Genomic DNA, 72,089 nt, shown 5'->3' with positions numbered 1-72,089 from the left:
TGTACATGGACAGACTTTTCCACCTATACTGTACATGGACAGACTTCTCCTCCTATACTGTACATGGACAGACTTCTCCCCTATACTGTACATGGACAGACTTCTCATCCTATACTGTACATGGACCAGACTTCTCCTCCTATACTGTACATGGACAGACTTCTCCTCCTATACTGTACATGGACAGACTTCTCCTATACTGTACATGGACAGACTTCTCCTCCTATACTGTACATGGACAGACTTCTCCCCCTATACTGTACATGGACAGACTTCTCATCCTATACTGTACATGGACAGACTTCTCCTCCTATACTGTACATGGACAGACTTCTCCTCCTATACTGTACATGGACAGACTTCTCCTATACTGTACATGGACAGACTTCTCATCCTATACTGTACATGGACAGACTTCTCCTCCTATACTGTACATGGACAGACTTCTCCTCCTATACTGTACATGGACAGACTTCTCCTCCTATACTGTACATGGACAGACTTTTCCCCCTATACTGTACATGGACAGACTTCTCCTCCTATACTGTACATGGACAGACTTCTCCTATACTGTACATGGACAGACTTCTCCTCCTATACTGTACATGGACAGACTTCTCCCCCTATACTGTACATGGACAGACTTCTCCTTCTATACTGTACATGGACAGACTTCTCCTCCTATACTGTACATGGAAAGACTTCTCCCCCTATACTGTACATGGACAGACTTCTCCCCCTATACTGTACATGGACAGACTTCTCCTATACTGTACATGGACAGACTTCTCCCCTATACTGTACATGGACAGACTTCTCCTCCTATACTGTACATGGACAGACTTCTCCTATACTGTACATGGACAGACTTCTCCTCCTATACTGTACATGGAAAGACTTCTCCCCTATACTGTACATGGACAGACTTCTCCCCCTATACTGTACATGGACAGACTTCTCCTATACTGTACATGGACAGACTTCTCCCCCTATACTGTACATGGACAGACTTCTCCTCCTATACTGTACATGGACAGACTTCTCCTATACTGTACATGGACAGACTTCTCCTCCTATACTGTACATGGACAGACTTCTTCTCCTATACTGTACATGGACAGACTTCTCCCCTATACTGTACATGGACAGACTTCTCCCCCTATACTCTACATGGACAGACTTCTCTATACTGTACATGGACAGACTTCTCCCCCTATACTGTACATGGACAGACTTCTCCTCCTATACTGTACATGGACAGACTTCTCCCCCTATACTGTACATGGACAGACTTCTCCTCCTATACTGTACATGGACAGACTTCTCCTCCCTATACTGTACATGGACAGACTTCTCCCCCTATACTGTACATGGACAGACTTCTCCTCCTATACTGTACATGGACAGACTTCTCCTATACTCTAACATGGACAGACTTCTCCCCTATACTGTACATGGACAGACTTCTCCTCCTATACTGTACATGGACAGACTTCTCCTATACTGTACATGGACAGACTTCTCCCCTATACTGTACATGGACAGACTTCTCCCCCTATACTGTACATGGACAGACTTCTCCTATACTGTACATGGACAGACTTCTCCTCCTATACTGTACATGGACAGACTTCTTCTCCTATACTGTACATGGACAGACTTCTCCTTCTATACTGTACATGGACAGACTTCTCCTCCTATACTGTACATGGAAAGACTTCTCCCCCTATACTGTACATGGACAGACTTCTCCCCCTATACTGTACATGGACAGACTTCTCATCCTATACTGTACATGGACAGACTTTTCCCCCTATACTGTACATGGACAGACTTCTCCTCCTATACTGTACATGGACAGACTTCTCCTATACTGTACATGGACAGACTTCTCCCCCTATACTGTACATGGACAGACTTCTCCTCCTATACTGTACATGTACAGACTTCTCCTCCTATACTGTACATGGACAGACTTCTCCCCCTATACTGTACATGGACAGACTTCTCCCCCTATACTGTACATGGACAGACTTCTCCCCCTATACTGTACATGGACAGACTTCTCCTATACTGTACATGGACAGACTTCTCCCCCTATACTGTACATGGACAGACTTCTCCTCCTATACTGTACATGGACAGACTTCTCCTCCTATACTGTACATGGACAGACTTCTCCTCCTATACTGTACATGGACAGACTTCTCCCCCTATACTGTACATGGACAGACTTCTCCTCCTATACTGTACATGGACAGACTTCTCCCCCTATACTGTACATGGACAGACTTTTCCCCCTATACTGTACATGGACAGACTTCTCCTCCTATACTGTACATGGACAGACTTTTCCCCCTATACTGTACATGGACAGACTTTTCCCCCTATACTGTACATGGACAGACTTCTCCTCCTATACTGTACATGGACAGACTTCTCCTCCTATACTGTACATGGACAGACTTCTCCTCCTATACTGTACATGGACAGACTTTTCCCCCTATACTGTACATGGACAGACTTCTCCTCCTATACTGTACATGGACAGACTTCTCCCCCTATACTGTACATGGACAGACTTCTCCCTCCTATACTGTACATGGACAGACTTCTCCCCTATACTGTACATGGACAGACTTCTCCCCCTATACTGTACATGGACAGACTTCTCCCCCTATACTGTACATGGACAGACTTCTCCTATACTGTACATGGACAGACTTCTCCCCCTATACTGTACATGGACAGACTTCTCCTCCTATACTGTACATGGACAGACTTCTCCTCCTATACTGTACATGGACAGACTTCTCCTCCTATACTGTACATGGACAGACTTCTCCTCCTATACTGTACATGGACAGACTTCTCCCCTATACTGTACATGGACAGACTTCTCCTCCTATACTGTACATGGACAGACTTCTCCTCCTATACTGTACATGGACAGACTTCTCCCCCTATACTGTACATGGACAGACTTCTCCTATACTGTACATGGACAGACTTCTCCTCCTATACTGTACATGGACAGACTTCTCCCCCTATACTGTACATGGACAGACTTCTCCCCCTATACTGTACATGGACAGACTTTTCCCCCTATACTGTACATGGACAGACTTCTCCTCCTATACTGTACATGGACAGACTTCTCCTATACTGTACATGGACAGACTTCTCCCTATACTGTACATGGAAAGACTTCTCCCCCTATACTGTACATGGACAGACTTCTCCCCCTATACTGTACATGGACAGACTTTTCCCCCTATACTGTACATGGACAGACTTCTCCTCCTATACTGTACATGGACAGACTTCTCCTATACTGTACATGGACAGACTTCTCCCCCTATACTGTACATGGACAGACTTCTCCCCCTATACTGTACATGGACAGACTTCTCCTATACTGTACATGGACAGACTTCTCCCCCTATACTGTACATGGACAGACTTCTCCCCCTATACTGTACATGGACAGACTTCTCCTATACTGTACATGGACAGACTTCTCCCCCTATACTGTACATGGACAGACTTCTCCCCCTATACTGTACATGGACAGACTTCTATACTGTACATGGACAGACTTCTCCTCCTATACTGTACATGGACAGACTTCTCCCTATACTGTACATGGACAGACTTCTCCCCCTATACTGTACATGGACAGACTTCTCCTCCTATACTGTACATGGACAGACTTCTCCCCCTATACTGTACATGGACAGACTTCTCCCCCTATACTGTACATGGACAGACTTCTCCTCCTATACTGTACATGGACAGACTTCTCCTCCTATACTGTACATGGACAGACTTCTCCCCCTATACTGTACATGGACAGACTTCTCCTCCTATACTGTACATGGACAGACTTCTCCTCCTATACTGTACATGGACAGACTTCTCCCCCTATACTGTACATGGACAGACTTCTCCTCCTATACTGTACATGGACAGACTTCTCCCCCTATACTGTACATGGACAGACTTTTCCCCCTATACTGTACATGGACAGACTTCTCCTCCTATACTGTACATGGACAGACTTCTCCCCCTATACTGTACATGGACAGACTTTTCCCCCTATACTGTACATGGACAGACTTCTCCTCCTATACTGTACATGGAAAGACTTCTCCCCCTATACTGTACATGGACAGACTTCTCCCCCTATACTGTACATGGACAGACTTTCCCCCCTATACTGTACATGGACAGACTTCTCCTCCTATACTGTACATGGACAGACTTCTCCTATACTGTACATGGACAGACTTCTTCTCCTATACTGTACATGGACAGACTTCTCCCCCTATACTGTACATGGACAGACTTCTCCCCCTATACTGTACATGGACAGACTTCTCCTCCTATACTGTACATGGACAGACTTCTCCTCCTATACTGTACATGGAAAGACTTCTCCCCCTATACTGTACATGGACAGACTTCTCCCCCTATACTGTACATGGACAGACTTCTCCTATACTGTACATGGACAGACTTTTCCCCCTATACTGTACATGGACAGACTTCTCATCCTATACTGTACATGGACAGACTTCTCCTATACTGTACATGGACAGACTTTTCCCCCTATACTGTACATGGACAGACTTCTCATCCTATACTGTACATGGACAGACTTCTCCTATACTGTACATGGACAGACTTCTCCTCCTATACTGTACATGGACAGACTTCTCCCCCTATACTGTACATGGACAGACTTTTCCCCCTATACTGTACATGGACAGACTTCTCATCCTATACTGTACATGGACAGACTTCTCCTATACTGTACATGGACAGACTTCTCCCCCTATACTGTACATGGACAGACTTTTCCCCCTATACTGTACATGGACAGACTTCTCATCCTATACTGTACATGGACAGACTTCTCCTATACTGTACATGGACAGACTTCTCCTCCTATACTGTACATGGACAGACTTCTCCCCCTATACTGTACATGGACAGACTTCTCCCCCTATACTGTACATGGACAGACTTCTCCCCCTATACTGTACATGGACAGACTTCTCATCCTATACTGTACATGGACAGACTTCTCCTATACTGTACATGGACAGACTTCTCCCCCTATACTGTACATGGACAGACTTCTCCCCCTATACTGTACATGGACAGACTTCTCCTATACTGTACATGGACAGACTTCTCCCCCTATACTGTACATGGACAGACTTCTCCCCCTATACTGTACATGGACAGACTTCTATACTGTACATGGACAGACTTCTCCTCCTATACTGTACATGGACAGACTTCTCCTCCTATACTGTACATGGACAGACTTCTCCTCCTATATTGTACATGGACAGACTTCTCCTCCTATACTGTACATGGACAGACTTCTCCTATACTGTACATGGACAGACTTCTCCTATACTGTACATGGACAGACTTCTCCCCCTATACTGTACATGGACAGACTTCTCCCCCTATACTGTACATGGACAGACTTCTCCCCCTATACTGTACATGGACAGACTTCTCCTATACTGTACATGGACAGACTTCTCCCCCTATACTGTACATGGACAGACTTCTATACTGTACATGGACAGACTTCTCCTCCTATACTGTACATGGACAGACTTCTCCCCCTATACTGTACATGGACAGACTTCTCCCCCTATACTGTACATGGACAGACTTCTCCTCCTATACTGTACATGGACAGACTTCTCCTCCTATACTGTACATGGACAGACTTCTCCTCCTATACTGTACATGGACAGACTTCTCCCCCTATACTGTACATGGACAGACTTCTCCTCCTATACTGTACATGGACAGACTTCTCCCCCTATACTGTACATGGACAGACTTCTCCCCCTATACTGTACATGGACAGACTTCTCCTCCTATACTGTACATGGACAGACTTCTCCTCCTATACTGTACATGGACAGACTTCTCCCCCTATACTGTACATGGACAGACTTCTCCTCCTATACTGTACATGGACAGACTTCTCCTCCTATACTGTACATGGACAGACTTCTCCCCCTATACTGTACATGGACAGACTTTTCCCCCTATACTGTACATGGACAGACTTCTCCTCCTATACTGTACATGGAAAGACTTCTCCCCCTATACTGTACATGGACAGACTTCTCCCCCTATACTGTACATGGACAGACTTTTCCCCCTATACTGTACATGGACAGACTTCTCCTCCTATACTGTACATGGACAGACTTCTCCTATACTGTACATGGACAGACTTCTTCTCCTATACTGTACATGGACAGACTTCTCCCCCTATACTGTACATGGACAGACTTCTCCTATACTGTACATGGACAGACTTCTCCTCCTATACTGTACATGGACAGACTTCTCCTATACTGTACATGGACAGACTTCTCCTCCTATACTGTACATGGACAGACTTCTCCTCCTATACTGTACATGGACAGACTTCTCCCCCTATACTGTACATGGACAGACTTTTCCCCCTATACTGTACATGGACAGACTTCTCATCCTATACTGTACATGGACAGACTTCTCCTATACTGTACATGGACAGACTTCTCCCCCTATACTGTACATGGACAGACTTTTCCCCCTATACTGTACATGGACAGACTTCTCATCCTATACTGTACATGGACAGACTTCTCCTATACTGTACATGGACAGACTTCTCCTCCTATACTGTACATGGACAGACTTCTCCCCCTATACTGTACATGGACAGACTTCTCCTATACTGTACATGGACAGACTTCTCCTCCTATACTGTACATGGACAGACTTCTCCTATACTGTACATGGACAGACTTCTCATCCTATACTGTACATGGACAGACTTCTCCTCCTATACTGTACATGGACAGACTTCTCCCCCTATACTGTACATGGACAGACTTCTCCTCCTATACTGTACATGGACAGACTTCTCCCCCTATACTGTACATGGACAGACTTCTCCCCCTATACTGTACATGGACAGACTTCTCCTCCTATACTGTACATGGACAGACTTCTCCCTCTATACTGTACATGGACAGACTTCTCCTATACTGTACATGGACAGACTTCTCCCCCTATACTGTACATGGACAGACTTCTCCCCCTATACTGTACATGGACAGACTTCTCCCCCTATACTGTACATGGACAGACTTCTCCCCCTATACTGTACATGGACAGACTTCTCCCCCTATACTGTACATGGACAGACTTCTCCTCCTATACTGTACATGGACAGACTTCTCCTCCTATACTGTACATGGACAGACTTCTCCCCCTATACTGTACATGGACAGACTTCTCCTCCTATACTGTACATGGACAGACTTCTCCCCCTATACTGTACATGGACAGACTTCTCCTATACTGTACATGGACAGACTTCTCCTCCTATACTGTACATGGACAGACTTCTCCTATACTGTACATGGACAGACTTCTCATCCTATACTGTACATGGACAGACTTCTCCTCCTATACTGTACATGGACAGACTTCTCCCCCTATACTGTACATGGACAGACTTCTCCTCCTATACTGTACATGGACAGACTTCTCCCCCTATACTGTACATGGACAGACTTCTCCCCCTATACTGTACATGGACAGACTTCTCCTCCTATACTGTACATGGACAGACTTCTCCCCCTATACTGTACATGGACAGACTTCTCCCCCTATACTGTACATGGACAGACTTCTCCCCCTATACTGTACATGGACAGACTTCTCCTATACTGTACATGGACAGACTTCTCCTCCTATACTGTACATGGACAGACTTCTCCCCCTATACTGTACATGGACAGACTTCTCCCCCTATACTGTACATGGACAGACTTCTTCTCCTATACTGTACATGGACAGACTTCTCCTCCTATACTGTACATGGACAGACTTCTTCTCCTATACTGTACATGGACAGACTTCTCCCCCTATACTGTACATGGACAGACTTCTCCTCCTATACTGTACATGGACAGACTTCTCCTCCTATACTGTACATGGACAGACTTCTCCTATACTGTACATGGACAGACTTCTCCTATACTGTACATGGACAGACTTCTCCCCCTATACTGTACATGGACAGACTTCTCATCCTATACTGTACATGGACAGACTTCTCCTCCTATACTGTACATGGACAGACTTCTCATCCTATACTGTACATGGACAGACTTCTCCTCCTATACTGTACATGGACAGACTTCTCACTAAGACAACATTTCTCTATTATAAATCCTTTTTTTTATTGGTTTTATGTAATATTCTAATTTTTTGAGATGGTAAATTTTGGGGTGTCACTCGCTGGAAGCCGTAATCATCAAATGTGTGAAATCTCTCACTCTGTGTGTAACATCTATAGAAAATATAGGAGGTTATCTTTCTGAACTGAATCTCTGAAATAAATGAACTTTTTGATGATATTCTAATTTTAGGAGATGCTCCTGTATACACCCCTCCCCCCTCCTCCTGTATATACCCCTCCCCCTCCTCCTGTATATACCCCTCCCCCCTCCTCCTGTATATACCCCCCCCCCCGTCCTCCTGTATACACCCCTCCCCCCTCCTCCTGTATATACCCCCCCCCCCCGTCCTCCTGTATACACCCCTCCCCCCCTCCTGTATACACCCCTCCTCCTGTATACCCCCCCTGTCCCCCCTCCTGTATACACACGGGGTTTTTGTCATCGAAGGTTGTGTAATTCCACCCCCGCCAGGCAGCCCAGGCCGGTCCTGAACCTTCATGGATTTATTACCTGTAAAGTGAAGAAAACCTTCAGGATGAAAACAAAATGTGGTCCCGAGGAGCGTTTTTGCCGTATTGTGTATACACCCCTCCCCCCCCTCCTGTATACACCCCTCCCCCCCCTCCTGTATACACCCCTCCCCCCCCTCCTGTATACACCCCTCCCCCCCCTCCTGTATACACCTCATGGTTCATCTCCCTGGCAAAGCTCCTTCCAGAGCTCCAATGTCTGAGCTGCCATCCATCATTTTCTCAGTTCGGAGCCTTGAGCCATCCTGATTGGCCGGAATGAACTGCCCGCACTTTTGCACCGGAGCCATTTTATCCCGGCATGGAACGGTGAGATTTGTGTTCCCATGGAGAGTTTAATCATTTGTAAATAGAAAACCTGGAATGTCATGTCTGCTCTGGTTGGATCTGGAAGGTAAAGGGGTTGGGCTTCAGGGAGGGGGTGGGAATCCTCCATTTAAAGTTGACTTTTCCCCCTTCAATAAAACTCACATCAGTGTGGAGCTCGGCTTGTTGTGAAATCATTCAACTTTATTGTAAAACCTTTTCTCACCATTTGTTTCCACTCCTTGGTTTCTCTGAAGGTAGCAGTGACCCCACCCACACAGGTGACCCCACCCACACAGGTGACCCCAACCACACAAGTGACCCCACCCATACAGGTGACCCCACCCACACAGGTGACCCAACCCACACAGGTGACCCCACCCACACAAGTGACCCCACCCACACAGGTGACCCCACCCATACAAGTGACCCCACCCACACAAGTGACCCCACCCACACAGGTGACCCAACCCACACAGGTGACCCCACCCATACAAGTGACCCCACCCACACAGGTGACCCCTGGGAGGGCAACATCACCACCACTGCCTTTTAAAAAAAAAAACAAATGTATAGATTGATGTAATTCTGTAGTTGACTCTCCATATGAAAAGAATAGTCCATATTCACTCCTTATGTTTCGAAAGAAACAAAATGAATTTCCAGGAACTTAGGAGATCTGGGGAAAGTCTTCCCATCATGGCAATGCGGAATGGCGCATGCATGAGGAGCTGCATGATGTCATCAGTGGCCGGGGGGGGCAGCCAGGCCAGAGCTCCCTGACCAACCAACCAACCAACTGCCATCTTGAAGAATCCACACGGAATATCAATCTTTGTGGATGTTCTTTATTGTAGAGCGGGGAATGCAGCCGGTATAAATCCCTCGTGTTTTGGCGGCTGAGGCCCTAATCGCAGCGATTTTTCTGGCAGTTTTCCCCGCTCTACAATAAAGAACTCCCACAGCGGATTTCTATCGATGTTCCGGCATTTCTATGTGGATTCTGCATCAGTGAGGTTCCGGAAAGCTCCAGGCCGGGGCACCGGGTATTGGAGCCGTCCTTGGATTGAAGTGGAGGTTGTAGCGCCGTTCCACTTCTTTCCCATCTTGAACCATTTATCACCCCTCAGAACTGATTGGTTTCCCCAATTTAAAGCGGATCTCCATCCTCCACCCCATTTTTTTTTTAAACCTCTGCCTACCTCAATGCTGATTCTGAACATTTCGGATAGTTATTAGCCCAATAGATCCAGCGACATCCAACAGAATCCTTCCCCGCTCGGTCCCGTGCCCCCATCTTCTTAATGCCTTGTGCATGTCCCTGCCTAGGCAAATGATGTACAAGCTGGGGGTGGGGGGGGGGGTACTGAACTTCTTTAGGATCAGATCTGCTAAAAAAAATGGACAAGTGGACCGGATCAGAAAGGCCGGTATGAAACCGAACTAAACAAGTAAAAAGAATAGTGAGCTCCCGTGTAAAGGAGAGGGAGAGAAAGAGAGGAGGAGAAATGGATATGGGGGAGGGGGAGATGGAGGAGGGAAGAAGAGAAATGGATATGGGGGAGGGGAGATGGAGGAGGGAAAGGATGGAGAGATAGAGGAGAAATGGATATGGGGGAGGGGAGATGGAGGAGAGAAGAAGAGAAATGGATATGGGGGAGGGGAGATGGAGGAGGGAAGAAGAGAAATGGATATGGGGGAGGGGAGATGGAGGAGGGAAGAAGAGAAATGGATATGGGGGAGGGGAGATGAATAGGGGGGTGAAGATCGGCTTTAATAAATAATTGTTGAATATTGGGATTTGTTTCAATTCAGGGAAACGGTGCCGAGTTCTTCCTCTAAATGGCTAGAAAGAAAAAAGTTCCCCATTATACTTCCTTTTCCTGGGGGTGATGAAATTCTCCAGTCCGATGATGTCACTCCCCTGAAGGGGGGGGGGAGGGGCACACTTAAATCAGATTTTTATATATATTCTACAGCTGCTTAGAGAGCGACCTGAACCCAGGAGGAGGTCAGACGAGAATTTCCCAGAAGACAGGAAATGATGTCATAGCCGGGTTGTATACAATGTGTCTTATCTGTGCTGTGACATCATCATTGCAACTTTTATCCTTCCCAGAAATCTGCAATGTAAAGACGATTCAATAGAAGATTTCATCACACGGAGCCGTCTGACGATGGAGAATATCAGTCCAGGTTGGATCAATGTGTGCCCCGTACCCGGCCCTGCGGAGGCTGGAAATCAATGCAGGTAGACACAGCTACTACATATATATATATATATACACCTCACCTCCACCACACCTCTACCACTACACACCACAGTGATCTTTGCAGTCTTTCGGGTCTGTTGCTGAGCGGCTGCCATGTTGCGTTGTGTACACAGGAGGGGAGGATGAGAAGGGATGGGGAGGAGGGATGAGGGGGAGGGATGGATGAGGAGGAGGGATGAGGGGGAGGGATGGATGAGGAGGAGGGATGAGGGGGAGGGATGGATGAGGGGGAGGGATGGATGAGGGGGAGGGATGAGGGGGGAGGAGAACACTCGCTCGGTCTGGGCACCATTCAGGAAACACTTTGTATTTTCTCAATGAATGCCATCTGTTCCCTGGTTGGACAATGTGGAGGTGGGGCAGTGACATCACAATCTTCATCTAGTCCAATCATAGCATGCCTTGCATTCATTCAGAACAATACAAGGTGTTCAGTGAATGGAGCCGTGGCTGGAAGACAATCACAGGAGTAGGCGGTGCCAGCACAGGATTGGCCAGTTACGGTGTACACATGGAGGCGGATCCAAGCTGGAACAATGTAACAATATGAACAAAGCTTCAATCACACAGAGAAAACAGGAGACGTAAAATGGGAATGAAGAATTTTAATTCATGTCTCAGCAGCGCCCCCATCCCATCGCACAGAGCATTACACAGATCCAACGCTCCGGGCCCTCCGATTCCTCCTCTATTATCGGCCCTCATGGTGTAAAGCGCTGCGTAAACTGTCTGCGCCATATAAATCCTATATAATAATCAGACGCATCCCACTGATCACAAATTAAATTCTACTCATCCCGTTCCCAGACTGGATCCCGTTCTCAGACTGGATCCCGTTCCCAGACTGGATCCCGTTCCCAGACTGGATCCCGTTCCCAGACTGGATCCCGTTCCCAGACTGGATCCCGTTCTCAGACTGGATCCCGTTCCCAGACTGGATCCCGTTCCCAAACTGGATCCCGTTCTCAGACTAGATCCCATTCCCAGACTGGATCCCGTTCTCAGACTAGATCCCATTCCCAGACTGGATCCTGGGATTTGCCGGATCATCATTCTCCAATTACACAAATCATAAAAACCTGTAAAAATACTCGATGAGCGGATGAGTTTGTAAAATAAACCCGACAGCCCACACCTGAATGGGAGGAGCTGGAGCCTCACCTGCTGTCATCGGGACCCCGTGACATCACTGCCCCTCCCCCACCCCCAGCTCCCCTGCTGGAGTCATAAAAAGCCCAGAAAAGTACCAGAGATGAGCAAGGTCAGCCCCTCCCCCTCCGTCCATTCACAGCCGACCATTATATTCCACTTTACAAGAGAAGGGCGGGAATTTAAAAAAAAAATGAATGTCTATATGGACGCTGCGTCTGTCCCCCTCCACCAAGAACCGAGTGACCACATGACTGCCGATCACATGACCGCTGATCGCTCAGTTCTCCCCTACGAGTGACTGCCAGTCTCTGGCTCTCCACCCTCAATGCTCATTGGCGTTCCGGGTTGTGGAGGGGGCGGGAGCGGTACAGAGGCTGAGCCAACTTACTGGTCAGAAATCTGGGTGATCCCAACATTAGTGTCGGGATCCCTGCGGGCAGCTGAATCGGAGTCATAGGAGAGCAGAATGAAGGCCCCCCCTGTGACCCCCCCAGGAGAAGCCAAAAGAGCTTTCCCCGTACTTCTCCTTTATGGGATCAGCTACACGGGGGACATTCATTACTAAGATCTACCAGCTGGCAGTCACCTCATTGGGTGAGAGCTCTGCGGGTGATTTAGGGCCCATTCATAGCACCGTAGCACATTACTGAGCATTCCTAATGACCCAAATAAAGGTGGCGGTACGTTCCTGGCAGGGCTCAGTATTGTTACCGTTTATTGGGCTCCAACACCCGCCCGGGGGAGGTGCACCGAGGCCGCTCAGTATTATTGGTGGCACAGCTCACACATTCATGCCGCAGAATGGTAATGGGCCCCAAACCTGCCCCAGAGAGACATCACCCCTGCCAGCCGGCTCAGTGCTAACCGTCCGATCCCCCATCCCATTCCATTGTCTTTAGGGTAACAAATGGCTTCCATTGAACTGGAATTGGCTGACCATCCCCAGGGGCGGGCGGGGCTGACCACCCCCAGCGGCGGGCGGGGCTGACCACCCCCAGCGGCGGGCGGGGCTGACCACCCCCAGCGGCGGGCGGGGCTGACCACCCCCAGGGGCGGGTTCATGGTGAACCAATTCCATGATGAAAAGAAATATCACAACTCGCCAATTACAAAGATATTTGTAGCTTCTAAAGAATGAAGAACGAATGTAAAAACGGGAGGCATTGCGTTCACCGGGCCGACAATCGCTCGTCTCACCGGGCCGACAATCGCTCGTCTCACCGGGCCGACAATCGCTCGTCTCACCGGGCAGACAATCGCTCGTCTCACCGGGCAGACAATCGCTCGTCTCACCGGGCAGACAATCGCTCGTCTCACCGGGCCGACAATCGCTCGTCTCACCGGGCCGACAATCGCTCATCTCTGGTGCTCAATGAATGGATCCCATTTGGCAATATTCATGGATACAGCCGACCGCTCGGCCATGAAAGGACAATCTGAGGCCAGGAGTCGGCTATGAAGAGTTGGTGTAACAGATAAATTCTGGATACAAAATGTCCAATGTTGCAGCACCCCCATCAGTGAAGTCCTTGATGGACCCCTAAGATTCTGTCCCTGCAGCACACAGGTCAGTGGGGGGGCGCTATAGAGCAATATTCTGCCAACAATGGCTACAATCATAGAGCTCTGCCGTCTCATCCTGGATGGAGGACAGAGCCGGATTACCTTTGGTTTCAGCATGCACTGGTAACAGTAACCGCACACGGAGGTCTGCAAGTCATGGGAGGAGTTATGAGAGCACACCGCCCCCTCCCCCCAGTCTGATTAGAATAAATACCTCCCCCCGGGGAAGCCTACGGCTTCATTAAAATAAATACAAATATTGCATTTCATCGTCGGCCTGTTCATGGTGGTGGGACTGGAATGTAGAGAGTTCATTGGCCGGTGGCCTTAGATGGAGACGGCCCGCAGGTTCTGGAGCACCGGGCGTTCTTCCGGCTTCAGCAGCTTCTTTGCAGCAATGATTGTATTCTTCATCAGCATGGCGACAGTCATGGGGCCCACCCCTCCGGGGACCGGGGTGATGTAACTGGCCTTCTTCCTTACTTCTGGAAGGGGAGAGATAGAAATCCACAATTACCACCAATCAGCTTTATTGTCAGAGAGAGATAAACATATACAGGGCCGCCATCAGGGGGTACAGCCCATACAGGTGTAAGGGGCCCGGGGCCCGAGTTGGCACCTCCCCTTTGTTCTCTTCCTCCCCCTACACTAGCCCCAATATCCCGATGGTGCTGCCCACAGCACTAGGTACTGACTCCCAGTCTGTGAGCCAATGTGCTTGAAGAGCGCAGAAATGAGTCGTCGTCCCCCGCCGGGGCCCCCCCCCCCCCGAAAACCCGTGGTTCCATCCACCTGCTCCTCTCCTCCCCCTTCTTTGATAGCCGCTGAGATACCCCCTCCTCCTGACCATCCCTTGGCTCAGAGTGCAGCGACAGGCGGCTCAGGAGCTGCAGCCCCGGAAGGAGGAGATCCCCACTCTGCTCCTCCCCCCCCCCCCCCCCCCCCCAGCATGCCTGAGCTTCTTCCACACCTCCCTTCTCCCGCACCTCTCCCTGCCCCCCCTGTGCTGCTGCATCTGTGAAGGGGGATGAACACACATCCCGCTCTCCCTGCCGCACTCCGCCCTCCCCCGCGCTCTCCCTGCCCTCACTCCGCCTACCCCCCTCTCTCCCTGCCCACACTCTGCCTATCCCCCTTGCCTCTCTACCTACCCCTTCCCACCCTCCCCCAACCCTGCCTCTATCCTCCTCTCTACCTACCCCCTCTCCCACCCATCTCTCCACCAACCCCCCCCAACTCACCCAACCCTCACTGCTCCTACCCCCCTCACTCCCCCTCCTCCCCTCTCTCCCTGCCCTCACTCCACCTATCCCCCTAGCCCCTCTACCTACCCCTTCCCACCCTCCCTCCCTCAACCCTGCCCCTATCCCTCCTCTCCCACCCATCTTTCCACCTACCCCCCCACTCTCACTGCCCTCACTCCGACAACCCCCCCCCAACTCACCCTGCCCTCACTCCACCTCCCCCCCCCCCAACTCACCCTGCCCTCACTCCACCTCCCCCCCCTCTCTCCCTGCCCTCACTCCGACAACCCCCCCCCCCCCAACTCACCCTGCCCTCACTCCACCTCCCCCCCCCCCAACTCATCCTGCCCTCACTCCACCTCCCCCCCTCTCTCCCTGCCCTCACTCCGACAACCCCCCCCCCCCAACTCACCCTGCCCTCACTCCACCTACCCCACTCTCTCCCTGCCCTCAGTCTACCTACCTCCTCCTCTCGCATCTCTACCTACCCTTCCCCACCCTCGCCCAACCCTGCCACTATCCCTCCTCTCCCACCCATCTTTCCACCTACCCCCCTCTCTCCCTGCCCTCAGTCTACCTACCCCCTCCTCTCGCAACTCTACCTACCCTTCCCCACCCTCCCCCAACCCTGCCCCTATCCCTCCTCTCTACCTACCACCCCACTCTCACTACCCTCACTCCAACTTGCCCAGCCCTCACCCCGCCTACCCGCCTCACCCTCAATGACCCTGCCTTCGCCAACCCCCCAACTCACCCTGCCTTCGCTCCGCCTGCCCTCCCACCTCATCCTCCCTGCCCTCTCTCCACCTACCCCTCCTCTCCCTGCCATCTCTACAACTATCCCCCCCCCCCTTCTATGCTCTACCCACCCCCCCTTTCCCTGCCCTCTGTCGGTGCCCCCCTTGTCCCTGCCCTCTGTCGGTGCCTCCCCTCACCCCCCTCTCTCTACCGCCCTCCCCCTACCCCCTTCTCCCTGCCCTCCCCTACTCACCCCCTCTCTCCGTCCGTGCCCCCCCTCTCTCTCACCCTCTCCTCTGTTGGTGCTCCCCCTCTCTCCGTGTACCCCCTCTACCTCACCCCCTCTCTATCCCCCCAAAGTTCCCTCCGCTCCCTCACCCCCTCTCCCTGCCAGCACTGGAAATAGCTTTACCCCAGTCTGTTTATTAAACTCCTTCCCATCATCTACATATAGATGTGAAGTATAACATAACAAAGTGGTATTAAAACCCAAAGCAAACATTTATTATGTTGCAGATAACCAACTCTTAGATATGGTGGCTGTTGTTTTTCAAAAGAACGAGCTGTTTTGCAGACAAATAGGGTTGAGCGAACCGGGACTGTATTGTTCGGGATCGTACCGGACTTTTGGGTATTCGGTACCCGAACATTTTACTGTATGTTCAGGTACTGTCCGTTGTTCGGTAATTTTATTTCATGTTTTGGCGCGGTTTTAATGGCGCGGTTTCAACAGCTGCAGGGCAGCCAATCAGCAAGCGTTTAACTAGTGTGCCCTTAGAAGCCATCACAGCCATCCCTACTACCGTAATGTCATGGCTGTGATTGGCCAGTGCAGCATGTGACCCAGACTCTATATAAGCTGGAGTCACATAGCGCCGCGCGTCACTCTGCTAATACTATACTAGGGAGAGGTTCCTGACTGCTGCTAAGGGAGAGATAGGAGATTATTGTAGGGTCAGGCTGGAGATTGCTTTCAGGGAAATAATAGGAAGAATCTTCTTTAATCAGACAGCGATCTACATTGATTGTATAGTGTGGGGGTGCAGTGCACAATCTTTTTGCCCTGACCTGAGCCCAGTGAGGAGGAGGGAGGGAGAGAAAAAAAAAAAAAAAAAAAAACTTTTATCAGTCTGTTAGGTGGACGGCGTGCGGTGTGCAGCGGCCATTTAATGCAAGCTCAGTGCAGATGTGTCTGCTTAATCTGCATTTAAAAAAAGTAAAAAAAAATTCTGTCATATTTTACTGTGACGTACAGCGTTTAGACACACTGCTGTTCTAATCTGCTATTCAAAAATCACCAATTAAAAAGGTAAAAATAAAAATTTTCCATTCATACCTTAAAATGAGATACACCCTTTGGATACTGTTGTCCTATTCTGCTATTCAATAAACACCCATTTAGGGGAAAATTAATAATTTTGCAGCGTTTGCTGATTATGTTACTGTGAGATACACCCTTTAAATTTGTTTGGTGCATCTACTTCTACCACCGAGGATTGCAGGGCGCTTCAGTTTGCCTCCTGTTGCTAACTCCTCCTACTCCGCTTCCTCATCCTGTACCGCCTCCGGAGCAGTGATCATTTCCAAGGCTTTCAGGGCAGTCATTCACAAGTGGCTCTGATGGTGGGTTCCTGCACCCACAAACGCCAGGTACACAATTGTCCAGCAAGGGCACAGTTCTGGAGGATGACGAGGTGGAGGAGGAGGATGAGGAGATGGAGGAGGAACCATGTTCCCAGAAGGGTGGCACCCAGATAACTGATAACAGATACTACACTTGATCTTAGCCAAAAGGTCGAGAAGCAATGCTGGTGGTATTCCCACCTGACAGCGGGGGCACAGTGGAAGCACACGGCGAAGGCAGAGGAGGTCGCCAACGCAGCCAGGGTTAGCATAAAGAAACAAAGAAAGGGAGCACCGACCAAGCGCATTATCCTCCATAATAGGCTTTTTATTTATACAAGGGTTAGCTTGTATGAAATGTGGAAAAGCTTTGTCAGCACACCACAACAACCAGGACCACCAGCTGTTTTTTTTTTTTTTTTAAGCCCGTGGGGTCACACTCAGACTATCACCCGGTGGGTGCATAAAAAAAGTCCTCCTCCACCGCCGCTTCCACCTACACCGCCATATCCTCCTCCATCTCAACCTCCTACTCCATATGGGCCTCGTCATCCTCCTGCACCGCCGCTTCCACCTATACCGCCACCTCAACCTCCAACTCCATATGGGCCTCGTTCTCCTAGATCAAGATTGTTTTTTTTTTCTGTTATTTTAAGTTATTTCCCTATCCACATTTGTTTGCAGAGCACTTGCCATGCTCTTAAGAAGATTTTGCTGCATTTTCCATGTTCTTTTTAGAGCCATTTTAGTGCTCAAAAGTTCGGGTCACCATTGACTTCAATGGGGTTTGGGATCGGGGCAAAGTTAGGGTTAAGTTCGGGTCACGAACGGGGACTTTTTTTTTTTCAAATTCGGCCAGACCCGCCAAACCCGGACATCCAGGTGTTTGCTCAACTCTAGAGACAAACCATTTAACACTGGCAGAGGTGCTTACAATGACCAGTTCATTTATTCACATAACACCTTTATCCCAAAAGGAAGAAAAATGTTACATAGTAGGTGAGGTTGAATAAAGACAATAGTCCATCTAGTTCAACCTGTGTAGGTATGTGTGGCTGTAATCATCTCCCATACCCCTGAATGTTCTGATCCTTGAGATGTAAGTCTAAGAGTCTTTTGAAAGCCACCATACTACCCGCAGAAACCACCTCTTGTGGTAGAGAATTCCACAATCTTGTTGGCCTAACAGTAAAGAACCCCCCGCGTTGCCTGAGGTTAAAACGCTTCTCCTCTAATCGCATTGTATTGTATGCCCTCGAGTCCTCATGCAATCCCTTCGAATGAACAGCTTTTTTTCTAAGCTGGGATCCCCATTAAGATATTTATAAATTGCTATCATGTCCCCCCTCAGACGTCTCTTCTCCAGGGAGAATAAATCGAGCGATTGTAGACGCTCTTCATAGTCTGCTGTAATCGATTAAAGTGTGAGCCTCAGTATGGCTACAATTTGTTAGATGTACTTAGAAGCTTTAGGTAAACCTAACACTACCCCCACCCCGCCCCGCCCCCCAAAAAAACCACCAAAACCCCTCCTTCGGCGACTGTCCAATGGTGTCTGTTGCTCCTTCATCCAGAATGGAGGCACTCTGAGACATGAGGTGTTCCTGACCGAGCAGCCGGGGAAAGTCGAAAATAAAGTAGGTCTGGAGACATGCTTGGCCAGTCCATCACCTTTACCCTCAGCTTCTTTAGCAAGGCAGTGGTCACCTTGGAGGTGTTTGGGGTCGTTATGTTGGAATATTGCCCTGCGGCCCAGTCTCTGAAGGGAGGGGATCATGCTCTGCTTCAGTATGTCACAGTACATGTTGGCATTCATGGTTCCCTCAATGATCTGTTGCTCCCCAGTGCCGGCAGCACTCATGCAGCCCCAGACCATGACACTCCCACCACCATGCTTGACTGTAAGGAAGACACACTTGTCTTTGTACTCCTCACCTGGTCGCCCCCACACACGCCTGACACCATCTGACACCAAATAAGTTTATCTTGGTCTCATCAGACCACAGGAGATGGTTCCAGTAATCCATGTCCTTAGTCTGCTTGTCTTCAGCAAACTGTTTGCAGGCTTTCTTGTCCATCATCTTTAGAAGAGGCTTCCTTCTGAGACGACAGCCATGCAGACCAATTTGATGCAGTGTGCGGTGTATGGTCTGAGCACTGACAGGCTGACCCCTCCCTCACCCCTTCAACCTCTGCAGCAATGCTGGCAGCACTCATACGTCTATTTCCCAAAGACAACCTCTGGATATGACACTGAGCACGGCACTCAACTTCTTTGATTGACCATGGTGAGGCCTGTTCTGAGTGGAACCTGTCCTGTTATACCGCTGTATGGTCTCGGCCACCGTGCTGCAGCTCAGTTTCAGGGTCTTGGCAATCTTCTTATAGCCTAGGCCAGAGATGATGAACCTTGGCACACCAGCTGTTTTGGAACTATTTCCCATGATGCTCAACTACACTACAGCATGCATGAGCATCATGGGAAATGTAGTTAAAAACATCTGGGGTTTTCAGGCCATCTTTATGTAGAGTAACAATTCTTTTTTTTTTTTTTCAGATCCTCAGAGAGTTCTTTGCCATGAGGTGCCATGTTGAACTTCCAGTGACCAGTATGAGAGAGTGAGAGCGATAACACCAAATTTAACACACCTGCCCCCCATTCACACCTGAGACCTTGTAACACTAACGAGTCACATGACACCGGGGAGGGAAAATAGCTAATTAGGCCCAATGTGGACATTTTCCCCTTGGGGTGTACACTTTTGTCAGATAATGTACACACACACAGGAATGGTTTTACAGGTGATGACCACTGACATTTTTTCCCCTACTCATCTTTTCTGACTGTTTTTCACTAGTTTTGCATTTGGCTCGGGTAAGTGTCACTACTGGTAGTATGAGGCCATACCTGGACCCTATAGAGGGGGTCAGTGTCACTACTGGTAGTATGAGGCCATACCTGGACCCTATAGAGGGGGTCAGTGTCACTACTGGTAGTATGAGGAGATACCTGGACCCTATAGAGAGGGTCAGTGTCACTACTGGTAGTATGAAGCCATACCTGGACCCTATAGGAGGGGGTCAGTGCCACTACTGGTAGTATGAGGAGATACCTGGACCCTATAGAGAGGGTCAGTGTCACTACTGGTAGTATGAGGCCATACCTGGACCCTATAGGAGGAGGGTCAGTGTCACTACTGGTAGTATGAGGCCATACCTGGACCCTATAGAGGGGGTCAGTGCCACTACTGGTAGTATGAGGAGATACCTGGACCCTATAGGAGGAGGGTCAGTGTCACTACTGGTAGTATGAGGCCATACCTGGACCCTATAGAGGGGGTCAGTGTCACTACTGGTAGTATGAGGAGATACCTGGACCCTATAGAGGGGGTCAGTGTCACTACTGGTAGTATGAGGCCATACCTGGACCCTATAGAGGGGGTCAGTGTCACTACTGGTAGTATGAGGCCATACCTGGACCCTATAGAGGGGGTCAGTGTCACTACTGGTAGTATGAGGCCATACCTGGACCCTATAGAGGGGGTCAGTGTCACTACTGGTAGTATGAGGCCATACCTGGACCCTATAGAGGGGGTCAGTGTCACTACTGGTAGTATGAGGAGATACTTGGACCCTATAGAGGGGGTCAGTGTCACTAATGGTAGTATGAGGCCATACCTGGACCCTATAGAGGGGGTCAGTGTCACTACTGGTAGTATGAGGCCATACCTGGACCCTATAGAGGGGGTCAGTGTCACTACTGGTAGCATGAGGCCATACCTGGACCCTATAGAGGGGGTCAGTGTCACTACTGGTAGCATGAGGCCATACCTGGACCCTATAGAGGGGGGTCAGTGTCACTACTGGTAGCATGAGGAGATACCTGGACCCTATAGAGGGGGTCAGTGTCACTACTGGTAGTATGAGGAGATACCTGGACCCTATAGAGGGGGTCAGTGTCACTACTGGTAGTATGAGGAGATACCTGGACCCTATAGAGGGGGTCAGTGTCACTACTGGTAGTATGAGGCCCTACCTGGACCCTATAGAGGGGGTCAGTGTCACTACTGGTAGTATGAGGCCATACCTGGACCCTATAGAGGGGGTCAGTGTCACTACTGGTAGTATGAGGCCATACCTGGACCCTATAGAGGGGGTCAGTGTCACTACTGGTAGTATGAGGAGATACCTGGACCCTATAGAGAGGGTCAGTGTCACTACTGGTAGTATGAAGCCATACCTGGACCCTATAGGAGGGGGTCAGTGCCACTACTGGTAGTATGAGGAGATACCTGGACCCTATAGAGAGGGTCAGTGTCACTACTGGTAGTATGAGGCCATACCTGGACCCTATAGGAGGAGGGTCAGTGTCACTACTGGTAGTATGAGGCCATACCTGGACCCTATAGAGGGGGTCAGTGCCACTACTGGTAGTATGAGGAGATACCTGGACCCTATAGGAGGAGGGTCAGTGTCACTACTGGTAGTATGAGGCCATACCTGGACCCTATAGAGGGGGTCAGTGTCACTACTGGTAGTATGAGGAGATACCTGGACCCTATAGAGGGGGTCAGTGTCACTACTGGTAGTATGAGGCCATACCTGGACCCTATAGAGGGGGTCAGTGTCACTACTGGTAGTATGAGGCCATACCTGGACCCTATAGAGGGGGTCAGTGTCACTACTGGTAGTATGAGGCCATACCTGGACCCTATAGAGGGTGTCAGTGTCACTACTGGTAGTATGAGGCCATACCTGGACCCTATAGAGGGGGTCAGTGTCACTACTGGTAGTATGAGGAGATACTTGGACCCTATAGAGGGGGTCAGTGTCACTAATGGTAGTATGAGGCCATACCTGGACCCTATAGAGGGGGTCAGTGTCACTACTGGTAGTATGAGGCCATACCTGGACCCTATAGAGGGGGTCAGTGTCACTACTGGTAGCATGAGGCCATACCTGGACCCTATAGAGGGGGTCAGTGTCACTACTGGTAGCATGAGGCCATACCTGGACCCTATAGAGGGGGTCAGTGTCACTACTGGTAGTATGAGGCCATACCTGGACCCTATAGAGGGGGTCAGTGTCACTACTGGTAGTATGAGGAGATACCTGGACCCTATAGAGGGGGTCAGTGTCACTACTGGTAGTATGAGGAGATACCTGGACCCTATAGAGGGGGTCAGTGTCACTACTGGTAGTATGAGGCCCTACCTGGACCCTATAGAGGGGGTCAATGTCACTACTGGTAGTATGAGGCCCTACCTGGACCCTATAGAGGGGGTCAGTGTCACTACTGGTAGGATGAGGAGATACCTGGACCCTATAGAGGGGGTCAGTGTCACTACTGGTAGTATGAGGCCATACCTGGACCCTATAGAGGGGGTCAGTGTCACTACTGGTAGTATGAGGCCATACCTGGACCCTATAGAGGGGGTCAGTGTCACTACTGGTAGGATGAGGAGATACCTGGACCCTATAGAGGGGGTCAGTGTCACTACTGGTAGTATGAGGAGATACCTGGACCCTATAGAGGGGGTCAGTGTCACTACTGGTAGTATGAGGAGATACCTGGACCCTATAGAGGGGGTCAGTGTCACTACTGGTAGTATGCGGCCCTACCTGGACCCTATAGAGGGGGTCAGTGTCACTACTGGTAGTATGAGGCCCTACCTGGACCCTATAGAGGGGGTCAGTGTCACTACTGGTAGTATGAGGCCCTACCTGGACCCTATAGAGGGGGTCAGTGTCACTACTGGTAGTATGAGGCCCTACCTGGACCCTATAGAGGGGGTCAGTGTCACTACTGGTAGTATGAGGCCCTACCTGGACCCTATAGAGGGGGTCAGTGTCACTACTGGTAGTATGAGGCCCTACCTGGACCCTATAGAGGGGGTCAGTGTCACTACTGGTAGCATGAGGCCATACCTGGACCCTATAGAGGGGGTCAGTGTCACTACTGGTAGTATGAGGAGATACCTGGACCCTATAGAGGGGGTCAGTGTCACTACTGGTAGTATGAGGAGATACCTGGACCCTATAGAGGGGGGGGGTCACTGGGAGGAAATACCCCAGGACACCATCCGTCATCTCATTAGGATCATCCCTCGAGGTTGTCAGGCATGCATACAAGCACGTGTGTGGGGGGGGGGGGGGGCATACACACTACTGAGGACCATTCTGAGGTCCTGGAATGACGTTTCAACAAAATGGACTCACCTGCTGCAGCATTTTTTCACTTTGATTTTCGGGGTGTCTTTGAATTCAGATGCATCCTTTCCTTCCCAACACATTACCCAGTCCATACCAGTATAGATCCTAACACATTACCCAGTCCATACCAGTATAGATCCTAACACATTACCCAGTCCATACCAGTATAGATCCTAACACATTACCCAGTCCTTATCAGTATAGATCCTAACACATTACCCAGTCCATACCAGTATAGATCCTAACACATTACCCAGTCCATACCAGTATAGATCCTAACACATTACCCAGTCCATACCAGTATAGATCCTAACACATTACCCAGTCCATACCAGTATAGATCCTAGCACATTACCCAGTCCAGACCAGTATAGATCCTAACACATTACCCAGTCCATACCAGTATAGATCCTAGCACATTACCCAGTCCAGACCAGTATAGATAGACACACAGACACACGCTACTATCAATCTGTCCTTTAAAAAGGAGGGAGGCCTCCTGCTAGACCGAGATGGGGCTCGGGTAAGTATTTAGGAGGGGGGAGGGGAATGTCTCCAGTGGAGGGAATGAAGACTGTTCATGCCAAAGACTCTCCAATCTCCTACAAAGGAGGAAAGATGACACATTTCCCGCCATTCCCTCCCTCCTGAACCCGCCCTCGTTATCTTCTGTTCCACAATGATGTCACTCACCTTCAAAGTCCACATCCCCCACAAGTCTGTCCTTTCCGGTGATTGGATCCTGAACTCGATTAATTCCAACGTCAATGACAGCGGCTCCTTCTTTGATCATATCGGCGGTGATGAGATTGGGGATTCCTGTGTGAAGACAACGACAGTTATCAGACAGTCCTCCCTCCCACAATGCACCTCTCTGACCAGACAGTCCTCCCTCCCACAATGCACCTCTCTGACCAGACAGTCCTCCCTCCCACAATGCACCTCTCTGACCAGACAGTCCTCCCTCCCACAATGCACCTCTCTGACCAGACAGTCCTCCCTCCCACAATGCACCTCTCTGACCGGACAGTCCTCCCTCCCACAATGCACCTCTCTGACCAGACAGTCCTCCCTCCCACAATGCACCTCTCTGACCGGACAGCCCTCCCTCCCACAATGCACCTCTCTGACCAGACAGTCCTCCCTCCCACAATGCACCTCTCTGACCAGACAGTCCTCCCTCCCACAATGCACCTCTCTGACCAGACAGTCCTCCCTCCCACAATGCACCTCTCTGACCAGACAGTCCTCCCTCCCACAATGCACCTCTCTGACCAGACAGTCCTCCCTCCCACAATGCACCTCTCTGACCAGACAGTCCTCCCTCCCACAATGCACCTCTCTGACCAGACAGTCCTCCCTCCCACAATGCACCTCTCTGACCAGACAGTCCTCCCTCCCACAATGCACCTCTCTGACCAGACAGTCCCCCCTCCCACAATGCACCTCTGACCGGACAGTCCCCCCTCCCACAATGCACCTCTCTGACCAGACAGTCCTCCCTCCCACAATGCACCTCTCTGACCAGACAGTCCTCCCTCCCACAATGCACCTCTCTGACCAGACAGTCCCCCCTCCCACAATGCACCTCTCTGACCAGACAGTCCTCCCTCCCACAATGCACCTCTCTGACCAGACAGTCCCCCCTCCCACAATGCACCTCTCTGACTGGACAGCCATTAGACAAAATTATTGCCCTGCTTAGCTTTGTGTCGTTACCAAAAACTGAGATTGAGCGATTTATCCCGCCCTCTATATCATTTATGAATAAATTACACAGAATAGGTCCATAGAGACTTGGGGGACCCCAAGTACCAATTCAGACCAGTTGAGTACACGTTATTTATCCCCACCCTTAAGACACGCCCATGTAATATTTTGTATCCAAGAACAAACCTTGTGGTTCATGCCAACAGACCTCAGCTTATAGATTAAGCGTTTATGGGGAACGGTATTGAATGCTTTTGCAAAATCCAGAAACACCCCCCATCCAAGGGCCTTCCTTCATCCAGATACCCCCCCATCCACGGTCCTTCCTTCACACCACTGCCACAGGCCTCCCCCTATCTAGATGGCAGCTCACTTCCTTGTCAAGTGTGGATAGAACGGTCTGGCAGGAATGACCCTTCATAAACCCTGGCCAATTACTACCAATGATACCGTTATCTTCAGTAAATTCTTGCATTTAGTCCCTTATCCCCTCCAATAATTTACCTACTATTGGTGTTAGGCTGACTGGCCTGTAATTTCCAGGAATAGGTCTCTGCCCTTTTTTGAATATTGGAACCACATGGGCTTTTCTCCAATCAGTTGGTACAGTTCCTGTCGGTAGGATGTCCACAAAGATTAGGAACAATGGTGTAGCTATAACCCGACTGAGTTCTTTGAGGAATGTAGCGTGTGGAGGTGAACGCTGCCATGGACTGAGTGAACCTATTCAAGGTCTGTACATTTTCTATTTGTTTAAACCCTTCGCTCCATGGCCATCTGCTGCATGAAATTACTTTCACACAGCCAACCTGTTTGTCTCGGCTATATTCCTCATCAGCTGTTCGATGGGTCATTGACCTGCCTGAAGGTGATTGATAAGACTGACGCATTGATCGTCTGATTTGGTCACACCAAGGCCAGCAGTGCTCTGATTCCAGCTAGGTGCCAATGTCTGTGTTATATAATACTATAAATGGACTCTGTATATCATCTGATCGGGTCATATTTTTTTGCCCAATTGCACAGTGACAGTTTTGGTAACCTTCCCATGTCAGCTCCGCGTATTGGTAATTGATCTATTTGGGATTTGGAGCTCCGCAATAGTTATTAGACTGTGAATTAAAATTTGGTGTCATACTGGCCCTTTATTCTGATATTTTTTGGAGTTACTTCCCAACTAACTCCGCCCATCTATTTAGTGGGGTGAGCGAGATGTGCGATTGATGCGTGTATGGCGTCTGGCGCACAGATTTGCACGATGAGACAATGTATTTTTTGGTGGGTGGTTCCTGTTTTTGTATTACAATATTCTTATTTTTTTGGTCTTTTGTATTTATAAATTCTTGAAATGATTATATTTCTGATTTTGTATTACCAATCCTCGGTGGCTCTTATATATGGTCCTTAGGGCAGTAATCTTTGGTGGCTCTTATATGGTCCTTAGGGCAGTTATCCTCGGTGGCTCTTATGTGGTCCCTAGGGCAGTAATCCCCGGTGGCTCTTATATGGTCCTTAGGGCAGTTATCCTCGGTGGCTGTTATATATGGTCCTTAGGGCAGTAATCCTCGGTGGCTCTTATATATGGTCCCTAGGGCAGTTATCCTCGGTGGCTCTTATATATGGTCCCTAGGGCAGTAATCCTTGGTGGCTCTTATATGGTCCTTAGGGCAGTTATCCTCGGTGGCTCTTATGTGGTCCCTAGGGCAGTAATCCCCGGTGGCTCTTATATGGTCCTTAGGGCAGTTATCCTCGGTGGCTGTTATATATGGTCCTTAGGGCAGTAATCCTCGGTGGCTCTTATATATGGTCCTTAGGGCAGTAATCCCTGGTGGCTCTTATATGGTCCTTAGGGCAGTTATCCTCGGTGGCTGTTATATATGGTCCTTAGGGCAGTAATCCTCGGTGGCTCTTATATATGGTCCTTAGGGCAGTAATCCCTGGTGGCTCTTATATGGTCCTTAGGGCAGTAATCCCCAGTGGCTCTTATATATGGTCCTTAGGGCAGTAATCCTCGGTGGCCCTTATATGGTCCTTAGGGCAGTAATCCTTGGTGGCCCTTATATGGTCCTTAGGGCAGTAATCCTCGGTGGCTCTTATATATGGTCCTTAGGGCAGTTATCCCCGTGGCTCTTATATGGTCCTTAGGGCAGTAATCCCCGGTGGCTCTTATATATGGTCCTTAGGGCAGTTATCCCCGGTGGCTCTTATATGGTCCTTAGGGCAGTAATCCCCGGTGGCTCTTATATGGTCCTTAGGGTAGTGTTCTCTATCTGCTTATTCTTTGGATATGGGTCTCATACAGCTTTTAGCTGCCCCGATTGCAGATTTTACACATCTTATTGCATTCCTTGTAATGTTGGAATGCTGACAATGACCCCTTATATATATTTTTAAGGCCCTTTTTTTTTCCTATTTTATGGTTTAGCCACCCAGGTTTGCACTGTGCGATATTGTTTAGGGGAATATTAAATATTCCTATTTTTCCTCACTGTTCGCGGTTTCCAGGATTTGGCCCCCATTGAGGGCTTGTAGTATTGAGCGCAGTTCAGAAAAGTTTTCTCCTTTGACATTTAGAGTTCTTGTGCTCCCCTCGTGCCTCCTTTTCCAATGATTTATGCTAAATGTGATCATCCTGTGATCGCTAGATCCCAAGTTGTCCCATATTGCCACAGCTGAGATCAGACTTGGATTGTTTGAGATTAATAAATCTAGTAATTCATTCTTTCTAGTCGGGGAATCCACCAACTGACTCATGGAGATGTCCTGTAAGACATTCATGAGATGACGGCCTTTGAAAAGACAAACATTAAGGAGTGTGTGTGATAGATGGAGATTATATATATATATATATATATATATATATATATATATATATATATATATATATATATAGGCAGAGCGTTGCCCTGCCAGGGTCTAGAAAGCAATCGTGACCCAGAATTCTCAAGCAGGCCGGTTGAGGGGCTCCAGGGAGTTGTAACATGGGAGAGGAAACGGACTTTAGTTTCCTCTGTGTTTTACAAAGTCCAGTTTGGGACCTGGAGACTTCTAAGTGATCCGGGGGGATGAAATCTCCAATCTTGGGTCCAGCTATTCAGAATAGCCAACAAAATAATTGCTCAGGTGTGTGCTGGCCTTAAACCACTTGCCGACTGCCGTCAGTAGATTTACTGCGGCAGTCAGCCCCTCCTGGGCAAAGCGGCGTAGTACTACGTTGCTTGCCCAGGAGCCTGTAGGGGGCGAGCGTGCACTGCCGGAGGCGCATTCCCGCCCCCCTTCGTTCACGGGCATCCCCATGCTTGTGACCGGTGGCTGCAATGTCCGCCAGTCACTCCCAATCTCCCGCAGGAGAGGGAGAAAGGCAGGCAGCTGATGTAACACAACCAACTGTCATTCTCCCTGGTGTAACTGCAGAGATCATACGATCCTGCTATGTAGGATCGCATGTCTCTGTGGTTACATCACAAGCCACACCCCTGTACAGTAAGAATCACGCCCCTAGGGACACACTTATCCCACTGATCACCAGTGTCATTATACAGTGACAGTGCATATGTATAGCACTGATTACTGTAGTAATGTCACTGGTGTGACGGTACTAGCCGTCACTATGGGTGACGGATCACCCTGTCCCTGGATTGTAAACCCCTTTGTGTCATTTTCTTATGAGTTTGGGACATTGCATTTTATTTTCCCTTTATTCATCCTCTGAACAACTGACTCATGGCATTGAGTTAATGTAATGTAATGTTACAACCCATCCCCCCCCCCCCCCCCCCCCTCCTGTTTCTGTGTCTAAGTGTGTGGATTCATGGCAGACAATGGTCTGAGTTGGAGACATCTCTCCGCAGGGGGTGTGTATTAAGACTGCATGTTTCAAATGTACAAATGTTCAGTTCTCATTGGTTGATTCCCTTCCCCCCCTTCTGTGGAAAGGCTAAGGGGAGTTTCCCTAACTGTATGTAAAACTGTTGTCTTGGAATGTAATAAACAGTTTAAGCTCTGCATGTTTAACCCTCAACACCTGTGTGGATTGTCTCGTGATTGAGGGGTTACGGGCTGGATATGGCTTCTCCGCAGGCTGTGGGTGCGTTTGTAGGACAGGGGACACAGATCCGGCGGATGTGCCCAGCTGGGGTACAAAGATCCGTTACATTGGTTGGCAGCGGTGGGATGTCTCCTGCAGTCCAGGACATCCAAACCACCACCAGGATTCAAGATCTGGGCAGCTGCCGAGGAGTGATACGGGGACCAGCCAGCATGAGAGCGGAGTTCGGGAGGAGGCTGCAAGGCATGCGGAAGCAACATCGGGGACCAGCGACAGAGCACACCAGGCTCGGCTGGGAGGATGTGATCCGCCGGCAACTCTGGCATGAGGCGCTAAGCCACGAGCGGCACCATCAGGGGAAGATCCTTCCCTCCTCCACAGAGATGTACCGGAAGCAGTACCGTGCGCGAGAGGTGTTCCTGAGGGAACGACCGCGAGATGAAGGGAAGACGGAGCTCGGAAGATTGGTCCAGGAGGAAATGAGGCTGGACGCCAGCTACAGAGCCCTCCGGTGGTTCGCGGCTCAACTGTGGCCAGGTACAGCAGATGGCAGCCCGACAGAAGGCGTTGGCTATGGCGGCGTGGGGCTGCTCCATCAAAAAATGTACGGAGACCCAGACTTTGGGAGCGATGAGGAGTGGCGGCTGGAACACATTCTGGATTTCCGAGATGAGGTGCTGGACCTCCCCGACGAGGCGTGTGACCTGGAGGAATTGGAGTTCCTGGTTGAGCAGGAATGGGAGCTCGAGATTGCCTACAAGCGGCTGTTTGACGGTGATCAGCAGCCTGGCATGGCTCCCGTTGCCTGGGACTGTCCGAGAGAAATAGCAGAAAGTCACGAAGATGAGAAGCAAATGGGGCCAGGGGTGACCCTGCGTTTTCCCGTACTAACTGCAATGGAAGAAGCAGCGATGATACAGAGGGCACTGCGAGCGCTAGAATGCCGGAACGCACCGGAGGTCCACCAGGCAGCGAGACAAGCTAATAGCATGAAGGTCTCAGAAGGGGGAGTTGAGACAGGCGCTGGAAGGCTGGGAAATGGTGATCAGCAGCAAGTCCAGAGTATCTCATCTGGTGCCCCAGCAGAAGCATTGGCTACAGGGCAGAGTGCCCCTGGCATCTGCCCAGCATCAGAAAAAGAGTTGGATCCGGAGAGTCTGAGAGAGGATCTGCGTGAGCTGTTTTCCCAACAGCAGATACCCCCACCGGGAGTAGAGGAAGCAATTCTCCCTCCCCAACAATTGGACACTACCCCAGTGTTTATCCCCCCAGCAGAAGCGCTGGCTACGGGGCAGAGTGCCGCTGGCCTCTGCCCACCCTCAGAGGTAGATCCAGGGAGTCCGAGGGGTGACCTCAGTGAGCCGTTTCCCCAGCACTTGGACACTACCCCAGTGTTTATCGCCCCAGCAGAAGTGCTGGCTACAGGGCAGAGTGCCCCTGGCATCTGCCCAGCATCAGAAAAAGAGTTGGATCCGGAGAGTCTGAGGGAGGATCTGCGTGAGCTGTTTTCCCAACAGCAGATACCCCCACCGGGAGTAGAGAAAGCAATTCTCCCTCCCCAACAATTGGACACTACCCCAGTGTTTATCCCCCCAGCAGAAGCGCTGGCTACGGGGCAGAGTGCCACTGGCCTCTGCCCACCCTCAGAGGTAGATCCAGGGAGTCCGAGGGGTGACCTCAGTGAGCCGTTTCCCCAGCACTTGGACACTACCCCAGTGGTTATCCCCCCAGCAGAAGCGCTGGCTACGGGGCAGAGTGCCGCTGGCCTCTGCCCACCCTCAGAGGTAGATCCAGGGAGTCAGAGGGGTGACCTCAGTGAGCCGTTTCCCCAGCACTTGGACACTACCCCAGTGTTTATCGCCCCAGCAGAAGTGCTGGCTACAGGGCAGAGTGCCCCTGGCATCTGCCCAGCATCAGAAAAAGAGTTGGATCCGGAGAGTCTGAGAGAGGATCTGCGTGAGCTGTTTTCCCAACAGCAGATATCCCCACCGGGAGTAGAGGAAGCAATTCTCCCTCCCCAGCAATTGGACACTACCCCAATGTTCATCCCCCCAGCAGAAGCGCTGGCTACAGGACAGAGCGCTGATGGTCTCTGCCCAGCATCAGAACCAGAGATGAAGAATCCGGGAGACAGTCCCTGCAAGATACCTTCTCAGCGGCTCGTAACTACACCAGGAGAAAAGCAAGTACCTTTTTCTCCCCAAATGCATAGCCCTACCAGCCTACATTCCCTACCCGCGGAAGCGCTGGCATTAGGGCAGAGAATTATTCAGCTCCCCCCAATATCTGCAACCCTGCCCTGGATCAGAGGAGTGCAGACAGCTGTTCCCACTCTGCAGCGGCTGTTTTTATTCATGGGAGACCCTATGTGCGGTTTTGCTCCCCAGCGCCAGAGTCGTTCTTTTACTTTTCCTGGTTGCCTGGGGTGGAAGTTTGTGACTAACGCAGGTCCAGACCATTTGAGGGTCAGGAACCTCGTTAGTCTGTTTTTAAAAGGGGAGAAATGTGACAGAACCCACTGTCACTGTGTGTTTTGGAGGGGACTGTGCGCAAGCCTCCTACCGATAGACTATGGGCCAGAAGCTACTGGAGTTTGGCGCTGCAGCCTTTTGACTTTACCATCCACTACTGCCCTGGGAAGCAACGCCGACGAATTATCCAGGCAAACAGACATTGACTCTTTTTGGGATTTGTTACCCGACTAATTCAGGCACAGACCAGTTGGAGGTCTAGTACCTGGATTAGTCTACCTTTGGGGGGGAAGAGATGTGACGGTACTAGCCGTCACTATGGGTGACGGATCACCCTGTCCCTGGATTGTAAACCCCTTTGTGTCATTTTCTTATGAGTTTGGGACATTGCATTTTATTTTCCCTTTATTCATCCTCTGAACAACTGACTCATGGCATTGAGTTAATGTAATGTAATGTTACAACCCATCCCCCCCCCCCCCCCCCCCCTCCTGTTTCTGTGTCTAAGTGTGTGGATTCATGGCAGACAATGGTCTGAGTTGGAGACATCTCTCCGCAGGGGGTGTGTATTAAGACTGCTTGTTTCAAATGTACAAATGTTCAGTTCTCATTGGTTGATGTTGATTCCCTTCCCCCCCTTCTGTGGAAAGGCTAAGGGGAGTTTCCCTAACTGTATGTAAAAACTGTTGTCTTGGAATGTAATAAACAGTTTAAGCTCTGCATGTTTAACCCTCAACACCTGTGTGGATTGTCTCGTGATTGAGGGGTTACGGGCTGGATATGGCTTCTCCGCAGGCTGTGGGTGCGTTTGGAGGACAGGAGACACAGATTCGGCGGATGTGCCCAGCTGGGGTACAAAGATCCGTTACAACTGGTAACCCCAAAAGTGTCAAAAAATGTCAGTCACGGGTCCGATCTGTCCGGCCGCAGTCCCGAAAAAAAAAAAAATAATCGCAGATCGCCGCCATTACTCGTTCTAAAAAAAAAAAAAAGACAAAAATGTTTCCCTTAGTTAGTAAACGCAATAACTTTTGCGCAAGCCAATCAAAATACGCTTAATGTGATTATTTTTAGCAAAAACATAGGTAGCAGAAAACAAATTGGCCTAAAATGTGAAAAAATTTTGATTTTTACATTTTTTTGGGGAATTTCATATAAAAAAAAAGTTATTTTTTCAAAATTGTTTTGTTTATAGCGCAAAAAAAAAAAAAAAAAAAAAAAAAAAAAAAAAAAAAAAAATCGCAGAGGTGATCAAATGCCACCAAAAGAAATCTCTGTTTGTGGGAAAAAAAGACGTCAATTTCATTTGGGTACAGCGCCGCACAACCGCGCAAAGTCACGCAGTGCCGAATCGCAAAATAGGCCCTGGTCTTTGAGCAGCCAAATCCTCCAGGGCTTAAGTGGTTAAGTAGTAACATGACCATGGTTCTGGGCTCCACCCTGGCAGACAGGAGGTCCAGGAATCAGGAGCCGGTGCAGTCAGTGAGGCTGCGATCCGTCTGCACCCTCCTGCTGGGTGAGTGAAGTCTGTGGGAGACAGACAGAGGCCTGGAGTTTGAGGCCACAGCAGCAGCGCTGTAAGTACAAACCAGGAGGGCTGAGCGATCGTTTATTCTGCTGAGGATTGAAATTCTTAAACCCCTGCGAGGGAAACCTACGTTATTTTTCTGCTTGATGAAATTTCCTTTAATAAACATGGGGGGGGGGGGGGGGGGGGAAGCACAAAAGAAAGAAAAAGCGAATGGCGGCGTCCTTCAACGCTCTACACGATGCGAATCTCACAATATATCGATTTTTAATATTTATTTATTGTAGCAGCAGTGGCGTCGCCCTCTGTGTATAGCATATAAAAGATCATTGAAGTATTTCCTCACATGGAGGGCGACACCACTACTATCAAATCACCATTCTATATACAGAGCCTGGAAAAAGTATTCATACCCCTGAAATCTCCCACAGAAATGTATTTTATTGGGATTTTATGTGATAGACGACACAAAGTGGCCATAATTGTGAAGTGGAAGGAAAATGATAAATGATACAAATAAATCTGTGAAAAGTGTGGCTGCATTTGTATTCACCCCCCTTTACTCTGATACCCCGAGCTATAATCTAGTGGAACCAATTGCCTTCAGAAGTCACCTAATTAGTAAATAGAGTCCCCCTGTGTGTAATGTAATCTCAGTGTAAATACAGCTGTTCTGTGAAGCCCTCAGAGGTTTGTTAGAGAACCTTAGTGAACAAACAGCATCATGAAGGCCAAGGAACACAGCAGACAGGTCAGGGATAAAGTTGTGGAGAAGTGTAAAGCAGGGTTAGGTTTTAAAAAAATCTCCCAAGCTTTGACCATCTCACGGAGCGCTGCTCAATCCATCATGGGAGAACTGCAACCCTACCAAGACATGGCCGTCCACCTAAACTGACCGGCCTGGCCTCTACCAAGACATGGCCGTCCCCCTAAACTGACCGGCCGGGCCCCTACCAAGACATGGCCGTCCACCTAAACTGACCGGCCGGGCCCCTACCAAGACATGGCCGTCCCCCTAAACTGACCGGCCAGGCAACCCTACCAAGACATGGCCGTCCACCTAAACTGACCGGCTGGGCAAGGAGAGCATTCATGAGAGAAGCAGCCAAGAGGCCCATGGGAACTCTGGAGGAGCTGCAGAGATCCACAGCTCAGGGGGGAGAATCTGTCCACAGGACAACTATTAGTCGTGCGCTCCACAAATCTGCCCTTTATGGAAGAGTGAGAAGAAGAAATCCATTGGTGGAAGAAAGACATAAGAAGTCCCATTGGGGGAGGAGCTCTGCTCAGAGGAGACCAAAATTCAACTTTTTGGCCTAAAAGTAAAACTATGTGTGGGGGAAAACTAACACTGCACATCACCCTGAACACACCATCCCCACTGTGAAACATGGTGGTGGCAGCATCATGGTGTGGGGATGTTTTTCTTCAGCAGGGACAGGGAAGCTGGTCAGAGTTGATGGGATGATGGATGGAGCCAAATACAGGACAATCTTAGAAGAAAAGACTTGAGACTGGGGGGGGGAGGTTCACCTTCCAGCAGGACAACGACCCGAAACATCCAACCAGAGCTACAATGGAATGGTTTCATGTGTTAGAATGGCCCAGTCACAGTCCAGACCTAAATCACATTGAGAATCTGTGGCAAGACTTGGAAATTGCTGCTCACAGACGCTCTCCATCCAATCTGACAGAGATGAGATATTCTGCAGAGAAGAATGGGCAGAAATGTCCTCTCTAGATGTGCAAAGCTGGTAGAGACATCCCCAAAAAGACTCCCAGCTGTAATTGCAGGGAAAGGCGGTTCTACAAAGTATTGACTCCGGGGGGTGAATAGAAATGCAGCCACACTTTTCACAGATTTATTTGTATCATTTATCATTTTCCTTCCACTTCACAATTATGGACACTTTGTGTCGGTCTATCACATAAAATCCCAATAAAATACATTTATGGGGGTAACATGAGAAAATGGGGGAGATTTCAAGGGGTGTGAATACTTTTGCAAGGCACTGTATTTGATGTTCCATCATTCTATTGTAGTGATGGGAGATATTTTGGGGACACCATTTATATTCCGTAGTATGACAGGTAGAGCTGCATTTTCTGATATTGGGTTTGGTGGGGAGGGGGAGGGGGAGGGGGGGAGTCAATGCTGGAAGTTCATGGAGTTCATTCATTGGTTACATGACACAGATAAGTTATATCATCGCTGCGGGTTTTACCGGCTGTGACCGGAGCAGAGCTGAGTCAGCATAACTGATAGGAGGGGGGGGAGGGGTCAGTCCGGTTTTAGCTGGAATTCCAATTTATCTTATAGAATGTAAATATAGAACATTCCAGCAAATGTCGGAATGTTTAACCCCCGCAGACACACAATCCAGCCGTCTCAGATTTATCATTGCGGGGGAAGGACTCACCTGCAGCAGCCACCACGATGTCGGCCAGCTTGGTGTGCATCTTCAGCTGCTCCTTGGGGGTGTACCGGTGGGAGATGGTGACGGTGGCATCACCTGCAATACAAATCAGAGTCAGCAGAGTTCCCCTCCCCCATACAGGTCTATAGAATACAAATTCGGGGTGCCCTCTGCTGGCCTCCCCCAGTATTTCCCCCTCGGGGAGCACCAGCCATACCCCACCCCCATACAGGTCTATAGAATACAGATCCGGGGTGCCCTCTGCTGGCCTCCCCCAGTATTTCCCCCCTCGGGGAGCACCAGCCATACCCCACCCCCATACAGGTCTATAGAATACAGATCCGGGGTGCCCTCTGCTGGCCTCCTCCAGTATTTCCCCCCTCGGGGTGCACCAGCCATACCCCACCCCCATACAGGTCTATAGAATACAGATCCGGGGTGCCCTCTGCTGGCCTCCCCCAGTATTTCCCCCCTCGGGGTGCACCAGCCGTACCCCAAATGTCAATCACCGGTAATCTAAAGAAAAGTTTCTCAACTCCAGTCCTCAACTACCCCCAACAGGTCAGGTTTTCCCTCAGATGGATCGGCTGTGGTAATTATAATGGAAATCCTGAAAACCTGGCCTGTCGGGGGTAGTGGAGGAACCTGGATCCAACGTACGGCTTTACCACAATCCAATCGCAGAGAATGAAGAGCGATCCTCACCTCCGGGTCGCTCGTGTCGCCCGTCTGTGTGCAGCAACATCGCAATCGGCATCCCAACGTTCTTGGATCTTCCGGCTACAACCACATTCTTCCCGAGGGTGGGAATTCCTGAGAAAAGAGGAGGAGTCACCGGAACATTCTACCAATCTCCGCCCTCAGTCACCGGAACATTCTCCATTATTCCGCCACCAATCTCTGCCCTCCTCCGGTGTACAGCGCTGAGAAAACCGAGGGGGCGCCAAATAAATCCTGGATAATAAATTCTCTCCGTGATACAGGACAGACGGACTGCACAATATACCACTGATATACCTTCTATAGGGGGGGGGGGGGGGGGGGGGGGGTATAGGACAGACAGACTCCATATACCTTCTATAGGGGGGGGTGTATAGGACAGACAGACTCCATATACCTTCTATAGGGGGGGTGTATAGGACAGAGACTCCATATACCTTCTATTGGGGGGGGGGAGGGGGGGGGTATAGGACAGAGACTCCATATACCTTCTATGGGGGGGGGGGGTATAGGACAGAGACTCCATATACCTTCTATGGGGGGGGGGGGTGTATAGGACAGACAGACTCCATATACCTTCTATAGGGGGGGGGGGTGTATAGGACAGACAGACTCCATATACCTTCTATAGGGGGGGGTGTATAGGACAGACAGACTCCATATACCTTCTATAGGGGGGGGTGTATAGGACAGACAAACTCCATATACCTTCTATAGGGGGGGTGTATAGGACAGACAGACTCCATATACCTTCTATGGGGGGGTGTATAGGACAGAGACTCCATATACCTTCTATGGGGGGGGGGGTGTATAGGACAGACAGACTCCATATACCTTCTATGGGGGGGGGGGTATAGGACAGAGACTCCATATACCTTCTATATGGGGGGGGGGTGTATAGGACAGACAGACTCCATATACCTTCTATGGGGGGGGGGGGGGTATAGGACAGACAGCATGTGATACAATCAGGATACAATGTGTCTATGGGATGAATGATGTCACTAGGGGGGTGTGGTCTTACCGGTTCTCTTGATGATCTCCCAGACTCCCCAGGGAGTGGCGGGTAACATGGAGTATTGGTCCAAACACATCCGACCCACATTGACCACATGGAATCCGTCCACATCTTTATCCGGGGTCACCGCATTGCACACAACTCGCTCATCGATGTGCTCTGAGGATGGAGGAAAAAAACTCATCACACCGAGCGAGCCACCCCCTCCCCCATCACACCCAACCAGCCAATCCCATCCCACCGAGCCAATCCCACCACACCCAACCAATCCCACCACACCCAACCAGCCAATCCCATCCCACCGAGCCAATCCCACCACACCCAACCAATCCCACCACACCCAACCAGCCAATCCCACCACACCGAGCCACCCCCTCCCCCATCACACCCAACCAGCCAATCCCATCCCACCGAGCCAATCCCACCACACCCAACCAGCCAATCCCATCCCACCCAACCAGCCAATCCCATCCCACCGAGCCAATCCCACCACACCCAACCAGCCAATCCCACCACACCGAGCCACCCCCTCCCCCACCACACCCAACCAGCCAATCCCATCCCACCGAGCCAATCCCACCACACCCAACCAATCCCACCACACCCAACCAGCCAATCCCACCACACCGAGCCACCCCCTCCCCCACCACACCCAACCAGCCAATCCCATCCCACCGAGCCAATCCCACCACACCCAACCAATCCCACCACACCCAACGAGCCAATCCCACCACACCGAGCCACCCCCTCCCCCACCACACCCAACCAGCCAATCCCATCCCACCGAGCCAATCCCACCACACCCAGCCAGCCAATCCCATCACACCGAGCCCCAGCTGTGACTGCAGAGATGGAAATATCCCATTTGTACAAAATGAAATGAATATTCCTGTGAGCTCAGAACTCTGAGAATGAATAAATATAGGAAACACCGCGCAATATAAAGCGCTGGGATAACCAATGGGTGCAAAATCTATGGGTTGAATAAATATATAAAGTGCATTCAATAGATGAAACCTCATAATAATAATAATCAGCAGTAAAGTTCCCATCGGGCCCCGATATGTAATAATCAATAATCGGATAAATCACCAACTCAATACCAGAAATTATATAAAAATTAACAATTCCCAAAATCTCAATAATTGTACAAAAAGTGCCAAATATTTCCTTCCCATAAATATCTGGGGAATAATTCATTAAAGTGTCCAATATTCATCTCTATCAGTGATGGGGAACCTCGGCACCCCGGATGTTTTGGAACTACATTTCCCATGATGCTCCACTACACTGCAGAGTGCATGATGGGAAATGTAGTTCCAAAACATCCGGGGTGCCAAGGTTCCCCATCACTGATCTAGAGTGACCCCCACCCTCCACTGCAACCCCCTGCGAGTCCGGGGCTCTCCCCTCCACTCCTGCGGCTCATAAAGCGCAGTTTGCCCCGTTTGGGGTCATCTTTCACAGAAGCGGGGGGTCTGCGGCTCTCCTCTGGGGGTAATTTCTCCTTTGTGGGCGTCCCTCTTATTCTCATAGGTTGTTACATGTAAAAGATTTGGGGGGGCTCCCATGGTGCTGAATTTTATTAAATAAACAGAATAATAAATGTCCTGATATTTTCTGGGTGCTTAAAGCTCAGCAATCAAAGAGATCTCCAATAACAGTAAAGGGACGGGGATCTGCTGGGAATGGGGATCCTCTGTGAGTGGATTCCTTCCTGACTGCAATTGGCTGATAGTTATTATACCCCCCCCCCCCTTTGAAGAGATGGTGACCCGGTGTCGAGCGCGTAGGGGAGGGGCCTGGATGGTATCCTAGCCAATTGCAGTTAGGAAGGAATCCGCTTAGAGGATCCCCATTCCCAGAAGATCTCCGTCACTTTACTGTTATTGGAGATCTCTTTATGATTTCTGCACTTTAAGCACCCAGAAAATATCAGGACATTTAGAGCCCATTCACACTGGCGCGACACAACTTTGGGGGGCGACCTGTGAAGTCGCTGTGCACCGTGACTTCGGTGCGACTTGCAGGGACTTCACATAATGGAAGTCAATGGCGGTCACCTCCAGGTCGCCCCGAAGTAGTACAGGACCCCTTTTTCTAAGTCGGAGCGACTATTAGAACGGCTCCTGTGCTAATCAATGGACTGCGACCGACCGCGACTTGTCAGGCTGACCAGTCACACTAATGTGAATGGGCTCTTATTGTTACATAGTTACATAGTAGGTGAGGTTGAATAAAGACAATAGTCCATCTAGTTCAACCTGTGTAGGTGTGTGTGGGCGGAGTTCCCCCTGTGTAGGTGTGTGTGGGCGGAGTTCCCCCTGTGTAGGTGTGTGTGGCTGTAATCATCTCTCATACCCCTGAATGTTCTGATCCTTGAGATGTAAGTCTAAGAGTCTTCTGAAAGCCACCATACTTCCCGCAGAAACCACCTCTTGTGGTAGAGAATTCCACAATCTTGTAGCCCTAACAGTAAAGAACCCCCCGCGTTGCCTGAGGTTAAAAAGCTTCTCCTCTAATCGCATTGTATGTCCTCGAGTCCTCATGCAATCCCTTCGAATGAACAGCTTTTTTTCTAAGCTGGGATCCCCATTAAGATATTTATAAATTGCTATCATGTCCCCCCTCAGGCGTCTCTTCTCCAGGGAGAATAAATCGAGCGATTGCAGACGCTCTTCATAATCAAGGTCCTCCAATCCCCTAATTAGTTTAGTTGCCCTTCTCTGGACTCTCTCCAGCTCCAACACATCCCTCCTGAGGACCGGCGACCAGAACTGGACAGAATACTCCAGATGCGGTCGGACCAGAGTTTTATAAAGTGGAAGGATTATAGTCTTATCTCTGGAATACATCCCTTTCTTTATGCATGCTAATATTCTGCTGGCTTTGGAAGCTGCCGCTTGACATTGCATGCTGTTGCCTAATCTATCATCAACCAAGACTCCCAGATCCTTCTCCATTTTTGATTCCCCCAAGGGTTCCCCTCCTAACGTGTATTGTGCTTTTATGTTTTTAGTCCCCAAGTGCAAAACCTTCCACTTCTCCACATTAAACCTCATTTGCCATGTCGTTGCCCACTCTGTTATTTTGTCCAGGTCATTCTGTAGGATATCTGCTTCATGCTGTGCAGTTATTGCCCTGCCCAATTTTGTGTCATCTGCAAAAACTGATATAGAACTCCCAATCCCGTCCTCAATGCTGTTTATGAATAAATTGAACAAGGTTGGTCCCAGGACTGAGCCTTGGGGGACCCCGCTTACTACCTCAGACCAGTCTGAGTATGCGCTGTTTATTACCACCCTTTGGACACGCCCTTTGAGCCAGTTCCGTATCCAAGAGCAAACCCTGCTGTCGATACCTGCAGACCTTATTTTATAAATTAAGCGCTTGTGGGGAATTGTATCAAACGCCTTAGCGAAATCCAAGTACACCACATCTACTGGTCTCCCCCTATCTAGCTCACAGCTCACAGCTCACCTCCTCGTAGAATGTTAATAGATTGGTTTGACAAGAACGCCCATTTGTAAACCCGTGCTGATTACTGCTGATGATGTTGTTGTCCTTAGCAAACTCTACGATATAGTCCCTTATCATCCCCTCCAGAAGTTTACATACTATCGATGTCAGACTGACAGGCCTATAATTTCCCGGGATATGCCTCTGACCCTTTTTGAATATTGGAATCACGTTAGCTTTCTTCCAATCCCCTGGTACATCTCCTGTCCTAATACTGTCAGCAAAGATCAGGAACAGTGGTCTCGATATAACTTTACTGAGTTCCTTGAGTACTCTCGGATGTACGCCATCCGGGCCTGGGGATTTGTTTGTGTTAAGTTTATCCAGCCTTTCCCTGATTTCCCCCTCTGTTAGCCATGGTGGCAAGTCCTGTGTATTACTACTAACCATACAGTCATGGTCAGTGTACCCCATACAGTCATGGTCAGTGTACCCCATACAGTCATGGTCAGTGTACCCCATACAGTCATGGTCAGTGTACCCCATACAGTCATGGTCAGTGTACCCCTCCGTTTCCTGTGTAAAGACTGACGAGAAAAAAGCATTCAGCACGGTTGCTTTTTCAGTGTCCTCTGTAACCATCCTCCCATCATCGCTAATTATGTGTGCAATATGCTCTGCCCTAGTTTTTTTGCTGTTGATATATTTAAAGAATTTCTTTGGGTTTTTTTTACTATCCTCTGCTATTTGTCTCTCAAAGTTGATTTTAGCCATCTTGATTTCTTGTTTACTTTTCTTATTTGCCTCCTTGTATTGCTGGAAAGCCGATACTGTGCCCTCTGATTTATATTTCTTGAAGGCCAATTTTTTCCCCCTAATAAGTTTTTTGACGCTACGGTTTAGCCAGCCAGGTTTGGCTTTGTCTCTTCTAAATTTATTTCCCATAGGAATGCACTGCAAGATGCCTTTGCCTAATATGTTCCTAAAGCATTCCCATTTTTCCTCTGTGGTCAGGGATCCCAGGGTTTGGTCCCAGTTTACCCTTTCCATCAATGAGTACAATTTTGGAAAGTTTGCCCTTCTGAAGTTTAGGGTTCTTATGTTCCCCACTTGCCTTGTTATATTGTTATTTACACTAAATGTGATCATCCTGTGATCGCTAGAGCCCAGTTTGTCCTGGACTCCTACCTGCGAGATTAGGTCTGGGTCATTCGTGATCAATAGATCCAGGACTGTGTTTTCTCTGGTAGGGGAATCCACCAACTGTGACATGTAATTATCCTGTAAGGTTTCCGTGAATAGCCGGGCCTTCTGTGAGTGTGCAGTCCCCTCTTCCCAGTCAATGTCGGGATAATTGAAGTCCCCAATATGATGACTGATCCCAATTTTGCCACTTTACCCATTAGTGCTAAAAATTCCAGCTCTACCTCCTCCCCTTGGTTAGGTGGCCTATAGCAAACCCCCACAACTACTTTCCCCTTTTCTCCTTTCCTATGGAGTTCAACCCACACAGATTCTAAATCCATGCTCATCCCATCCGTAATGTCACTCCTTTCTATCACCTTTATATTGTTCTTGACATAGAGACATACCCCTCCCCCTCTTTTTCCTACCCTGTCCTTCCGGTACACCGAATACCCTTGGATATTGGCCAGCCAGTCATGTGAGGGGTCGAACCAAGTCTCCGCTATTCCCACAAGGTCTATGTCCTCCTCATGTACTAACATTTCCAACTCATCCATTTTATTAGCTAGGCTCCTGGCATTAGCATATACCCCTCTTAGTTTTACGGAAGTTAAGCGCAATTGGCGGTTATGTTTATTCCTGTTTGGTCTGAGGTTCTCCCGCACAGACCAGCCAATTGACATTGTGGACCTACTGTCGCTGCTGACCCTACATCTGCCTTCTGTCCTCTGCTCCCTCCTGACTGACTCTACTTCTGAGCCCTCCCTCCCGTCTCCCTCTTCTGTTTATTTAATAAAATTCAGCACCATGGGAGCCCCCCCAAATCTTTTACATGTAACAACCTATGAGAATAAGGGGGGATGCCCACCAAGGAGAAATAACCCCCTGAGGAGAGCAGCAGACCCTCCGCGTCTGTGAAAGATGACCCTAAACGGGGCAAACTGCGCTTTATGAGCCACAGGAGTGGGGGTGGAGACCCCCGACTTGCAGGGGGTTGCGGTGGGGGGTGGGGGTCACTCTAGATCAATATTGGACACTTTAATGAACTATTCATGGGTTACGTTGCAGTTTGCTAATCATGCAGTGACTCGTGTAGGTGTGATATATAGACCACCTGGTCAAGTTAAAGAACTAGATGATCTACTAGTTGAAGAAATGGCTAAAATGACAATGAAAGGAGAAGTGATCATTATGGGAGATTTCAATCTTCCAGATATAAACTGGAAAACCAAAATAGCAAGTTCTACCAGGAGTACAGATATTCTAAATTCCCTACTGGGGTTGTCTCTGCAACAAGTGGTTGAGGAGCCAACCCGGAGGGAGGCCATTTTGGATCTGGTATTCACAAATGGGGATTCGGTATATGATGTCAATGTAGGCGAAACCTTGGGATCTAGTGATCACCAGTCAGGGTGGTTTAATATAAGAACTGTGAAAGAGTCACACCACACAAAAACAAAAGTTTTAGATTTTAGAAAAACAGACTTTTCAAAAATGAAATTAGTTATAAATGAGTCCTTATCAGACTGGAACGGATTACATGGAGTCCAGGAGAAATGGGACTACTTAAAAGGTGCATTATTGAAGGCAACAGAAACTTGCATTAGACTTGTCAGTAAAAGCAAAAAAAGGAAGAGACCACTGTGGTAACTCAGCAGAAGTGGCCCAAATCATTAAAAATAAAAAGCTAGCATTTTGTAATTATAAAAAAACCCAGAGCAATGAAGATAAGGAAATCTACAAGATTAGGCAGAAAGAGGCCAAGCAAGTTATAAGAACTTCTAAAGCGCAGGCAGAAGAAAAATTAGCTCAGTCTATGAAAAAGGGGGATAAGACATTCTTCAGATATATAAATGAAAAAAGGAAATTAAAACAAGGAATAACTAAATTAAAAACAAAGGACGGAAGGTATGTAGAAGAGAATAAAGGGCTAGCCGACTGCCTTAATGAATACTTCTGTTCAGTTTTTACAGAAGAAAAAGAAGGAGAAGGACCTCCACTCGAAAGGATGACTAATGAATCGTTTGATGCATGTGTCTTTACAGAGGAAGACGTTCTAAGATTGCTGTCTAAAGTGAAGACAAATAAGTCACAGGGTCCTGATGAGATACACCCAAAATTATTAAAAGAGCTTAGTGGTGAGCTGGCAAAACCATTAACAGATTTATTTAACCAATCATTAGTAACAGGAGTCGTCCCGGAAGATTGGAAATTGGCAAATGTCGTGCCCATTCACAAGAAAGGTAGTAGGAAGGAATCGAGCAACTATAGACCAGTGAGTCTGACATCAATAGTAGGCAAATTAATGGAAACCCTATTAAAGGATAGGATTGTGGAACATCTTAAATCCCATGGATTGCAAGATGAAAAACAACATGGGGTTACTTCAGGGAGATCATGTCAAACAAATCTTATAGATTTTTTTGACTGGGTGACTAAAATAATAGACGGTGGAGGTGCAGTAGACATTGCATATCTAGATTTTAGTAAGGCTTTTGACACTGTCCCACATAGAAGACTTATCAATAAACTGCAGTCATTGAGCATGAACTCCCATATTGTTGAGTGGATTAGGCAGTGGCTGAGTGACAGACAACAGAGGGTTGTAGTCAATGGAGAACATTCAGAACAAGGTCATGTTACCAGTGGGGTACCTCAGGGATCTGTACTGGGACCAATTTTGTTTAATATCTTCATAAGTGATATTACAAAAGGCCTCGATGGTAAGGTTTGTCTTTTTGCTGATGACACAAAGATATGTAACAGGGTTGATGTTCCTGGAGGGAAACGCCAAATGGAAAAGGATTTAGGAAAACTAGAAGAATGGTCAGAACTCTGGCAACTAAAATTTAATGTGGATAAGTGCAAGATAATGCACCTGGGGCGTAAAAACCCAAGGGCAGAATATAGAATATTTAACACAGTCCTGACCTCAGTATCTGAGGAAAGGGATTTAGGAGTAATTATTTCAGAAGACTTAAAGGTGGGAAGACAATGTAATAGAGCAGCACAAAATGCCAGCAGAATGCTTGGATGTATAGGGAGAGGTATAAGCAGTAGAAAGAGAGAAGTGCTTATGCCGCTGTACAGAACACTGGTGAGACCTCACTTGGAGTATTGTGCGCAGTACTGGAGGCCATATCTCCAGAAGGATATAGATACTCTAGAGATAGTCCAGAGAAGAGCTACTAAACTAGTACATGGATTACAGGAAAAAACTTACCAGGAAAGGTTAAAGGACCTTAACATGTATAGCTTGGAAGAAAGAAGAGACAGAGGGGATATGATAGAAACTTTTAAATACATAAAGGGAATCAACTCGGTAAAGGAGGAGAGCATATTTAAAAGAAGAAAAACTACCACAAGAGGACACAGTTTTAAATTAGAGGGGCAAAGGTTTAAAAGTAATATGAGGAAGTATTACTTTACTGAGAGAGTAGTGGATGCATGGAATAACCTTCCTGCAGAAGTGGTAGCTGCAAATACAGTGAAGGAGTTTAAGCATGCATGGGATAGGCATAAGGCTATCCTTCATATAAGATAGGGCCAGGGACTATTCATAGGATTCAGATATATTGGGCAGACTAGATGGGCCAAATGGTTCTTATCTGCCGACACATTCTATGTTTCTATGAAAGGAAATATTTGGCACTTTTTGTACAATTATTAAGATTTTGGGAATTGTTAATTTTTATATAATTTCTGGTATTTAGTTGGTGATTTATCCGATAGATTATTGATTATTGCATATTGGGGCCCGATGGGCTCTTTACTGCTGATTATTATTTATTATACTCGGCACTGGAATATTGAAGTCTCATTATTATTATTATTATTGAGGTTTTATCTATTGATTACACTTCATATTATTTATCACAGCACTTTATATTGTGCGGCGTTTCCTATATTTATTTATCTCATTCTTACACTTCACAGCCCCCCCTCCCCCGGGCTCAGCCCCACCACTGGACTGCGGTTACATTCTGATAAACCAGAATATTCCAGTTTAAAGCAGAAAGTTCTGAGATGGGAGACGCGGGGGAGGGGTACAAATATAACAGCCAAGACTGCTGTATACTCCGATCTGTTAGTGTATTTATATCTGCTAATACCTCCCCTCCCCCCAGACTGATAATGAACAGTTGCCTCTGATGATGAGCGGAATATTCCGGTTTAGGGCAGAAAGTTCTATCAGTGAACCGACATGAAGGACCTTCAGATCTGACACCAGAGTGGTGGTGGGGGGGGGACATACCTGGGAGGGGGAAGGGGGGGGAACATACCTGGGAGGGGGAGGGACATACCTGGGAGGGGGAGGGACATACCTGGGAGGGGGAGGGAACATACCTGGGAGGGGGAAGGGGGGGGAACATACCTGGGAGGGGGAGGGACATACCTGGGAGGGGGAGGGACATACCTGGGAGGGGGAGGGACATACCTGGGAGGGGGAGGGACATACCTGGGAGGGGGAGGGACATACCTGGGAGGGGGAGGGACATACCTGGGAGGGGGAGAGACATACCTGGGAGGGGGAGAGACATACCTGGGAGGGGGGAGGAGGACATACCTGGGAGGGGGGAGGAGGACATACCTGGGAGGGGGGAGGAGGACATACCTGGGAGGGGGGAGGAGGACATACCTGGGAGGGGGGAGGAGGACATACCTGGGAGGGGGGAGGAGGACATACCTGGGAGGGGGGAGGAGGACATACCTGGGAGGGGGGAGGAGGACATACCTGGGAGGGGGGAGGAGGACATACCTGGGAGGGGGGAGGAGGACATACCTGGGAGGGGGGAGGAGGACATACCTGGGAGGGGGGAGGAGGACATACCTGGGAGGGGGAGCTGCACCAGCAGGCCATCCACCTTGTGGTCATGGTTGAGTTTTCCGATGAGGTCCAGGAGCTCCGCCTGATTGATGGAGGACGGCTTCAGAATCGTCTCACTGCTGATCCCTGAGGATGGAGAATACAGAGCCATCAATATGGAGACCACCTACCTACCCATCCCCCTACCTACCCATCCCCCTACCTACCTACCCACCCCCCAATCCATAGTATGGAGGCCACCTACCCACCCATCACCCAATACACAGCCCATAGTATGTAGGTGGAGATAGTGACATCAGCCTGCCCAACTCTCTACCTTGGTCAATCACAGGAAGTCTTTTAAACAAAACTTCTCCTAACTGGTGGAATTGTTCCAAGACAGAGAGGAAGTCTCCCCATAAACCCCTCCCATTATGCGTCTCCCCAATCCCCCCTCCCCCCTGATGCTGACCACCTGCCTTCCCTCCCAGTCTGCACTGCACGGACCCCGCCCCCCCCCCCCCTTCTGCACCGATTCCTCCCCAATACCCTTCTCGTTTGTACGCCTCCAATCATGTGTCCCCCCCCCCCTCCCATTATGTGTCCCCCCCCCCCCCCATACACCGGCATTGCCCGGAGTTGTACATACCGACATCGGCGGCGGCTCGGGTTTTGTTCAGCACATAGGAGTGACTGGCCGGATTGTCTCCCACAAGGACCACGCTGAGGTGTGGCCTCTTATTTCCAGCCGCCACCCATTGCTCCACCTCAGACCGCGCCTCCTGCCGGATCTGCCTGGCCAGCTTCCTCCCGGAGATGATGACGGCGTCATTCCTGGAAATGAACAGAAGGAGGCGCCATCAGTATACATGGGGGGACATTAAAGAGGAACTCTGCCTTTACTGAGCTCCTAAATGGCCAGACTGTGCCTTTTCATCCAACATCCCGCTTTGTGTAGTATACAGTGTAGGGGGATGGGGGGGAGGGGTGTAAAGTGTATGGGGGGGGAGGGGTGTAAAGTGTATGGGGGGGAGGGGTGTAAAGTGTGGTGATGGGGGTGTCTATTGGGGCTCAGGGTGAAGGAAATGATGGAATTTGGTTTGGATTCCTCAGATGGGGGAGTGATAATGATCATCAATATATCTCAATACTATGAGGATTTAATCCCACTTTACACTGTGAGACCTATAGATATAGACTGGGCAGAAGGAACCGCGCACTCAGCCAAGGCTAGGCAGTTCCTAAATGTTTTGCAGGACAATTTTATGGGTCAGATGGTGAACGCACCGACAAGAAACAATGCGGTACTTGACCTACTGATTACCAACAATACAGACCTGCTCACAGATATAGAAATACGGGACAACTTAGGAAACAGTGACCATAGGTCAATAAGTTTCAGTATTAATTATAGTAATAGGAAGCAGAGGGGTAATATAAGGACACTGAATTTCAAAAGAGCCAATTTCTCAAAACTGCGCTCGCTGCTAGAAAATATCAATTGGGATAGAACCCTGGGAACAAAGAACACGGAGGAAAAATGGGAGTGCTTCAAGAGCATACTTAACAAGGGGATTGGCCAGTGCATTCCAAAGGGAAATACATTTAATAGAGCAAAAATAAACCCTGGATGGCTAAACTCCAACATAAAAATGTATATTAGTGCTAAAGAAAAGGCCTTCAAAAAATACAAGACTGAGGGGTCATTGGCAGCATTTAAGCATTACAAAGAGTGTAATAAGAAATGTAAAGATGAAATCAGGGCGGCTAAAATAGAACACGAGAGACATATAGCGGAGGAGAGTAAAAAGAACCCCAAGAAGTTCTTTAAGTATATAAACAGTAAGAAAGCGAGGCCAGAACACATTGGCCCCATAAAAGATGATAAAGGAAAAATGGCCACTGAGGACAGAGAAAAGGCGGAAGTACTAAATAATTTCTTCTCTTCAGTCTTCACAAAGGAATCGGGGGGCTACACAAACCCAGCTTGTAAGGCCGAACTAAATAATACACCTCAGGAAATACCGCCATGGCTAACAGAAGATAGACTTAGAGCTAAACTAGAGAAACTTAACATAAATAAATCCCCGGGACCGGATGGCTTGCACCCGAGGGTTCTTAAAGAGCTCAGCCAGGTGATTGCCAGACCATTATTCTTGATCTTTAAGGATAGTTTACAGACAGGTATGGTGCCAGCTGATTGGAAAAAAGCCAACGTGGTACCAATATTTAAAAAGGGGCCGAGATATATCCCGGGTAACTATAGGCCGGTCAGCCTAACATCAGTAGTCTGCAAGATTTTGGAGGGGATGATAAGGGACCACATACAAGACTTTAGTAATGAAAACGGTATTATTAGTAGTAATCAGCATGGATTCATGAAAAATCGTTCATGCCAAACCAATCTATTAACCTTCTACGATGAAGTGAGCTGCCACTTAGATAAAGGAAGGTCTGTGGATGTGGTGTATCTGGATAAAGGAAGGTCTGTGGATGTGGTGTATCTGGATAAAGGAAGGTCTGTGGATGTGGTGTATCTGGATAAAGGAAGGTCTGTGGATGTGGTGTATCTGGATAAAGGAAGGCCTGTGGATGTGGTGTATCTGGATAAAGGAAGGCCTGTGGATGTGGTGTATCTGGATAAAGGAAGGTCTGTGGATGTGGTGTATCTGGATAAAGGAAGGCCTGTGGATGTGGTGTATCTGGATAAAGGAAGGCCTGTGGATGTGGTGTATCGGGATAAAGGAAAGCCTGTGGATGTGGTGTATCTGGATAAAGGAAGGCCTGTGGATGTGGTGTATCTGGATAAAGGAAGGTCTGTGGATGTGGTGTATCTGGATAAAGGAAGGTCTGTGGATGTGGTGTATCTGGACTTTGCAAAGGCCTTTGACACCGTTCCCCACAAACGCTTACTATACAAACTAAGGAAGGTAGGTATGGACCATAAGGTGAGTACCTGGATAGAGAACTGGCTCCAGGGGAGAGTCCAGAGGGTGATGATTAATGGGGAGTACTCGGATTGGGCGGGTGTGGAAAGTGGGGTCCCCCAGGGTTCTGTCCTGGGACCAATCCTGTTTAATTTATTCATAAATGATCTAGAGGAGGGGATATCTAGTACAATCTCAGTATTTGCGGATGATACTAAACTAAGCATGCCAATATCTTCTATGCAGGATGTGGAAACCTTACAAGCGGACCTGAACAAAATAATGGTGTGGGGGGGGGGGGGCAACTACATGGCAGATGAGGTTTAATGTAGAAAAATGTAAAGTAATGCACTTGGGGGCCAGAAACCAGAAAGCAAGCTACTCACTAGGGGGGGAACCTCTGGGTGAGTCTAGGATGGAAAGGGACCTGGGGGTACTGGTAGACAACAGGCTTGGCAGTGGCATGCAATGCCAAGCCACTGCAAGCAAAGCCAACAGAATACTGGGATGTATAAAAAAGGGGATTCACTCCAGAAAGAGATTATTCTCCCGCTCTACAAGACTCTGGTCCGGCCACATCTGGAGTATGCTGTCCAGTTCTGGGCACCGGTCCTCAGGAAGGATGTGCTGGAACTGGAGAAAGTCCAGAGAAGGGCAACAAAAATAATTAGGGGAATGGAGGACTTCAGCTATGAGGAAAGACTACAAGCACTGAACTTATTCTCTCTGGAGAAGAGACGATTGAGGGGGGATATGATATCAATGTACAAATACTGTACTGGTGACCCTAGCATAAGGAACAAACTATTCAGAGAAAGGAGATACAATAAGACACGTGGCCACTCACTAAAACTTGAGGAAAGGCGGTTTAACCTTAAAGTGCGTAAGGGGTTCTTCACTGTAAGAGCGGTAAAGATGTGGAACTCTCTTCCACAAGCAGTCGTATCAGCAGGGAGCATTGATAGTTTCAAAAAACTATTAGATGGACACCTTAAAGACCACAACATACAGGGGTACACAATGTACAACATACAGGGGGTATACAATGTACAACATACAGGGGGTATACAATGTACAACATACAGGGGGTATACAATGTACATCATACAGGGGGTATACAATGTACAACATACAGGGGTATACAATGTACAACATACAGGGGGTATACAATGTACAACATACAGGGGTATACTATGTACAACATACAGGGGTATACAATGTACAACATACAGGGGTATACTATGTACAACATACAGGGGTATACAATGTACAACATACAGGGGGTATACAATGTACAACATACAGGGGTATACAATGTACAGCATACAGGGGGTATACAATGTACAACATACAGGGGTATACAATGTACAACATACAGGGGGTATACAATGTACAACATACAGGGGGTATACAATGTACAACATACAGGGGTATACAATGTACAACATACAGGGGTATACAATGTACAACATACAGGGGGTATACAGTGTACAACATACAGGGGTATACAATGTACAACATACAGGGGTATACAATGTACAACATACAGGGGGTATACAATGTACGGTTAATAGCAAACACACATCATAGGTTGAACTGGATGGACTTGTGTCTTTTTTCAACCTCACTAACTATGTAACTATCGTAACTATATAAGCGTTGTCGATCGTTGCCATAAATTCTGTGACTGATGGACAGACTGATACCGGGGGGTCTCTTCTATTGTATAATGGGGGAGGGGGGGTTCTGTGTTTACACTTAGGACAATGTGTCAGTTCTGTGTTTTAGTCTGGTTGCCGTCAGTTTGGTAGAAATGCGCTGAGTTCGATGTTTTCAGATCCATACAAGCGGAGTTGTCGGCTCGCTTTGTATGGGGGGCGGCTGGTATCTCTGATATCGGTGTTCATGACTGGAGGAAGCCACAAACACAAAGTGAGGTTTCATGACAAGTCTACATAGAGGGGGGGGTATACAGTATATGGGGATGGGGGAGAAGTCTATATGGAGGGGGGGGGGGTCGGTGTTCCTGCGACTTGCAGATATTGTTTTTGTATTCTACAGCCATGATGCACCCCCCCTCCCCCCACCCCATAGAACATATCTGGGGACTCCCCACACCCAGTCAGAGCTCTGCTGTATTCATCAGTGACTGCAATACCAGAGAATGTCATCCTGAGGATAAACACTACTCCACCCATCATCATTCCCCCCCCCTCCACCCATCATCACCCCCCCCCCTCCACCCATCATCACCCCCCTCCCTCCACCCATCATCATCCCCCCCCCCTCCACCCATCATCATCCCCCCCCCTCCACCCATCATCACCCCCCCCCCTCCACCCATCATCACCCCCCCCCCCCTCCACCCATCATCACCCCCCCCCCCCTCCACCCATCATACCCCCCCCCTCCACCCATCATCACCCCCCCCCCTCCACCCATCATCCCCCCCCCCCTCCACCCATCATCATCCCCCCCCCATCCACCCATCATCATCCCCCCCCCATCATCACCCCCCCCCCCCCATCACCCCCCAACCATCATCACCCCCCCTCCTCCACCCATCATCACCTCCCCCCCCTCCACCCATCATCACCTCCCCCCCCCTCTCCACCCATCATCACCTTCCCCCCCTCCACCCATCATCACCTTCCCCCCCTCCACCCATCATCAACCCCCCCCCCTCATCACCCCCCACCCATCACCCCCCCCCCTCCACCCATCATCACCCCCCCTTCCCTCCACCCATCATCACCCCCCCCCCTCCACCCATCATCATCCCCCCCCCCCCTCCACCCATCATCATCCCCCCCCCCTCCACCCATCATCACCCCCCCCCCTCCACCCATCATACCCCCCCCCCTCCACCCATCATCACCCCCCCCCCCCTCCACCCATCATCCCCCCCCCCCTCCACCCATCATCATCCCCCCCCCATCATCACCCCCCCCCCCCCCATCACCCCCCAACCATCATCACCCCCCCTCCTCCACCCATCATCACCTCCCCCCCCTCCACCCATCATCACCTCCCCCCCCCTCTCCACCCATCATCACCTTCCCCCCCTCCACCCATCATCACCTTCCCCCCCTCCACCCATCATCACCCTCCCCCCCCTCCACCCATCATCAACCCCCCCCCCCATCACCCCCCACCCATCATCAACCCCCCCCTCCACCCATCATCACCCCCCCCCCCCTCCATCATCATCACCCTCCCCCCCCCCCCCATCACCCCTCCACCCATCATCATCCCCCCCTCATCATCACCCCCCCCCCCCTCCACCCATCATCATCACAGGGGGGGAGGGAATGAAATATCTCCCCCCCCCCTCTCTGATGAATAGAAATTTCTGTGCCGACACCGACAACCAGTGGGGGATGGGAATGTCCCAGCAACTTCCTGACTGTGCTCCTCCCCCTCCCCCCCAGCTGTCAGTTTCTGTACAATGCTGGGGAGCTCCGCAATACAAAGATGGGAGGGGTGTACTTACTTCTGTCAGATCCTGCAAATGTGAGGGGGGGGCACAGGTGATGATTGGATGCCCCCCCCCCTCCCTCCCTCATATATATACAGTATCTGACAAAAGTAAGTACACCCCTCCCATGTGACAACACTGAAGAAATGAGACTTTGCTACAATGTAAAGTAGTGAGTGTACAGCTTGTATAACAGTGTAAATTTACTGTCCCCTCAAAATAACTCAACACACAGCCATTAATGTCTAAACCGCTGGCAACAAAAGTCAGTACACCCCTAAGTGACAATCTCCAAATTGGGCCCAAATTGTCAATATTTTGTGTGGCCGCCATTATTTTCCAGCACTGCCTTAACCCTCTTGGGCATGGAGTTCACCCGAGAGACTATGAGAGCCCCGTCCATCCATCCATCCCCCCCATCCATCCATCCATCCCCCATCCATCCATCCCCCCCATCCATCCATCCATCCATCCATCCATCCCAACCCACATCCATCCCATCCCACATCCATCCCATCCATCCCCCCCCCATCCATCCCCCATCCATCCATCCCATCCCACATCCATCCCCCATCCATCCATCGCATCCATCCATCCCCCATCCATCCCCCATCCATCCATCCATCCCCCATCCATCCATCCATCCATCCCCCCCATCCATCCATCCCCCCCATACACAGTACAGAGGGGGGGATGTACAGTGCAGTATACAGAACAGAGTATACAGTGTGATGAAGGGGGCGGGGTATATAGAAGGGGGCGGGGTGTAGAGGAGGTGTGAGTGAAAAGCTCTCCTCTCCTGTGAGGTGATTGGTTAGGAAAGGAGGAGGAGGCGGAGTGATGAGGAGGAGGGGGCGGGGAGTAGACGGTGAATGTAAGCAGTGAGGAGGATTTCATCATCCAACGACTACTTCTCCTATCACCGCCCCCTCCCCCTCATCCCCCCATCCCTGTATATAGAGGACCCCTTATTAAATCTCTCTGACCCCAGGAGCTGACACTCTAATCTCCCCCCGGTATAGGAGAGGACACCGCATACAGATGGGGGAGGGGTATATATATACAGAGGGGGGGTTTGTGTTGACAGAGCATCCCCCCCCTCCCTCTATATATATATACACCCCTCCCCCAGTCTCCTCAGCTCTGTACAGTATAGATGGGGGAGGGGGGAGTCCCAGGAGCTGACACTCTACCCGCCATGTAATGTTCCCCTCCCCCCGGTACTGACCGGCACGGTGTGGAGTGCAGGGCTCGGTGGAGGAGTCCGGTGGCGGAGGCGCGGATTGTTGTCATGGTGACGGCAGCGGCGGCCATTCTGTCGGTTCGGAGATTCTTCACTCACTGAGCGGAGGGGGAGGAGTCTCTACCAATCCACCATTATATATCCTCCACCTACGTCACCACCGCCCCGCCCACCTCTCCATGGATAGTGACGTCACAGAAAAGCCGCTCTTTGATTGGCCGGAAGAGATGTGGGCGGAGTATAGAGAACGCGCGAAGAGACACAGAGGGGGCGGAGCCTGTACTTCCCGGGTTGTATAATTCCGTGATGTCAGAGAGCGGGGCGGTGACGTCAGAGGTATTATTGTAAATGATCTCATCTTATGCAGCACAGACCTCCCCCTACCCATCATCATTACTGTGCCCTCCCCCAATCCATATATATCACAGGAGGGCGGGGAAACAAGTTTTCTTTTTTCAATAAAAATGTATTTGAAGCCCATTGGATGTATACACAACAAGGGGGCGGGGACACAGCGAGGGGGCGGGGGACACAGAGAGGGGGCGGAGACACAGAGAGGAGGCGGGGACAAATCCCCCCCCCCCCCCAGCTGTACAAGGAAAGAATTTGGGGCTTCCCAGAAAATTGTGAAAAAAAAAAAAAATTTTATAAAATAAAAAAATGTAAAAAATAAATTTCTTCCAATCTGAAATCAATCGATCGATCGGTGCGAAAATTATCCCAGCTAAAAACTGCGAGAAATATCGATGGAACTTTTATACCAATAATGGCGCCGATCAGCGACTTACAGTACATCAACACCAGCTAGGCACACAGTACATCAACACCAGCTAGGCACACAGTACATCAACACCGGCTAGGCACACAGTACATAAACACCAGCTAGGCACACAGTACATCAACACCGGCTAGGCACACAGTACATCAACACCGGCTAGGCACACAGTACATCAACACCAGCTAGGCACACAGTACATCAACACCAGCTAGGCACACAGTACATCAACACCAGCTAGGCACACAGTACATCAACACCAGCTAGGCACACAGTACATCAACACCAGCTAGGCACACAGTACATAAACACCAGCTAGGCACACAGTACATCAACACCAGCTAGGCACACAGTACATAAACACCAGCTAGGCACACAGTACATCAACACCAGCTAGGCACACAGTACATCAACACCAGCTAGGCACACAGTACATCAACACCAGCTAGGCACACAGTACATAAACACCAGCTAGGCACACAGTACATCAACACCGGCTAGGCACACAGAACATCAACACCAGCTAGGCACACAGTACATCAACACCGGCTAGGCACACAGTACATCAACACCGGCTAGACACACAGTACATCAACACCGGCTAGGCACACAGTACATCAACACCGGCTAGGCACACAGTACATCAACACCGGCTAGGCACACAGTACATCAACACCAGCTAGGCACACAGTACATCAACACCAGCTAGGCACACAGTACATCATCAACACCAGCTAGGCACACAGTACATAAACACCAGCTAGGCACACAGTACATAAACACCAGCTAGGCACACAGTACATCAACACCGGCTAGACACACAGTACATCAACACCAGCTAGGCACACAGTACATCAACACCAGCTAGGCACACAGTACATCAACACCAGCTAGGCACACAGTACATAAACACCAGCTAGGCACACAGTACATAAACACCAGCTAGGCACACAGTACATCAACACCAGCTAGGCACACAGTACATCAACACCAGCTAGGCACACAGTACATAAACACCAGCTAGGCACACAGTACATCAACACCGGCTAGGCACACAGTACATCAACACCAGCTAGGCACACAGTACATCAACACCAGCTAGGCACACAGTACATCAACACCAGCTAGGCACACAGTACATCAACACCAGCTAGGCACACAGTACATAAACACCAGCTAGGCACACAGTACATCAACACCGGCTAGGCACACAGTACATCAACACCAGCTAGGCACACAGTACATCAACACCGGCTAGGCACACAGTACATCAACACCGGCTAGACACACAGTACATCAACACCAGCTAGGCACACAGTACATCAACACCAGCTAGGCACACAGTACATCATCAACACCAGCTAGGCACACAGTACATCAACACCAGCTAGGCACACAGTACATAAACACCAGCTAGGCACACAGTACATCAACACCAGCTAGGCACACAGTACATCAACACCAGCTAGGCACACAGTACATCAACACCAGCTAGGCACACAGTACATCAACACCAGCTAGGCACACAGTACATAAACACCAGCTAGGCACACAGTACATCAACACCGGCTAGGTACACAGTACATCAACACCAGCTAGGCACACAGTACATCAACACCAGCTAGGCACACAGTACATAAACACCAGCTAGGCACACAGTACATAAACACCAGCTAGGCACACAGTACATCAACACCGGCTAGGCACACAGTACATCAACACCAGCTAGGCACACAGTACATCAACACCAGCTAGGCACACAGTACATAAACACCAGCTAGGCACACAGTACATAAACACCAGCTAGGCACACAGTACATAAACACCAGCTAGGCACACAGTACATCAACACCGGCTAGGCACACAGTACATCAACACCAGCTAGGCACACAGTACATCAACACCAGCTAGGCACACAGTACATAAACACCAGCTAGGCACACAGTACATAAACACCAGCTAGGCACACAGTACATCAACACCGGCTAGGCACACAGTACATCAACACCGGCTAGGCACACAGTACATAAACACCGGCTAGGCACACAGTACATAAACACCGGCTAGGCACACAGTACATCAACACCAGCTAGGCACACAGTACATCAACACCAGCTAGGCACACAGTACATCAACACCAGCTAGGCACACAGTACATCAACACCAGCTAGGCACACAGTACATCAACACCAGCTAGGCACACAGTACATAAACACCAGCTAGGCACACAGTACATCAACACCAGCTAGGCACACAGTACATAAACACCAGCTAGGCACACAGTACATAAACACCAGCTAGGCACACAGTACATAAACACCAGCTAGGCACACAGTACATCAACACCGGCTAGGCACACAGTACATCAACACCAGCTAGGCACACAGTACATCAACACCAGCTAGGCACACAGTACATAAACACCAGCTAGGCACACAGTACATAAACACCAGCTAGGCACACAGTACATCAACACCGGCTAGGCACACAGTACATCAACACCGGCTAGGCACACAGTACATAAACACCGGCTAGGCACACAGTACATCAACACCAGCTAGGCACACAGTACATCAACACCAGCTAGGCACACAGTACATCAACACCAGCTAGGCACACAGTACATCAACACCAGCTAGGCACACAGTACATAAACACCAGCTAGGCACACAGTACATCAACACCAGCTAGGCACACAGTACATAAACACCAGCTAGGCACACAGTACATAAACACCAGCTAGGCACACAGTACATCAACACCAGCTAGGCACACAGTACATCAACACCAGCTAGGCACACAGTACATCAACACCAGCTAGGCACACAGTACATAAACACCAGCTAGGCACACAGTACATAAACACCAGCTAGGCACACAGTACATCAACACCGGCTAGGCACACAGTACATCAACACCGGCTAGGCACACAGTACATAAACACCGGCTAGGCACACAGTACATAAACACCGGCTAGGCACACAGTACATCAACACCGGCTAGGCACACAGTACATCAACACCAGCTAGGCACACAGTACATCAACACCAGCTAGGCACACAGTACATCAACACCAGCTAGGCACACAGTACATAAACACCAGCTAGGCACACAGTACATCAACACCAGCTAGGCACACAGTACATAAACACCAGCTAGGCACACAGTACATAAACACCAGCTAGGCACACAGTACATCAACACCAGCTAGGCACACAGTACATAAACACCAGCTAGGCACACAGTACATCAACACCGGCTAGGCACACAGTACATCAACACCAGCTAGGCACACAGTACATCAACACCAGCTAGGCACACAGTACATAAACACCAGCTAGGCACACAGTACATAAACACCAGCTAGGCACACAGTACATCAACACCGGCTAGGCACACAGTACATAAACACCGGCTAGGCACACAGTACATCAACACCAGCTAGGCACACAGTACATCAACACCAGCTAGGCACACAGTACATCAACACCAGCTAGGCACACAGTACATCAACACCAGCTAGGCACACAGTACATAAACACCAGCTAGGCACACAGTACATCAACACCAGCTAGGCACACAGTACATCAACACCAGCTAGGCACACAGTACATAAACACCAGCTAGGCACACAGTACATAAACACCAGCTAGGCACACAGTACATCAACACCAGCTAGGCACACAGTACATAAACACCAGCTAGGCACACAGTACATCAACACCGGCTAGGCACACAGTACATCAACACCAGCTAGGCACACAGTACATCAACACCAGCTAGGCACACAGTACATAAACACCAGCTAGGCACACAGTACATAAACACCAGCTAGGCACACAGTACATCAACACCGGCTAGGCACACAGTATACATAAACACCGGCTAGGCACACAGTACATCAACACCGGCTAGGCACACAGTATACATAAACACCAGCTAGGCACACAGTACATCAACACCGGCTAGGCACACAGTACATCAACACCGGCTAGGCACACAGTACATCAACACCGGCTAGGCACACAGTACATCAACACCGGCTACGCACACAGTACATAAACACCAGCTAGGCACACAGTACATCAACACCGGCTAGGCACACAGTACATCAACACCGGCTAGGCACACAGTACATCAACACCGGCTAGGCACACAGTACATCAACACCAGCTAGGCACACAGTACATTAACACCAGCTAGGCACACAGTACATCAACACCAGCTAGGCACACAGTACACATAAACACCGGCTAGGCACACAGTACATCAACACCGGCTAGGCACACAGCACACATAAACACTGGCTAGGCACACAGTACATCAACACTGGCTAGGCACACAGCACACAAACACTGGCTAGGCACACAGCACACATAAACACTGGCTAGGCACACAGTACATAAACACTGGCTAGGCACACAGCACACAAACACTGGCTAGGCACACAGTACACATAAACACCGGCTAGGCACACAGCACACATAAACACCGGCTAGGCACACTGTACACATCAACACCGGCTAGGCACACAGTACATAAACACTGGCTAGGCACACAGTACACATAAACACTGGCTAGGCACACAGTACACATAAACACTGGCTAGGCACACAGTACAGATAAACACCGGCTAGGCACACAGTACACAGTACACATAAACACCGGCTAGGCACACAGTACACATAAACACCGGCTAGGCACACAGCACACATAAACACTGGCTAGGCACACAGCACACATAAACACCGGCTAGGCACACTGTACACATCAACACCGGCTAGGCACACAGTACATAAACACTGGCTAGGCACACAGTACACATAAACACCCGCTAGGCACACAGTACACATAAACACTGGCTAGGCACACTGTACACATAAACACTGGCTAGGCACACAGTACACATAAACACCGGCTAAGCACACAGTACACATAAACACCGGCTAGGCACACAGTACATCAACACCGGCTAGGCACACAGTACATCAACACCAGCTAGGCACACAGTACATTAACACCAGCTAGGCACACAGTACATCAACACCAGCTAGGCACACAGTACACATAAACACCGGCTAGGCACACAGTACATCAACACCGGCTAGGCACACAGCACACATAAACACTGGCTAGGCACACAGTACATCAACACTGGCTAGGCACACAGCACACAAACACTGGCTAGGCACACAGCACACATAAACACTGGCTAGGCACACAGTACATAAACACTGGCTAGGCACACAGCACACAAACACTGGCTAGGCACACAGTACACATAAACACCGGCTAGGCACACAGCACACATAAACACCGGCTAGGCACACTGTACACATCAACACCGGCTAGGCACACAGTACATAAACACTGGCTAGGCACACAGTACACATAAACACTGGCTAGGCACACAGTACACATAAACACTGGCTAGGCACACAGTACAGATAAACACCGGCTAGGCACACAGTACACAGTACACATAAACACCGGCTAGGCACACAGTACACATAAACACCGGCTAGGCACACAGCACACATAAACACTGGCTAGGCACACAGCACACATAAACACCGGCTAGGCACACTGTACACATCAACACCGGCTAGGCACACAGTACATAAACACTGGCTAGGCACACAGTACACATAAACACCCGCTAGGCACACAGTACACATAAACACTGGCTAGGCACACTGTACACATAAACACTGGCTAGGCACACAGTACACATAAACACCGGCTAAGCACACAGTACAGATAAACACTGGCTAGGCACACTGTACACATAAACACCGGCTAGGCACACTGTACACATAAACACCGGCTAGGCACACTGTACACATAAACACTGGCTAGGCACACAGTACAGATAAACACCGGCTAGGCACACAGTACATAAACACTGGCTAGGCACACAGTACACATAAACACTGGCTAGGCACACAGTACACATAAACACTGGCTAGGCACACAGCACACATAAACACCGGCTAGGCACACTGTACACATCAACACCGGCTAGGCACACAGTACATAAACACTGGCTAGGCACACAGTACACATAAACACTGGCTAGGAACACAGTACACATAAACACTGGCTAGGCACACAGTACAGATAAACACTGGCTAGGCACACTGTACACATAAACACCGGCTAGGCACACAGTACACATAAACACCGGCTAGGCACACAGTACAGATAAACACTGGCTAGGCACACTGTACACATAAACACCGGCTAGGCACACTGTACACATAAACACCAGCAAGGCACACAGTACACATAAACACCAGCAAGGCACACAGTACACATAAACACCGGCTAGGCACACAGTACACATAAACACCGGCTAGGCACACTGTACACATAAACACCAGCAAGGCACACTGTACACATAAACACCAGCAAGGCACACAGTACACATAAACACCGGCTAGGCACACAGTACACATAAACACCGGCTAGGCACACAGTACACATAAACACCGGCTAGGCACACTGTACACATAAATACAAATTGTCCAGAACAGAGCATTACTCACCCAGCCAACCTCTGCCTCTCTTGTAGAACATACCCGTTGCGGGGGAGAAGTGTGGACTGGCCCTTCTCCCTGGAGTCCTTTCAGCTGCTGGAGAGAAGACAGGGGGCGGGGCTCCCTCCCATAGGCATTTGGGATCTGGGCCGACTGTCCATCATCCCTGGGGTATAGAGGGGAAGACCACAGTCCCATCCACTACCACAGGAACTCCATCTTTTATAAATTGAGGGCAGAGGCCAGCCGCCCTCTGCTGTGTTTCCAGCTCCTCTGCATGTTTATTGTCATCATTCTGGGGCGCCATCTGCTGCTGGGAAGGGGAGTCAGCGGCTTCATCTTCCTTACCCTCATCTGGGGGTTGGGACGGTGACAGAACTCACCGTCACTGGGAGTGAAAGACTGATACTTTATGGTTTGTATTGCTTCAAATGGGTTCTGTGGTTACACTTATGATAATGTGTATTGTACTTCAATGTCAGAGATGGACAGTCTGTCACTGGGGGTCTCTTCCTATTGTCTGTGTATTGAGGTGTGATGTGGATTCTGTTCAGCCTGTCTGTCCCATTGTTAATTGTTAATGATCTCACATATTGTTTCTGTCCAGATGACTAGATAATTAGTTCAGGGTAATTCTATTTCTGTATACAATTTCATCTGCATATGATAATGTAATCAGGCAACCCCTGACCTGTGTGTGGTAATCAGGAGGGGGATGTGCTCATGTGTGATGAGTCACCCGCCAAAGTGTTGGCACTGGGCCCAAGTGCCACCAGCCCATGCCCTGGACTTTTAGAAATTTCAGAGACTGGGGATTTAATAGACTTTTCTGCTGAGGAGGAACCTCCCAGTGAGCCTCCTGCAGAAGAGCGGAGATCCAGGCCTAGCGCTGCTGACCTCTGCCTGCAACAATTGGTGACTCAGGAAGATGGGTGCAAGGCCACTGACTTTTCAGTTTACTTCCCTGCAGTACAGCTGGCATCAGGGCCGAACATCACTGAGCGATGCCCAACACCAACAGCAGCTTCAGCCTCCCTGAGAGAAGAGGCAGCCGGCCGTTCTACTACACCACTGACAAGGACCTGGGATTTCCTGACAGCACCATCTGTGGAGCTACAAGAAACATCTACAGCTGAAGCGCTGACAACTGAACAGAGGGTCCAAGACTTCTGCCCCATACCTGCGGCATTTCCGGAGGCCCAGGGTGAGAAGGTGGAGGAGGTTGTTGTCCTCCCTCCCCAGCCAGGATCTGTGCATCTGGGAGACAGTACCAGAAAAAAGGTTGTCCCTGTAACGGAACCTCAGACCCACACTGTACTTGTGGTCTTCTGTCAGTATACGGCTTCCTCCCAGTCGTGAACATAGATATCAGATTTTCCAGCCCCCCATACAAAGCTAGCCGACAACTTAGCTTGTACTGGAATCTTCTCCTTTATTGAACAGTCACACAGACTTTATATACACATGAGCACATCCCCCTCCTGATCAGATTACCACACACAGGTCAGGGGTTGCCTGATTACATTATCATATGCAGATGAAATTGTATGCAGAAATATAATTAACCTGAACTAATTATCTAACTATCTGGACAGAAACAATATGCGAGTTCATTAACCACTTGCCGACTGCCGCACGACTATATACTTTGGCAGTCAGCCTCTCCTGGGCAAAGTGACGTATGGGTACGTCACTCGTCCATGAGCCTGTAAGGGGCGACGCGCTCCCGCCCCCGCTCATTCCCTGCCTTCCCCGCGCATGTGACCAACGGCTCCGATGTCCGCCGGCCACTCGCAATCTCCCTCAGGAGATGGAGAAGGACTGACGGCTGATGTAAACACAACTGTCTGTCATTCTCCCTTAGATCATCACTGAGGCTATGCGATCCCGCTATGTAGGATTGTATGTCTCTGTGATGATCTAACAAGCCACACCCCCTGACAGTTAGAATCACACCCCTAAGGACACATTTAACTGCTTGATCACCAATAAAGTTAACCCCTTCCCTGCCAGTGTCATTTTTACAGTAACAGTGCATATGTATAGCACTGATTACTGCAGTAATGTCACTGGTCCCCCCAAAAGTGTCAAAAATGTCAGTCAGGGGTCCGATCTGTCCGCCGCAATGTCGCAGTCCTGCAAAAAAAAAAAACGCAGATCGCCGCCATTACTCGTTAAAAAAAAACAATAAAAGGGACATAAATCTTTCCCGTAGTTAGTACCTGCGATAACTTTTGCGCAAACCAATCAAAATACGCTTATTGCGATTTTTTTTTACCAAAAATATGTAGCAGAAAACAAATTGGCCTAAAATGTTAAAAAATTTTGATTTTCACATTTTTTTTTGAGAATTTCATATAAAAAATGTGAAAAATATTGTTATTTTTTTTCAAAATTGTCGCTCTTTTTTTGTTTATAGCGCGTGATCAAAAAATCGCACAGGTGATCAAATACCACCAAAAGAAATCTCTGTTTGTGGAAAAAAAAAAGGACGTCAATTTCATTTGGGTACAGCCGTCGCACGACCGCGCAATTGTCAGTTAAAGTCACGCAGTGCTGAATCGCAAAATAGGGCCTGGTCAGGAAGGGGGTAAAATCTTCCGGGGCTTAAGTGGTTAACATTTAACAATGGGACAGACAGGCTTAAGTGCCGGTTCACACTGATCCGACTTGGACCGCGACTTGTCAGCCTGAAGAGTCGCGGTCCATCGCGCTCCCATTGTTCAGTACAGGAACCGCTCTAATAGAAGCAACACAAGTCGCTGCGACTTAGAAAAAGGGTCCTCTACTACTTCGGGGCGTCCTGGAGCGACTTGCATAGACATTCATTTTATGAAGTCCGTGCAAGTCGCCCCCGAAGTCACGGTGCACGCAACTTCATAGGTCGCCCCCGAGGTCGTGCCGCTACAGTGTCAACCGGCACTAACAGAATCCACATCACACCTCAATACACAGACAATAGGAGGAGCCTGTCTCTGACATTGAAGTTCAATACACATTATCAGAAGTAAACCCATTTAAAGCAATCCAAACCATTAAGTCTTTCACTCCCAGTGACAGTGAGTACTATCACACACTGTACACATAAACACCGGCTAGGCACACTGTACACATAAACACCGGCTAGGCACACAGTACACATAAACACCTGCTAGGCACACAGTACACATAAACACTGGCTAGGCACACAGTACACATAAACACTGGCTAGGTACACTGTACACATAAACACTGGCTAGGTACACAGTACACAAAAACACTGGCTAGACACACTGTACACATAAACACTGGCTACACACACTGTACACAAAAACACTGGCTAGGAACACTGTACACAAACACTGGCTAGACACACTGTACACATAAACACTGGCTAGACACACTGTACACATAAACACTGGCTAGGCACACAGTACACATAAACACCGGCTAGGCACACAGTACACATAAACATCAGATAACAGTCAGAGTATTGTTCATCGGTCAGTTTCTGCAACATTCTATAATATTCACAGACCTCTAGGAATAAGAGAGCCCTGCTGATATCAGCCACAGTATTCATTGCTGAGTTGTGGAACATTACCTGTGATGTGTGTTTGCTGGTAACCGTACATTGTATACCCCTGTATGTTGTACATTGTATACCCCCTGTATGTTGTACATTGTATACCCCCTGTATGTTGTACATTGTATACCCCTGTATGTTGTACATTGTATACCCCCTGTATGTTGTACATTGTATACCCCTGTATGTTGTACACTGTATACCCCCTGTATGTTGTACATTGTATACCCCTGTATGTTGTACATTGTATACCCCTGTATGTTGTACATTGTATACCCCCTGTATGTTGTACATTGTATACCCCTGTATGTTGTACACTGTATACCCCCTGTATGTAGTACATTGTGTACCCCCTGTATGTTGTATATTGTATACCCCTGTATGTTGTACATTGTATACCCCCTGTATGTTGTACATTGTATACCCCCTGTATGTTGTACATTGTATACCCCTGTATGTTGTACATTGTATACCCCTGTATGTTGTACATTGTATACCCCCTGTATGTTGTACATTGTATACCCCCTGTATGTTGTACATTGTATACCCCTGTATGTTGTACATTGTATACCCCTGTATGTTGTACATTGTATACCCCCTGTATGTTGTACATTGTATACCCCTGTATGTTGTACATTGTATACCCCTGTATGTTGTACATTGTATACCCCCTGTATGTTGTACATTGTATACCCCTGTATGTTGTACATTGTATACCCCCTGTATGTTGTACATTGTATACCCCTGTATGTTGTACATTGTATACCCCTGTATGTTGTACATTGTATACCCCCTGTATGTTGTACATTGTATACCCCCTGTATGTTGTACATTGTATATCTCTGTATGTTGTACATTGTATACCCCTGTATGTTGTACATTGTATACCCCTGTATGTTGTACATTGTATACCCCTGTATGTTGTACATTGTATACCCCTGTATGTTGTACATTGTATACCCCCTGTATGTTGTACATTGTATACCCCCTGTATGTTGTACATTGTATACCCCCTGTATGTTGTACATTGTATACCCCCTGTATGTTGTACATTGTATACCCCCTGTATGTTGTACATTGTATACCTCTGTATGTTGTACATTGTATACCCCTGTATGTTGTACATTGTATACCCCTGTATGTTGTACATTGTATATCTCTGTATGTTGTACATTGTATACCCCTGTATGTTGTACATTGTATACCCCCTGTATGTTGTACATTGTATACCCCCTGTATGTTGTACATTGTATACCTCTGTATGTTGTACATTGTATACCCCTGTATGTTGTACATTGTATACCCCTGTATGTTGTACATTGTATACCCCCTGTATGTTGTACATTGTATACCCCCTGTATGTTGTACATTGTATACCTCTGTATGTTGTACATTGTATACTCCTGTATGTTGTACATTGTATACCCCTGTATGTTGTACATTGTATACCCCTGTATGTTGTACATTGTATACCCCTGTATGTTGTACATTGTATATCCCTGTATGTTATACATTGTATACCCCCTGTATGTTGTACATTGTATACCCCTGTATGTTGTACATTGTATACCCCTGTATGTTGTACATTGTATACCCCCTGTATGTTGTACATTGTATACCCCTGTATGTTGTACATTGTATACCCCCTGTATGTTGTACATTGTATACCACCTGTATGTTGTACATTGTATACCCCTGTATGTTGTACATTGTATACCCCCTGTATGTTGTACATTGTATATCCCTGTATGTTGTACATTGTATACCCCTGTATGTTGTACATTGTATACCCCTGTGTGTTGTACATTGTATACCCCTGTATGTTGTACATTGTATACCCCTGTATGTTGTACATTGTGTACCCCCTGTATGTTGTACATTGTATACCCCTGTATGTTGTACATTGTATACCACCTGTATGTTGTACATTGTATACCCCTGTATGTTGTACATTGTATACCCCCTGTATGTTGTACATTGTATATCCCTGTATGTTGTACATTGTATACCCCTGTATGTTGTACATTGTATACCCCTGTATGTTGTACATTGTATACCCCTGTATGTTGTATATTGTATATCCCTGTGTGTTGTACATTGTATACCCCTGTATGTTGTACGTTGTATACCCCTGTATGTTGTACATTGTATACCCCCTGTATGTTGTACATTGTATACCCCTGTATGTTGTACATTGTATACCCCTGTATGTTGTACATTGTATACCCCTGTATGTTGTACATTGTATACCCCTGTATGTTGTACATTGTGTACCCCCTGTATGTTGTACATTGTATACCCCTGTATGTTGTACATTGTATACCACCTGTATGTTGTACATTGTATACCCCTGTATGTTGTACATTGTATACCCCCTGTATGTTGTACATTGTATATCCCTGTATGTTGTACATTGTATACCCCTGTATGTTGTACATTGTATACCCCTGTATGTTGTACATTGTATACCCCTGTATGTTGTACATTGTATATCCCTGTGTGTTGTACATTGTATACCCCTGTATGTTGTACATTGTATACCCCTGTATGTTGTACATCGTATACCCCGGAATGTTGTACGTTGTATACCCCTGTATGTTGTACATTGTATACCCCTGTATGTTGTACATTATATACCCCTGAATGTTGTACATTGTATATCCCCTGTATGTTGTACGTTGTATATCCCCTGTATGTTGTACATTGTATATCCCCTGTATGTTGTACATTGTATACCCCTGTATGTCGTACATTGTATACCCCCTGTATGTTGTACATTGTATATCCCCTGTATGTTGTACATTGTAAAACCCCTGTATGTTGTACATTGTATACCCCGAAATGTTGTACGTTGTATACCCCGAAATGTACGTTGTATACCCCCTGTATGTTGTACATTGTATACCCCCTGTATGTTGTACGTTGTATACCCCTGTATGTTGTACATTGTATATCCCCTGTATGTTGTACGTTGTATATCCCCTGTATGTTGTACATTGTATATCCCCTGTATGTTGTACATTGTATACCCCTGTATGTTGTACATTGTATACCCCCTGTATGTTGTACATTGTATACCCCCTGTATGTTGTACATTGTATACCCCCTGTATGTTGTACATTGTATACCTCTGTATGTTGTACATTGTATACCCCTGTATGTTGTACATTGTGTACCCCCTGTATGTTGTACATTGTATACCCCTGTATGTTGTACATTGTATACCCCTGTATGTTGTACATTGTATACCACGGAGTGTTGTACATTGTATACCCCGGAATGTTGTACATTGTATACCCCTGTATATTGTACATTGTATACCCCTGTATGTTGTACATTGTTTATCCCCTGTATGTTGTACATTGTATACCCCGGAGTGTTGTACATTGTATACCCCTGTATGTTGTACATTGTATACCCCCTGTATGTTGTACATTGTATACCCCGGAGTGTTGTACATTGTATACCCCTGTATGTTGTACATTGTATACCCCTGTATGTTGTACATTGTATACCCCTGTATGTTGTACATTGTATACCCTTGTATGTTGTACATTGTTTATCCCCTGTATGTTGTACATTGTATACCCCTGTATGTTGTACATTGTATACCCCTGTATGTTGTACATTGTATATCCCTGAAACGGATCTTAGTACCCCAGGTAGGCACATCCGCCGGACCTGTGTCTCCTGTCCTCCAAACGCACTCACAGCCTGCAGAGAAGCCATATTCAGCCCTTAACCCCTCAATCACGAGACAATCCACACCGGTGTTGAGGGTTAAACATGCACAGCTTAAACTGTTTATTAAATTCCAAGACATACAGTTTTACACACAGTTATGGGACACTCCCCTTAGCCTTGCCAAAGGGGGGAAGGGGACAAGGAACAACCAATGGGAACTGAACATTTGTACATTTGAACAGGCTACAGATAACCTAATGAGCTTATGGTAAACAGGCAGTCTCTCAGTACACACCCCCTGCGGAGAGATGTCTCCAGTCCAGACCATTGTCTATGTGTCATGAATCCACACAATTAGACACAGAAACAGGAGGGGGGGGATGGGGGGAGAAGGGCTGTAGCATTACATTACATTAACTCAATGCCAGCATGTCCCCAGGTCTCCAGAATCTTCTGGCCCATAGTCTGTCGGTAGGAGGCACGCGCACAGTCCCCTCCAAATCACACAGTGACAGTGGGTTCTGTCACATTTCTCCCCTTTTAAAAACAGGCTAACGAGGTTCCTGACCCTCAACTGGTCTGAACCTGCGTTAGTCACAAACTTCCACCCCAGGCAACCAGGAAAAGTAAAAGTACGACTCTGGCGCTGGGGAGCAAAACAGCACATAGGGTCTCCCATGAATAAAAACAGCCGCTGCAGAGTGGGAACAGCTGTCTGCACTCCTCTGATCCGGGGCAGGGTTGCCGATATTGGGGGGAGCTGAATAATTCTCTGCCCTGATGCCAGCGCTTCTGCTGGTAGGGAATGTAGGCTGGAAGGGCTATGAATTTGGGGAGAAAAGGGTACTTGCTTTTCTCCTGGTGTAGTTACCAGAGGCTGAGAAGGTATCTTGCAGGGACTGTCTCCCGGATTCTTCATCTCTTGTTCTGATGCTGGGCAGAGACCATCAGTGCTCTCTCTTGTAGCCAGCGCTTCTCCCGGGGGGACATATGCAAAAGTTGGGTACAACTGCTGGAGAGGGGGAAGGGTTTTCTCCCCTGCCGGTTCTGTGACCAGCCACTGGGGTGACTTCTGACAGGGGCTGTCTCCCAAACCCTCCAAAAACATACTGAGGACTGGGCAAGGGCCAGCGGCACTCTGCCCCGTAGCCAACGCTTCTGCTGGGGGGATAAACATTGGGGAAGTGTCCAAGTGCTGGGGAAACGGCTCACTGAGGTCATCCCTCGGACTCCCTGGATCTACCTCTGAGGGTGGGCAGAGGCCAGCGGCACTCTGCCCCGTAGCCAACGCTTCTGCTGGGGGGATAAAGACTGGGGTAGTGTCCAAGTACTGGGGAAACGGCTCACTGAGGTCATCCCTCGGACTCCTTGGATCTAACTCTGAGGGTGGGTAGAGGCCAGCGGCACTCTGCCCTGTAGCCAACGCTTCTGCTGGGGCGATAAACACTGGGGTAGTATCCAATTGTTGGGGAAACGGCTCACTGAGGTCATCCCTCGGACTCCCTGGATCTACCTCTGAGGGTGGGTAGAGGCCAGCGGCACTCTGCCCCGTAGCCAGCGCTTCTGCTGGGGGGATGAACATTGGGGTAGTGTCCAATTGTTGGGGAGGGAGAATTGCTTCCTCTACTCCCGGTGGGGATATCTGCTGTTGGGAAAACAACTCACGCTGATCCTCTCTCAGACTCTCCGGATCCAACTCTTTTTCTGATGCTGGGCAGATGCCAGGGGCACTCTGCCCTGTAGCCAGCGCTTCTGCTGGGGCACCAGATGAGATACTCTGGACTTGCTGCTGATCACCATTTCCCAGCCTTCCAGCGCCTGTCTCAACTCCCCCTTCTGAGACCTTCATGCTATCAGCTTGTCTCGCTGCCTGGGGGACCTCCGGTGCGTTCCGGCATTCTAGCGCTCGCAGTGCCCTCTGTATCATCGCTGCTTCTTCCATTGCGGTCAGGACGGGAAAATGCAGGGTCACTCCTGGCCCCATTTGCTTCTCATCTTCATGACTGTCTGCTATTTCTCTTGGACAGTCCCAGGCAACGGGAGCCATGCTAGGCTGCTGATCACCGTCAAACAGCCCTTTTACCAGGAAAGGTTAAAGGACCTTAACATGTATAGCTTGGAAGAAAGAAGAGACAGAGGGGATATGATAGAAACTTTTAAATACATAAAGGGAATCAACTCGGTAAAGGAGGAGAGCATATTTAAAAGAAGAAAAACTACCACAAGAGGACACAGTTTTAAATTAGAGGGGCAAAGGTTTAAAAGTAATATGAGGAAGTATTACTTTACTGAGAGAGTAGTGGATGCATGGAATAACCTTCCTGCAGAAGTGGTAGCTGCAAATACAGTGAAGGAGTTTAAGCATGCATGGGATAGGCATAAGGCTATCCTTCATATAAGATAGGGCCAGGGACTATTCATAGGATTCAGATATATTGGGCAGACTAGATGGGCCAAATGGTTCTTATCTGCCGACACATTCTATGTTTCTATGCTTGTAGGCAATCTCGAGCTCCCATTCCTGCTCAACCAGGAACTCCAATTCCTCCAGGTCACACACCTCGTTGGGGAGGTCCAGCACCTCATCTCGG

General features: G+C 48.7%; 1 protein-coding gene and 1 long non-coding RNA gene across 2 annotated transcripts in view; both read right to left on the bottom strand.

Moving 5' to 3' along the window:
* LOC309554306 overlaps nucleotides 1-8,262 on the bottom strand; it is a 23,817-nt gene extending 15,555 nt beyond the window's left edge. Inside the window, exon 1 of the long non-coding RNA XR_014225226.1 lies at nucleotides 8,212-8,262. This is a non-coding gene — a long non-coding RNA (uncharacterized lncRNA). The remainder of the gene's footprint in view (nucleotides 1-8,211) is intronic.
* A 5,989-nt stretch (nucleotides 8,263-14,251) lies between these two features.
* On the bottom strand, nucleotides 14,252-55,047 carry MTHFD2 (methylenetetrahydrofolate dehydrogenase (NADP+ dependent) 2, methenyltetrahydrofolate cyclohydrolase). Its single transcript, XM_082252992.1, has 8 exons — nucleotides 54,921-55,047; nucleotides 47,937-48,121; nucleotides 47,312-47,434; nucleotides 37,843-37,995; nucleotides 36,804-36,911; nucleotides 36,102-36,194; nucleotides 24,618-24,743; nucleotides 14,252-14,591 (listed from the first exon to the last, which is right to left on the bottom strand). Exons 1-8 carry the CDS (start codon nucleotides 55,004-55,006, stop codon nucleotides 14,434-14,436), a joined length of 1,032 nt encoding a protein of 343 aa, XP_082109118.1. The 5' UTR covers nucleotides 55,007-55,047; the 3' UTR covers nucleotides 14,252-14,433.
* Between the last annotated feature and the right edge of the window lie 17,042 nt (nucleotides 55,048-72,089).

This window comes from Pelophylax lessonae (assembly GCF_965119305.1).
Source record: "Pelophylax lessonae genome assembly, chromosome: 4".
Taxonomy (NCBI): Eukaryota; Metazoa; Chordata; class Amphibia; order Anura; family Ranidae; genus Pelophylax; species Pelophylax lessonae.
Note: the sequence above shows the minus strand (reverse complement) of the source record. Positions and strands in the feature narration are given on the sequence as shown.

Bases quoted from the DNA above. Each gene is read 5' to 3' on its own strand.
- MTHFD2 (XM_082252992.1), bottom strand. From the start codon at position 55,006: ATGGCCGCCGCTGCCGTCACCATGACAACAATCCGCGCCTCCGCCACC. The intron at 36,195-36,803 runs GTGAGGATCGCT...TTTGTATTGCAG, and splicing joins GCGACACGAGCGACCCGGAG to GTGATGCCACCGTCACCATC. The intron at 24,744-36,101 runs GTGAGTCCTTCC...GTCTTCACACAG, and splicing joins CATCGTGGTGGCTGCTGCAG to GAATCCCCAATCTCATCACC.